At 33.8% G+C, this 64756-nt stretch overlaps 6 protein-coding genes and 1 pseudogene across 9 annotated transcripts; 3 read left to right on the top strand and 4 right to left on the bottom strand.

Moving 5' to 3' along the window:
* Window positions 1-5999: 5999 nt before the first annotated feature.
* LOC125816424 (sugar transporter ERD6-like 5) lies at window positions 6000-10193 on the bottom strand. Its single transcript, XM_049496030.1, has 18 exons — window positions 9974-10193; window positions 9618-9680; window positions 9203-9292; window positions 9042-9101; window positions 8640-8705; window positions 8492-8557; window positions 8340-8415; window positions 8156-8220; window positions 7648-7740; window positions 7442-7522; window positions 7231-7315; window positions 7098-7141; window positions 6949-7011; window positions 6803-6862; window positions 6652-6705; window positions 6447-6506; window positions 6231-6345; window positions 6000-6148 (listed from the first exon to the last, which is right to left on the bottom strand). Exons 1-18 carry the CDS (start codon window positions 10091-10093, stop codon window positions 6027-6029), a joined length of 1383 nt encoding a protein of 460 aa, XP_049351987.1. The 5' UTR covers window positions 10094-10193; the 3' UTR covers window positions 6000-6026.
* A 5587-nt stretch (window positions 10194-15780) lies between these two features.
* Window positions 15781-17751, top strand: LOC125816419 (pentatricopeptide repeat-containing protein At2g21090). Its single transcript, XM_049496025.1, has one exon. It carries the CDS (start codon window positions 15873-15875, stop codon window positions 17700-17702), a length of 1830 nt encoding a protein of 609 aa, XP_049351982.1. The 5' UTR covers window positions 15781-15872; the 3' UTR covers window positions 17703-17751.
* Window positions 17752-19540: 1789 nt separating this feature from the next.
* LOC125816421 (uncharacterized) lies at window positions 19541-35454 on the bottom strand. Of its 4 annotated transcripts, none has more exons than XR_007442228.1 (8): window positions 35207-35445; window positions 33161-33366; window positions 32583-33042; window positions 32266-32473; window positions 31268-31334; window positions 31018-31146; window positions 30831-30900; window positions 19541-19612 (listed from the first exon to the last, which is right to left on the bottom strand). XR_007442228.1 is itself a non-coding variant. In XM_049496026.1 (8 exons), exons 1-8 carry the CDS (start codon window positions 35428-35430, stop codon window positions 29748-29750), a joined length of 1476 nt encoding a protein of 491 aa, XP_049351983.1. In that variant the 5' UTR covers window positions 35431-35454; the 3' UTR covers window positions 29498-29747. The 4 variants fall into 4 exon arrangements, 1 of the variants encoding a protein (XP_049351983.1); XM_049496026.1 differs by lacking the exon at window positions 19541-19612 and adding an exon at window positions 29498-29818 and having other exon boundaries at window positions 31227-31334; window positions 35207-35454; XR_007442229.1 differs by lacking the exon at window positions 19541-19612 and adding an exon at window positions 29726-29818.
* On the bottom strand, window positions 19542-24767 carry LOC125816420 (uncharacterized; annotated as a pseudogene).
* LOC125816603 (uncharacterized) lies at window positions 25397-28120 on the bottom strand. Its single transcript, XM_049496217.1, has one exon. It carries the CDS (start codon window positions 28118-28120, stop codon window positions 25397-25399), a length of 2724 nt encoding a protein of 907 aa, XP_049352174.1.
* A 10308-nt stretch (window positions 35455-45762) lies between the features above and the next one.
* On the top strand, window positions 45763-46272 carry LOC125816602 (probable E3 ubiquitin-protein ligase ZFP1). The gene has a single exon (XM_049496216.1). It carries the CDS (start codon window positions 45763-45765, stop codon window positions 46270-46272), a length of 510 nt encoding a protein of 169 aa, XP_049352173.1.
* Window positions 46273-58188: 11916 nt separating this feature from the next.
* Window positions 58189-63596, top strand: LOC125816426 (receptor-like cytosolic serine/threonine-protein kinase RBK2). The gene is made up of 7 exons (XM_049496032.1): window positions 58189-58547; window positions 58677-58928; window positions 59033-59187; window positions 62647-62726; window positions 62829-62964; window positions 63061-63210; window positions 63340-63596. The coding sequence occupies exons 1-7, from the start codon at window positions 58193-58195 to the stop codon at window positions 63520-63522; spliced, it is 1311 nt and encodes a 436-aa protein (XP_049351989.1). The 5' UTR covers window positions 58189-58192; the 3' UTR covers window positions 63523-63596.
* Window positions 63597-64756: the final 1160 nt, after the last annotated feature.

The raw sequence follows: 64756 nt of genomic DNA, 5'->3' as shown, positions 1-64756 counted from the left end.
GACATCCAAATTACCTTGCACAAGGTCATTTATCTCCTTCTGTAGTTGATAGAGTTTGCAGCCATTAGTTTGGTCATATCTATCTTCCAACTCCTCCCAAAGCTTCTTGGCATTGTTGACGTATTGCATGCTATCTTGCAGATCTGGTGAGAGAGAATTCAAAATCCAAGAGGTCACCATGTCATCACACCTTTCCCACTGTATAAAGGTTGGATCTGTAGAATTTGGCTTCACGATTTTTCCATTGATGAATCCAGTTTTACTCTTAACAAATAAAGCCCTAAGAATTGCTCGTCTCCATGACTTGTTATAGTTCCATAAAAAACAACAGGAAGTAAAGTAGAACCTGCATTCTCTAAGGGATGCAGATAGAAGAGGTTATTGAAATCCAATCGAGTTTAAGTGTTGGTAGCAGTTGAGTCACTTGGAGCGTCTCCCATAGAAGGAGATGAAAAAGAATGCAATTACAGATGAATTATGAAGATGAACTTGTAGCGACCCTAAAAATAGATAGGTGAAACTAGAGCCTAACGTATGAATTTTTAAATTTTAAGCATAAATTGGAAGTAGTCACTTTTGGAAAAAAAGTTCTGAATCTGGAAATTGGCTAAGTTCAAAACCTGGAAATTTGGTTAAGTGTGGGAAATCAGTGAGTTTTTTGCCAACTTTGAGCAGTCATAACTCCTAGCTCAGGATGATCCAGGAGTAGTTCCAGTTATGTTTGGAAATCCCTTAGAACGATCTTTCCAACGCCACCGAGTTTGCTCGATTCCGAGTTCGTATGAGTGAGTTATGCCCTTTGAAAGTTGGGCAGTTGGCAAGGAGTCCGTCCGGAAATTTTAGGGCATTTTGGTCATTTCACAAATCTTTTCTTTTGAGGTTATATTATTGTGTTAGGCTGATTGTGGATCATTTTTGTTCCATTTTAAAAGAGTAAGAGTTAGGGTTCTTGAGTGAAGAAGAGAAGAAGAGAGGAAGAAGAAGAAGAAGAAGTTGGAGCTAGGGTTGAAGATTTTGAGTTCTTTCTTCTTCAATTTTTCATGGGCTATCAACTTAGAGGTATGGTGACCCTTGATCCTTGATGAATCTTTCTTTCAAGGAGTCCAATCAAAAGGGTTTCAAAAGTGTTTCAAAGAACAAAAATCTCAAATTCTAATCTAAGCATGGGTTCATTGACAAAACGTTTTCTAAGCCATTATATTGATGAATTAATATTTTTTTAAGATGATTTCGTATGGAATTCCTTGAAGAACCCATGTTTTCCCTAAATTCCTAAATTTGCTTATGAAGTGGGTCTTTTTCTTATGATTCAAAGTTTATGAAATTGTGTTTGGATTGGATTGTATTAGTGACTCTTATGATTTTCTACATCTATCTATGATGAATTGATGATGTATGGATGAATTGAAAGTTGTGGCCTTATGAGCAAGTTATGGATGAATTCTCTTGTGGTAAGGAAAATGGTTGGGACTTGAGTGTTGTTGATTATGGCTTTGGAGGATGGTAAGTTGGCTTAATCTCTTATTATAGATAAAATTGTTCTTGCTTAGTTTGATCCACTTATGGTGGAGGTGTTTAATTATGGAATGTATTATGAACATGGACTTGAATGCATTATCTATTGAATTAAAGTGTTATCAAGTTATGAAATGTTATTGTACTATGTGAAGGTATTCTTATGGTTATAAGGTGATTTTGTACAAAGTGTTATTGTATTGTATAATATATATATAAATGAGGCTATATGTAAAGTCTTATATGAAGCTATATGTAAAGTTTTATGTGAAGCTTTATGTGTGAAGGTATGATGTGAATGAGTTTATGTGATCTTGTGATGATCCTATGTAAAGTGGATAGCATTGTGATTTAAAGTATGATTTTTCTCATGATGTATAAATGAAATGATGTTGAATTATGAAGTATCCTTAGATGATAATGTTGTGACTTGGTTGGTAGACTAAAGTGTCTCTCCTTGTTACTTAAAGTCTTGAATGCATGAATGTGTGAAGTGGGCTAGAACTAAGAAATGGTGCCCTTTCTATAAATGCTAAAAGAGAAATTCTAGGCCAAGACTTGAATCAGCAAAACTAAGAAATGGTGCCCTTTCATAAGTCTAGATTTCCTAAGTAAATGTATAACCTTGAAGGATGGGCCTTAGGGCGAAGTTCCCTTCTTGAGTGAGATGATAGACTTAGAGATGGATGGAGCCGGAACGGCATGAAAATCCTTATCTAAGAAAGTCAAATGAGCTATCCTTATGAACCTTGATCGGCCATGACTTAGAGATGGGGCCTTTCTTGGGAAGAGGTACTATGAGTTGGTTGAACTAGAAAATGAACCCTCTCTAAGTACATATGTGATTGAATACTCTATGGGAAACAAGGCTAGCACCGAGTGGATGTGGTTAGGAAGGTGGCCTAGTTGAGTATGAGATTAGGCACAATGAACTTCCTTGGACATCCCCTAAACCATGTGCCTACATGGGTTGCTTACTAGTTCTACCTTTGGCAAGTAGAACCTCCACGGAGTAGGATAGACTCCGGATTCCATGCTTAGCTAGTATGGTCTATGTCGGTTATGCCTATTCCCATCATGTGGGATGTGCACTCTAGTTATTGGATAGGTTCTACAACGTGTAGGTAGTAGTATGAGATGATATCTACACATGGCACGAGTAGGCTTTGAAAATACTAAAGTGAGTTCCCTAAGTCTAACGACTATTATGTGAAAGTCCCCTTATGTGCTTGAATGTCTCCTAAATGGTTTCTTAAAGAATGTTGGTCTATTGATGTTATGTTATAAAGGAAGTGTCCTTAACTAAGGTAATCTTGAGGAACACTTAAGTGTGCTTGAAGAGGTTGTATGGGCGGTCACTTCTTGTCTCACTCAAGTGTGTCTTAAGGTTATATTAGGTAGAGGTCCTACGGTAATGAAATGGTGTGTGTTCTTTTAAAGTTAAGCATGGGTTGTATATGAATATATGTTGAGTATGTATATGGTTGGCTATGGTTTTATATGTGAACATTGACTTGTATTATGTCTCTTATACTTGGGAAGTGAAGGTTTTATCAAAATAATATGAAAACATTTATTCCTTGTAAATGTCCGTTTTGGCATGTTTTTGCATGGTCATCATACTTAGTACTTAATTGTGCTAATTCCATATTTCTCTATTTTCTACAAGTGTAGGTTCCGGAAAGAGAGCGGGTTCTATAGTAAGCTTGGAACTTGAAGTTCTTCCAAGATCTTGTGGTATGTCCTCATATGTCGAGGACAAGAGTTTTCTATTCTAGTTTTATGATAAGGTTCTTGTAATAGACTTAATAGACTTCTTTTGATTGTAAAGGGCCGTGTCCCTAGTATGTTTTCACGTTTATGTCTAAGATGGCTAAGAGACTTAGTATTCCGCTTGTGTACTTTTGAATGATGTTTTAAAAGTGACCTTTGAGTCTTATGGGATTTTATTTAAAGAGTTTTTAATTCCGCACTATTTTACATATCTAATGTGATGAATGCTAAGGGCTTGTATGAGACCTCCGAGAGGTCGAATACGCATGTTACGACTTGGGGGTGCTCTCGGGTCATGACAGAACTCACAATGAGCAAGTTCGAAACAAAACAGAGGAACGATAATGAGATCGTTCAGAGAAAATCAGGGAGAAGAAGACGGCGAGAAAAATATCGGCAAATCGAATTGAATATAGTGCTCACGACGAGAGAGAGGAGCAGTAATCTCACTGCTCTGATACCATGACAAAACTAGCAGCATAAGCTGCGAAACAATGTACTTCCTCCATTAATGGAGGTTGAGCTTTCACCAACAATCAGAAGAAGGAGAGAAAATATATTATTGAGAATGTGAAAACTAAACTGCAATCAATACAATACAATGTATGTATATATATACACATTGATAGAGTCCTCTAACAAACTCAACTGACTATGAAATTGTAAACTTGTGACTCCTAACTAACTAACTAACTATGTGAATGAACAGTAATTAACTAATTCTATGAATTGAACAGTACACTAAACTAACTAATCTTATCACATTTGGAACTATATTTTATATGTGTATTTTTTAATTTTTCGATAACTCTTTTTTTATTATGTGTTAGTTTTATTTTACTTTTAGTTATGTAGTCCACGCGGATCCAATAATATGTATAACGTTGACCCTTAAATTATTTGCAACTATTTTGCGCTTGAAATTGAGTAAGAAAGATTTATCATTTGATTTGTGGCAGCTAATTAAGAAGTGTTGGGTTTAGTGTTTTTCTTTTTTGCTCTAAAAATCAGGTGTTACGCCGTTAAAAAGTGATCGCATATATCACTTTTTGGCTTGAATGATTTTTTGAGTGAAATATCAAAAAGTAAATAATTTTTTTTACTCTAAAAATGAAATGTCACATTATTAAGAAGTGATCACTTTCGGCTTGAATTATTGTTCGAGTGAAACACAAAAAGATCGGTGATTATTTTGACATAAAAGAATAAGAAATGAAATAACTAAAGACATGATTTTTTTTTTATACAAATATGAAAGAAAAGTAACTTTGTTCACCTTTTAAAAAAAAATAGAAATCCAATGACCAATAAATCACAAAATGTGGATGGTTTAACTTCTTTTTTTCTTGAAAGAAAAATGAATACTCCTTCCATCCTAATATTAGATGATTTTTTTTTATTTTACACGATAATTAGAGCAGTCAATATGGACTAGGTCCATTGGGCCGGTCTGGCCTAACTCGTGATTTGATAGGACTGGGCTATGATTTTTGGAGCCCATTTAAGAAAAGGGCTTTTTAGCCCGGCCTGAATAAGCCTGCCGATTTTTGGGGATTATGAAATATGGATAGGACCGGCCCGTGGGCCAAATAAAATATAGTATTAAAGATAACAAGAGTCTAAACTCAAAATCTATTTAAACTTTGAAATATTACAATTTAAATACAAATTATGTTTATAAAATATGTACTACATAAAATTAAAATTTCCTAAAATTTCTAAGGAATCACTACATCGGCCATAGCCTATGGAATATTGTCATAGTTTTTTGTGTTTTATTATGATCATTGAAAAACAATTATGTTAATATTTATGTTTGGGAAAATGCATAAGTACCCCCAACCTATGCCCAAAATCCCTGAGACACACCTAACCTTTACTAAGGTCCTATTACCCCCGAACTTATTTTATATATAATTTTCTACCCCTTTTTGGCCTACGTGACACTATCTTGTGGGTCCAGCGCGTGTTTGACAATTTTTTCAAGGATAGTGCCACGTAAGCCGAAAAGGGGTAGAAAATTAATTAAAAAATAAGTTTGGGGGGGGGGGGGTAATAAGACCTTAATAAAGGTTAGGTGTGTCTCAGGGATTTTGGGTATAGGCTGGGAGGGTACTTATGCATTTTCCCTTTCTGTTTAGCTATTTATGTTTTTACTTCAAATCAAACTTAATAAATATTATAAAGATAATTTTATTTGTGGATTTGATTAACAAGTAGTAACACTAACACCATGTAATATTGTCTTGTCAATATTTATGATAATATTTTTAAATTATAATTTAATTTAAAAAATTATAAAAATATACTTTTAAGAAAAAAAGGGGTGGCCCGACAAAGCCCGTAGCCCAGGTACTTATGGGTTGGGCCTACCATTCTCTGGCCCACACCAAAAATGCGCTAGCCTGGCCTGATCCGTCAAATTTCAAAACCTATATGAGTTAACCCGAATGGAGTGGGCTAGCCCATATTGACATCTCTATTAAGAAATTATTAATAAAAATTTTACTATTTTTCCCTTTGTTAATATCAATACACATAAAAACAAGTTAGGAAAAATGTACATAGTGTATATGAATAGCTAGTATTGGAAATTGTACACATTCAAAAGACCATATTAATTATAGGGGTAAAATAAAATAAAAATATAATTAATTTGATCTTAATTTAGTAAGTAATCAAATAATATGAGCAACTATTTTAGTTAGATGCTCGTCTAATATAGGACGAACAAAGTATCAGTTAAGCAGTGTCAAGGATGCTTGGATTTCTTCAAGTGTCCGACCTTTCGTCTCTGGTACTATCTTTGCAACAAATGGGATCATCAACCCGGAAAAAAATGTGAACATGAAGAACACACCTGGTAATTAAATTAAAATGTTAAACCTTGAACAACAAACAAACACGCCGATTCGAGCAATTCTAGATAGATGCATACATACCTGAAGGGCTCCATTCAAATAAGAAGTTAAAAGCATATGTGACAATCCAAGAAGTAAACCAGTTGCATACAATTGCTAGACTTCCAGCTGATCCCTTTATGTTCATAGGAAATATCTGATATGGTAATGAGTACTAGTCAGTAACTATAGTACTCGAAAAGGTTTAGAGTTGTGTAATGTGTGTGTGTATATGGAGATTGAAGGCTAGTAGCTGACCTCTGAAACGATTGTTGTAGCTGCACCACCTACACCCATTGAGAAGAATATAGAAAATACCTGTTAACAAATCAGCAATGCACGAATCATTTAGTTTGTTGACGTGTTACTTTTGTAGTTGTAAATGGATTTACTGGACAATTCGAGCTACAAATTGGTAAAATACAAGAAAATGAAGTTGTGGAACAGAGTGTGAAGAACAAACCAGTATGCCAACTAACACAAATGTGGCAGAGAGCTGACTCATTTGATCATAATCCTGATAGGAATAATGTGTAAATTGATAAGTCTAGCAAGTGAAATTGTTGTCATATTATGAAAAGGTTGGGGGGAAGGGTGTGTTGACTGTTGAGTACCTTACACAAAAAGCCTACACCTACAAGAAAGTTTCCTAAGCATGTCCCAGCAGACGCGACCTGAAACCATTTCGTTTTGCTTCAAGCATATATCTCACTATGGATTCGTTAAATTTAACACATCAATAGGCATGCTGATTTCTAACCATCAGAACAGGCCGTCTTCCAGCAGCATCCAGTAAGAATATGCCCATAGCAGCAAAAGGAAGCTGAAAGAGAAGTACGAATAAATGATAGTATGAGATCCTGTTTTAGCAACAGTTCTGAGTCACATTGTAATTTCAGGAGTTTAAACCTGGATGAATCCCATTGTTGTAGTTGCAAAACTAGCTGAGCAACCTTTTTTTAAAAAGCAAAATAGTTGTGTCAAATGCTATAGAAGTATAATGAGTATAATTCATGTTACAAACGGTCTATGAGGTGCTAACCAGCTTTTATGAAAATGGAACTAGCGAAAGATGAAATTGCATCAGTTCCTCCAGACTGCAACAAAATCATAATTCCCAATCCTACCTAATAAAATTAACATAGCAATAGGAAGATCAATAAGTGATGAAAAATGGAAAAATATAGTGCTTATAAGAGAGATGCATATCTATGCACTTTATATTTATATACTCCGTATCTTATAATGCTTACAATGAGTGAATGAGCGTATCTACGGTCAAACATATCCAGATATCTCGATCCTGAAAGCTTCGTAAGTGACTCCACGTTGTCCTGTGAAGAGGTTTCATTTCAATTACACGATGTAAAATGGATAGAAGATTGTTTAATCAGGAAAGATAATAAGTTCATTGTACATATTAAGATAGCTAGTAGTAAGACATTTAGAAGCAAGTTACCTTAATTTCAGCTGTTTCTAAAGAAATATCAACATTTTTTCCTCTCAGATATTGTAGAGATGCTTCTACTTCTTTGTCCAGACCGATTTTGGCCTGCAAACAATTCAATAGGTAAATTAGGAATCCAACTACTCCAGAAACATCAGTATAGAAAATAAAACAAATTCCAGTCCCTTTCTTCAAATGAAAGGGGAATATGGAAAAATATGAAAGTGAACAACAGACCATAACTAAGGTATCAAGCATTAGTTTGTTAATCAAAGTACTATGACTCCTTTCTTTTCTTAAGTGTCCCCGACTGTATCTCTTATTAAGAATTCTGTATTATATTTACGGTATAATTTGAGAATATAGCATCGAGAGATGACGGGGACTATAATACACCAAGCAGGAAGTACTGATATTAGTTGGTCTGGGAAACTTTTGCTTATTTTTATGTCCAAAGCTGCTTCTTTGGACAGGGAAAATGCCACTACATGTAATTGTTAGAAGTTAATACTCCACTCACCAACCATCTTGGAGATTCTGGTATGAAGAATATGCCTATTAACTGCACCAAAGAGGGTATAATTCCTGAAACAAAGAAGTCCAAAGACGGTAAATCAGTTCTTCTCTGCAGCTCCGTCTCTTTCTGTGTCTAGCTTTGCAAACATGATTATAAAGAAGTAAATATAATATAGGAAGCACTCTACCTACTATAGCCAAGGTGCGCCAAGGCAGGATATTGCCAATCAGAAACATCAGTGCAAAACCAAAATATACCATGAACTGCAAAAGATAGCAGTTTTAGATATGCAAGATTTGAACACTTCTGAGTCACAGAAAATAATGGTTTCTCATTTACCGCAACTGCAGCTATGCATCCACCTCGAATACTCTTTGGCGCGATTTCTGCAATGTATATAGGAGCCTGCATCATGATTTGAACTCTGCTCTTAATATGCTTTACACAGGAAGAAAACTGAAAAATGCTTTGTAATTTAGCTACTTACGACGTAAAGGAGAAGTCCAGCTCCTATTCCCATTAGAAATCTTCCAATATCAAGCCACCACACACTCTTGAAACAAAATAAATAAATTATTAGTGAGTTGAACTAGGAAAACAGACTCAACCCCCTTCTTCAGACACTTAAGATGGCATGTTATTTGAAAGAGTTCTCTCCAATTTAGTTTGATATTTTCTATCTACTTTAAAAAATCATTTTCCCTCCTACTAAATTACAACAATTCTTTTTCCTTAGTCATCCATATCTTGCTAGATAACAATCGTTTATATGATTTCTGCGAAGACATTGCCTATTAGTATTATAAAAGATACTAGTAAGATGTATAAGATCAAGAGCAATCAATAACATTCAATAGAAGAAGTCCAGAATGAGCATTGAATTACATACCTTTGCAAAAATTATAGATAGCCATCCCAGTATGAAACAAAGATCCATAATCCACATTGTCTATATTAAAGCATAAACCAGATAGGAAGTTCTTTAATTAGTGTATATAATTTTGAAAAATAAATGAGGAGGGAAAGACGAGCATTGAAAGAGAAACATACTACTTTCCGCCCAACCATATCTGCAATAGTGCCACTCACTAAGGCACCAATAGTTCCACCAAGTGTCAGAATAGCTCCAAATGTTGAATACTGTAGAACAAGAAAAAAGTCAGCACGAACGGATGTGTTACATATCAGATATCAGAGCCCCAAAGCTCTAACTAATACTATCTTTTTGGACTTCAGTAACATTAGCAGGCATTGTAGCACTTAATTATTGCATAGTTTACAAAACCATCGACTCCTCAAACATGTACTTTGAAGAGAGACACCAAGCCACCCCTACACAGCCACGGAATTAACCATTGCCAGTGCATGTTAGTTGCCTATTGCAGCCTCCAATTGTCACTACAACAATCACACCCAAACACTCCAATTATATATAAGGGAAATTCAGATTTAAGTGTACTCTTACCTCTGCAATGGACAACCCCAGGTCAGCCATGATACCTGACTGGACAGGAGAAGTGTAGCCAACCTATAACGCAATCATCACATTAAAGATAAAATTCATCAAACACCTTAATTAAGTAAATCATCACAAAATAAAGATTTACTTATCTAAGACAGAAAAAAACAAATAATATAAAGAGGAGTAAATCATATTTACTGCTCCAATTCTATATTACAGTACATTTGCTAATTTATTCTTGTATTATTGTTAACTCCAAATCCACAACTCTGCGATTCTATGTATACGCTAACAGTCTAAAGAATTTTTCCTAACTTTTGAGTTTTTCTCATTGCACCTTGAAAGCCTATTATACTTACAGCAAATCCATAAGCCAAGGAACCACACATAACAACACAAGTGCTTAGAACAAGAGGCGTTGAACAGGAGGTGCCAACAGGGAACTTGTTTCCTTTACTACTTAAAAGTTGATCTTCCATGTTGCCTGTCTTGCTATTTGGTATGATAGCTGTTTGGGAAAAAAGAGTTAATTCAAACCAAAGAATACAATGACACAAAAATCAGATTTTGTAAAAGGCTTAAGTCATATGCGTCCTTAAAGTTGTCTACATAATTCATTTAGAAACCTCAATTGAGACTCTTACCTATTAGATACTTTAATATTAACGAATATTTATCTATTTAACATGAAATGACAATTAGCATTAAAAATATTGTGCGTGTAATTCACACACATTATCTTGACAAAATCACGAATAAAATTACGACATGTGTCACATGGGCCCATAATTTTAATTTTGAAAAATAAAAAATAATTTTCAGCCTTTAATAATATAGAAAATTAAATTGATAAAAAAAAGTCTCCCCCGACACCCACCTAACCCCCAACCCCATCTAACCTATTGCCCTTTCTCCTTCATCTTCTTCTCTGTCACTCCGCCATCGCCATCCACCATCAATTTCTCCGGCGATAACAAAAAAAAAAAATCTCCCCCACTCCTTCCTGAATACACCCACCAAATCCTTTCCTCTTTCTTTTTCTTGCCGTGTTACTCAAAATAAGAATAATCGACATCGATAAATTATTTCGAAATTGAAAACGAAGAGAAATCAGAATTATAGCAAAAAAATTTATAACATTTTTAATAAGTTAAATAAATGGTGATGGTTGCTCGATCGGAGTTATTTAAAATAAAAATGCACAAATATTGATCGACTTTTTAACTCCAATGGTTGATTTTTTTTCTTATTCTTGCAAATTCAACAAGCAGTTTGTTTACCGAAAATGAAGAAAAAAAAAAGCTAAAACAAAAGACAAAAATCTGAAGTCTTGAAAATGATGGGTTGAAGAAGAAGAGGACTTGTACATGGGTGTGAGGGTGGGGTTTTTTTTTTTATGAATTAAAAGATTAATGTTTAATTAAATTAAATTTTCATCTATTTAGTCAACGCATGTCAAGTGTCAAGAAAGTAGGTACAAATTTACTTTAAGAAAAAAAAAATGCATTCATGCGCTCATCAGCAATGAGATATACTTATTTTGTCATATCAACGTTTTCTGTTTAATAGGTACATGTCTTGAATAATTTAGGTGTTCAATAAATACAAGTCTTAGTTCAGGTGTTCAAGTGAATTATGCAGACAACTTTAAGAGGCCGTGGATGACTTAAACCTTTGTAAAAAGAGTATTATTTTATTGGCTTAAGTCATCTGCGTCCCCCTAAAATTGTCCGCATAATTCACTTAGACACCTCAACTATGACTAATACCTATTAGACACTCTAATATTAAGGAATATGTACTTATTGAACACAAAACGATAATAAAGCTTTTAAAATGTGGTGTGTAATTCACGCACATTGTCTTGAAAAAGTAACCAATAAGACTTCAACATGTGGCACATGGGCCCAAGCTAATGAATTTTCATTTATTTTTAATTCCAACCTTTAATAATTCAAAAAATTGATTAACAAAAAGTTTCCTCCCCCATACCCCCACAGGAAACCACCCACTTTTCTTCTTCTTCTCCTGACGTCGACACCTCCTGCGGCAACATCAACAAAAAAAGAAAGAAAAAAACAAATCTCTCCCCACCCATCTAATAATTTGCCCTTATTCTTCTTCATCCGTTGTCCCCCACTATTTTCTATTCCTCCGAAGAGATTAACTCTTATCTTATGAGCTATGGAAATTAAGTCAAATGCAAATAATGAAATAAATTATGAAGCATGATAGATTAATGGAGTAATTATTGTGATTTTTGTGAAAAATAAGTTGACTTGATAAATTATTTTGAAATTGATGACGAAGAGAAATTGTGAGGATTCAAATGAATTATATCAAATTTTCTGATATTATTTTATAACTTTAATGGCTGGTGATGTTTGTTGATCGAAGTGACCGGAAATAGAGATGGATGGAAGTTTCCTTTATAACTCTGATATCCAATTATTTTTTTCATTCTTGCAAATTCGATTATCACTTGACAGATTCAATTTTTTTTTTATATATATAAAAAGCGAAAAATAAAAATGAAGAACCAAAACAGAGTTTAAAATGATTAAAATGGGGCAAAGAAGAAGACAGCCGCTGGTATAGCCTACAGGAGTGGGGGTGGGTTTGTTTTCTTTTTGAATATTATAAGACATCATTTTGAATAAAAGTTTATTTTTAGTTATTTTAATTAATGCAATGTCAAGTGTCATAAGAAGAAAAAAGGTACAAGTTTATTATTAATAAAAAAAAGTTTGGGACTTGTTCACGCGCTTCAATGCAGTGAGATGCACTTATTTTGCCACATCAGCATTTTGTGCTTAATAGACGCATGTTTTGAATAATTTAGGTGTTCAATAGGTACAAGCATAATTGAAATGTTTAAGTGAATTATGAGGATAATTTTATGAGGCCACGAATGACTTAAGCCTATTTTATTTCATATAAATAGAAGTCCACCCATAGTTTATGTACATACTTTTTTAGAATTGTGTTATTTAGCCAAAAGGGTAGATATCCATTCCCATTAAATACGTTTTTTTTCCGCATCTATAAGAGTTGAAAAGTTTTTGGAAATGAAAGAGCATAAGAAATCAACATCAGTAGCTGTAGAAGCGATGACTTATTGGATACCTCATTTAGCTAGATAATTAATGTAAGATTGTTGAGAGGTGGACTTGCCATAATTGACACTCAATAATTGATGATACTTTATCTCAACGTCACACAAAATAGCTGAACATATTTTCAAAACAATAATAGAACAGAGGAAACCTCAAATTAACAATATTCCAAATTACTACTCCTATGTTCCTTTTTTAGTTGTTATGTTGCGTTTTTCGAAAGTCAATTTGACTAATTTTAGATTACGTTCATTCAATTTTTTAAACTAAAAATTTAGATATTCAAAAATTATATGAAAAAGTACTATAAATTGTAAAAAGATTTGCATATCAATATGATAAACAAATACATCCTAAAATATTAGTGAAAGATCTTATCGTTTAACCCTAAAAAGAGAAATTATGATAACTAAAAAAGAACATATGAAACAAAAATCAATAACCTCAAGCAGATACCTTTTATGAAATACAAAAAGGACGGGAAGTTGAAGAAATTGCTTTTATGGGATATAATTAGTTTCTGCTAGGGTTGGTAAAATTAGCTAATAATACTATGATCTATCCAACTGATTGCTTAGCATTTCAAAACATTGAAAACTATAACAACCATACCTAAAAATCATGATATTTCAGCAAAATGTGAATCATAAGCACCTAATTCAACTCCTTGACTTTGATGGAATCATTGAAGATTATATGTTACTCCATTTAAGCTTAAGATCACCATCCATCAGAATCTTTCTCCTGTTATTCTCCAAAATCCAAAGTCTAAACCCATTCATCTTCTAGTTTTGACTTTTTTTTCCACTTGTATCGATAGTCGGATTAAGACCTGACTAATTCAAATTTACACGGGAAAGCCTCATTCGGATTGAGAATTAGTTATTGTTGTACTTGTAGGAATACGTAATTACTATACTACGAGAACTATACTACATTTAAAAGCTAGTAATAAATGAGGCTTTTTCTTGTAAGTTATTTATGGTATTATATGTAGCTTTCTTTTAGAACTTCGTTGACAATACTACATTTCCTCATATATTTATGATAAACAATGTAACTTTCTTGAAGATCTTGTTAACTATTTTAATATTGAAGTTAATTATTATGATAATCATTTCAGTTAATATATACAAGTACTCACGCAAATTCAAATGATGTAATTGGAGATAATTGGTGAAAGAACTACTTGATTAATTAAAAATTGGCCAGGGATTGAAATCAAGAAAAGCTGAAATAATATATAACAATACATTTCTATAAAACCGGGCTAATAATAAATTTGGAGCTAAATCAAATATTTTGAGAGTTTGAAGTATAACAAATAATTATTAGAAATTCAAGGATCAAAGACAATTCTATGCACTAAACTTTGCGAATCCGAACCACCTGTCCTGAACTAAGCGTGCACGTTAACACTTCGAAGTTCTCCAAGAATTTGGTTAAGAAAGAGGCAATTATTGATCCTAACTTTGACTTGGACATTAGCCTAACTAATTGATAAGAAATTTTTGACAGATCCGCTAGAATTCATTACTTTTCATCACGATTCGATTCAATACGACAGTTTTAAACAATCATCAATTATTCGATTGTAATGTTTTATAATTCTTATTAATTAGTTGACTTATTTTTTCTTATATTATGAAGTAGTATTCTTATGGGGTTTTGACAATCATGGTGTATTGATAATAATTGTTGACGTTTTTTTTCTTGTTTTATGCTTAATATAATTTATGGAGTTTGAATTAAATTGCGGAGTTATTCATTAATTTATGTAATCGAAAGAAGAATAATTTAGTGAATATGTTTTACTCAAAAGAGCTTTTTTGAAATCATCGAGTGACTGATCAAGAGAAATAAACATTATTCTAGCATACTAACATTCAGTCATTCACTGTTCATTAATTTATTCTCTTAGGTTTAGGCTTAATCAGAAGAGGAATCAAAATATAGGGGTACTCTAATTAACTAATGAATTCGTGAAAAATTAATAGGATATTAGACGTGATGAATCTTGAATAGAGTTATATTTCAATTATTATTTTGTATTTGTATGATCTATAACCTTTGTCTGTTTTCTTATTGATGATAAGTTTTGCTCTTGTTATTAATTATTTTCACTTATAATAGTTGATAAACGTTGTTTAATACCATAACAAACTCAAATTTTGTTCATCCGAATAGTAGTTACCAAATTCCTTTTGTCAATCATGTGAAGACGATAAAACGTGTCTTGTACGTATAAAAAAAATAATAGTCAGAATGGTCCGTGAAAAAAAAAAAAAAAAAAGAGATCGATGCAAAAATTGTGAAAATGTATTCAAACCAAAATATTTAAAAGAATATAATATAAAGTCAATGAAAGTTTATATACAAAAACTACTTAGAAGGATATGGACAACGGGTAGGTCACAGAATGTGAGACCGGAAGGTGGAAAGGATACAATCACACAAAAATAATTTTGAATTTATGTTCGAAACATCTTCAATCTTTCAGGCACGCACTTATAAATTCGACACATATCCTTCTAATAATTTAGGCCATCATAATTACTTTTATAGTTCTTGAATTGTCTTTTTAAATATTAATTATGTGTTGATAATTGAAAATGACAATCTGTTAATTAAATGTACGACAATAGCAAGTGTTTCAATCGAAAAGTCTTTTTGTACTTCATTATTTATCATCAAAGTCAAATGTCCAAGAACTCCTCTTCTATAACCTATTGATGTTAATTGAAGCGTGAGGATGCCATGACAATCTTACCACACAAGGTAGATTTACCATTGATGCCATGAGATATTTGATATCTAATATCTAACTCATGAAATATCTTTTTTTATTTATTTCATCTCTCGTGCAAAATGATTATTTAGAGATTATTTGATCGGTAAGAAAAAAGATAGTACTTAATTTTTTTATATATTTAACTATGAGTGTTAATTAAAAAAATAAGTTAATTAGTTGGGACTTGGGATAACCCTGTGTATTCCCTCCCGCCGGTCCGGCCCCACGTTGGTCCACCATATAACGATGCATCACGAGCTGATTTCGCCGGAACTTCCATCTCCGCCGCCAATTTAAACTGCCAATTTTGCCGGATAACGCAACTCCATTTTGACATGTTTCCCTTCTGCAATGCCCACTTCATATTTACCTTCCAAAGCTCTCACTCTTCGTACAAAGAAGAAGCTCAATAATTCATGCTTAGTACAAAAGATTCTCAATCTCTCTTCGCAAGGCTATCTTAAACAAGCCTTCAATTACCTTAACATCCTAACCCGTAAAGGCGTTCGCTTAGACAGTAAAACTCTTGCTTCTATCATTCAACAATGTGCCAATTCCAGATCACGTGAAGAAGGAAAATGGATCCATTTGCATCTCAAAACTACTGGGTGGAAACACCCCACTACATTTCTAGCCAACCATTTAATTAGTATGTATGGTAGATGTGGTGATCATATGGAAGCACGTAAGGTGTTCGATAAAATGACTACGAGAAATTTGTATTCATGGAATAATATGCTTTCTGGGTATACTAAGTTAGGCCTGATTAAGGCTGCTAAAAGGTTGTTTGACCAAATGCCGGAGAAAGACGTCGTTTCTTGGAATACTATGGTAATTGGCCATGCTCAGGTTGGCTACTTCAACGAGGCTCTCAAGTTGTATAGAGAATTTAGGAGGTTAAGTATTGGGTTCAATGAGTATAGCTTTGCTGGGGTTATCACTGCATGTGTTAAGTCCAGGGATTTTTCTCTCACAGGGCAGGTTCATTGTCAAGTATTCATAGCTGGGTTTTTATCCAATATAGTTCTTTCTAGTTCAATTGTTGATGCTTATGCAAAATGTGGGAAGATGAGCGATGCTAGGAGGTTGTTTGATGCAATGCGAGTAAGAGATGTTCTTGCCTGGACCACCTTGGTTTCAGGTTATTCAAAGTGTGGCGATATGGTGTCAGCCAGGGAGCTTTTTGAAGCAATGCCTGAGAAGAATCCTGTTTCTTGGACAGCTTTGGTTGCTGGTTATTCCCACAGTGGCATGAGCATTCAGGCCCTTGAGTTATTTGCAAAGATGATGAAGCTTCAGGTCCAACCTGATCAGTTTACATTTAGTAGTTGCTTATCTGCTTGTGCTGGTATAGCATCGCTTAAGCACGGTAAGCAAATACATGCATTTCTGGTGAATGCTGGTTTTAGACCTAATACAATTGTTTTGAGTTCACTCATTGATATGTATTCAAAATGTGGAAGTTTAGGAGTTGCAAGGAGGGTATTTGATACCGCATATAACAAGCATGATACAGTATTATGGAATACTATGTTGTCTGCATTAGCACAACATGGCATGGGTGAAGAGGCGATTGAAATGTTCTTTAAGATGGTGAAGTTTGGAGTGAAACCAAACCGTATCACTTTTGTTGTCCTTCTCAATGCTTGTAGTCATTCTGGGTTAGTGCAAGAAGGGCTTTCCTTTTTCGAGACAATGACCTCTAGTTATGATGTTCTTCCTGATCAAGAACATTTTGCATGCATAATTGACCTCTTGGGTAGGGCAGGACATTTTAGTGAAGTGCTAGCTCAGATAATGAAGATGCCTTGTGAACCTGATGATCATATTTGGAATGCCTTACTTGGTGTTTGTAGGATTCATGGAAATGTGGAGTTGGGTAGAATGGCTGCAGAACTGCTAATAGAGCTGGACCCACAGTCTCCTGCCGCATATTTGCTGTTGTCAAGTATTTATGGTGTACTTGGGATGTGGGAAAATGTAGAGAAAGTGAGACAGCTTATGAATGAGAGACATGTTAGGAAAGAGGAGGCTGTTAGTTGGTTAGAAATTGAACATAAAATGCTCCCATATTTTGGGTGCAATAAGTTGAATACTCTGGAGAGAGATGGACACACTATTTTGCAACTGCTAGCTGATCAGACAAATGCTGATGATCTAGTACATGATAGTAAAAGGTAAATTTTGTTCCATTTTTGCTTCTGTTACTGAATTGTTTTGCAAAATAAATGTGTTTTAACACATGTTACGGTATTTATAGCATTTACCTAAATGTTTGGTTAAAATTGAAACAGGTAGTTATGTTCTATGGCCTGCTGAAAATTCTCATAACTTATTATCTTCCTGTGTGGAAATATGTGAACAGTATCTAGCTGCACTAACAAAATTTTGTTGAACCTTTGTCTGTTTTGAATATCTGCAGTTAAGAACTAGATTAACAGTCTGTTTTGTATTTTCAGTTTACCTGTATGTTTCATTTTTCTTGTTTCAAGATAATGCATGATTACATCGTTGGGCCACTGCTTGACCTCCATTCTCAGCCTTTGCTAGCAAAATCTCTTCCTTCAGTGCCCTCCCCAGGCCATCTACCGTACGTCACAGACAACTTCTAAAATCAAAACCAGTCATCTTAATTTCATAGGTCTTAGTTCTCATACTAGAATACAGGTTCTTAGATGTTGATTTTTGTTATGTTACCTGCAAACTTGGAAAAAGAATGTTTTTACCAAATCATCTAACTGTGAATTTGTGAAACTCCAAATATTGTTGAAGCAGTACCACTTGGGATGCATTCAAGAATAATAATACCTTTTAAGCGAGGATCATTTGATAGCAAAGATGCCTTGATTGAAAGATTAAATTGAGGTTTTGGAAATGAACTTGAAACCACTGTCACTAATAGTACTTCGTGTTTGATTTCTTCTTTTTGTTTATCTCACAGTTCATCCCTTTCCAACCCTGTCAGCTAAGGGAGCACATCCTAATATTTTCTGGTCCTGCGTCCTCTTCCTCCTGCTGAATTGAGCCAGACTGATTTTTACCCAATTTTTGTCGATACATTTATACATGATGGGAGTGATGATACAGGTAGCAACCTTTGCTGTGAAGTACAAGGGCCACCCTTTCAACTGGAGCTTACCAGAAAATGAGCCTCTTATATGCTTTTGGCTGCCATGGGCTTCACAATTATCGCCTGTAATTTGTCTCGAGATTTAAATGACTGGTTGAACTTAGTTAGACCAAGGGCGTTAACAGATAAACTGCTAGTTTGGCCACTGGTTACGTTTTTGGTGTGTTATGACTGGGAAAGATTGATGAGGTGGGCTTTCCCCGGTAAGATGCCTGCCTGGAAGCAACAGCAATGTCAAACTCTGAAAGAAGCACACTTAGTCCCTGGTGATTGAGAACCAGGGATTTAAAGCTGGCAGGTACTCTGTAATAGTTATCCAGGACCCTGCTGGATAGTATTTTGTTGTATTGGAAGATCATGGCTAAAATTTTGCTGAATTTTGATTTTTGTTGTCTCCCTTATCGTAAGAGACCAATAACCACCGTTTTTTTTCCTTTGATAGAAAAGTCCTCTTCCTCACTTGTGGGATTACATTTTGTTTGTTGTTGTTGATAGAAAAGCTCTTTTTATCTTATTGATCAAGCACTAACAAGAAACTTTCTTCTATAATCCTGTCCCAAATGAGTAATGCAAAATACATTGACACATTTATTAGTTGCAGAAAGATGCCATTCAACCAGGATGATGATAATGCTCAGTAGTGGGTAAAACATCATTAGGGGAGTAAATCATTGAGTATTTGGAAAGCATTCAATCTTAAGATTTTCTACACAATCGTAGTAATATCAGTGAAGTTGCTTTGCCCAAATCAACAAGAAGAAATTCTATCATAAAACAGGAGAGCAAAGAAAGATATACAACATTTCCTACACAACCTAACTGTTTAGCCTTACATAAGTCAAACCTTTTTTATTAAAAAGGCAAAAGGTTTCACATAAGTCAAACTACTATCATCTGATGCCTTTACTGAATTTGCTCTTCAGGACTTCTTGTAATTGCTGGAATATAACAGAAAATACCCCTGCAAAAAAGAACGAAATATCAAAGGATGGCTAAGAGAATATGTTGATGCAAGTATCTTAAAACCAGGCAGACTGTTTTGACATAGAACCTACTAAGTAAATAGATAAGTACAATTAGTTAAAAATGTCTGGAGACTGGGACAAGTCTTGACAACTATTTTCCATGAACAATAACCAGCAAACCCAAAAATGTATAAGAGAACTAAATGTTTGCGGAGGAAGAGAGTAAAAAGTTAGCTGTTTCAGAATACTGCAGTAAAATACTCTTCTAGAGAGAAGAAAGCAACATGAAATATTGTGGCTGCCAAGGTAATCACATCGAAATAGAAGAATTAGTAGGCCAAAAGGGACTAGAGCTCCAAGTTAAAGCTAACACTAGTATTAAAAAAAAGACTAACATTAGTACACAACTGAGCACCTCCTAGATGGAAGATGAGAAATTAGTAATTGAAGGCAGATCTCATGGAGCTGTCTTTGAAAGAAGCTTTCCTTTTATTGACTGATGATATCAGCTTGATCATAGAAGATCGAACTGGTCTGGAGTGTAGCCGGCGAGGTATGTTTCGAGCACGATGCCCTACATAGCTGGGCCTTTTTGAAGAAGAGAAGACGTAGGACATCATTGTCCCTTTAGGCAGCTTTAGCCTATCATGTCGATCCAGTAGAAGTGGAGAAATAGGAGAGTTTTTAAGGAGATAGATAATGACTTTGTATATGCAAGGAACAACACCTTATTTTTAGTTAGCTTTTGGTGTACCCATGATATTCCCATTTATATAGAAAAAAATTGGTTATCTATAGAAACACATTTTTCTGTAGGCTCTCTATTTTCTTACATACTGCTTATATACAGGAGTTTTCTTAAACCAATTAAATTATTTACCTAATTAGCTTATCAAAGAATCTGTCGAAGGGGAATGAGATAACCAAATCTGACCAAATAGTTCAGGAAGCAGGGAAAAGAGGAAAATGAAATATTACTACACTGATTGGATCTGAGCAAATGGTTTTGGACAAACCTGATACAGGGATCTCTTTCTGTAGCAATAATCCTTTCACCAGAAGTGTCCCTGGTATCTGCTGGAAGACCTATAGATACAACCAGGCATTAGACCACATCATGCTAAATAATAAGGAGACTAACAAGCCGCCCTATGAATAACGAGGCATTAGTTCGAAAAGCAAATCACTTTAATAAGAAAATTACAGAAACGCAGAGACGCATGCCATTCAGTTGGTCAGAGGGACAATTTGCAGATATCAATATATCCTGGTTGGTCCCATTCTGTGTTTGGGTCTTCATGATAGATTTACATTGCTCAGCTGACAAAGATACCTAGAAGAAAATTTAGATTCAGGAAGAACATGAAATAGGTGCAGTAATAATCATAGAGAAGAACAAATGGAGCGTACATCAACTTTGAATGAGGCAGAGTCTAATTTAGAGGATGCACCAATATTGCAGAAGTAGGATTCCACTGATTGCAATACATCGAAGGCACTCTGATGGCGCTGCAGACCCTAAACAAACATTGGAGATCAATAAGAAATCTTGGACCCACCAGCAATGGAGTAATTAACAGAACTAGTCCAACCAGTTCGTGCCAAAACTAGTTAGTCTGCCAAAGGAACACATGACCTCATATGTATTGTAGAAGTTCCAAACCTTGGTGAATGTATAATGTGTCAACAATCAATTTATAATGTAGAAGGGTAACAATGCCAACACAAGTGACAGAAGACTTTTTTTCTGCGTTCAGGTGGGGGGAGGGGGAGGGCAGAGCACAGAGCTTGTTTTGATTTGAAGTTGGCAAATAAAAAAGATCACTTGAAGTTGAGTTAGTATTTTGAAGGTCTTACTAAAGAAGAACCTCCACATCTACAATAGTCAAAACCTTCAAAATACCAACTCAACCCCCATAACTTAGTATGCCTGTACACAAAACTTGAGTTGAAGTTGGCAAATAAAAAAAGATCACTTGAAGTTGGAAAGCCGTTTGTTGGAGTTGAATTGTGTTTGGGCATTTAGGCATGAACATCACTTGCAAAAAGAATTCAGAAATAGTTGAAGCTTTGAAAAACTTCACTTGAAAAACACCTTAAACCAACTGTTTCAACTTGAAAAAATATTTCAATTTAAAAAATCCAAAACTTCAATTTGCAAATAATTATACTTGCAAGTGAAATCATGGGCCACATGGCCAAATAGACCCTTAAAGACTTCAAGCAGGTTGTATCATACTCAGCAACATCTCTAACAAAAGACAAAATTTGCACATGAAATAAGGCCAGTAAATATCAGACCTCAAGCATTAATGACATGTTATTCTTTTCAGCCACATGAGATGGTACAATCTTCTTGGAAGCAGGGAGAAATGACCAGGCAAGGCCCCATCAGCATGTTTGGCCTTGCACAAATTCAGTTGTCTTTACTATTGTTGCTCCAACCTCCCAAAGCTTTGATGTCAGTACCTTTAGGTTAGTTTTTCTTCCAACCATTGAGGTGTACCACCTGGCAAACATGGGTTCAGGAAATATAAGGACTCTTCACAATTGAGCCTTCATGATAAACTTCTGTAACACATAATGCAATAAACCAGATTCTAAGAATGATTCCATACCGAAATGATTGCCTTAGTTGAACACTATCCTCAATAATGCGAGTGATAAAAGCACTCTCTCCACCAGGACAAACCATCTCCTGCACAGTCCCACCACAAGAAGTCTTTGGATTTAATCCAGCTTCCTCTATCGTCTAAAAAAATGGAGGGTTGCACATACAAAAGTCAAATTTCTCCCCATCCTTGACTACACCAACAAGTATAAGTGGTCCACCGTAACCTTTTCCTATACCTGAGTGCATTTGGAGATGAGCAGGAGATGAAGGCCCAATGACAACAGCCTTTCCATTGTCGAAGTCTGCGTCTGTACATTGGCCATATTTTCCTGGTTCATTATTCAACTCCTCACTGGAAGATGCTGGGTTTTCCAGGCTAACTCTTCTGATCTCAATTAATTCAGAAATATGAGGATTGCTTTTGACATTTTTCTCTACCCACTCCAAAGCTACATCAGTAAAATCTGTATAAAGCAAAATCTGAAGGAATCAATGTTTTGCAAATATGTAGCACAGTTCTATTAGCGAAACACCAGCAACGATGCAAGTTAAGGGAGAAAATTACAAATTAGAAGGGGCTACCAGAGCCAACAAACTTCCAACCCAGAAGAGATGCACCAAGAAGAGGGTAAATGCGATTGGTCCCAGTTCCTATATCAAAACCTTTAGCAGTGTATCTGTCAGCTTGAACTTTAGGAATGATGTCCGATGACAAAAGATCTTCAATCCAATGAATATAGTTTGATCTGTTGGGGACTGTGGGGCAGAGCTGTCCATCGAGAATCCACCTACATAAAGAACATGTTCAGGCATATGCGGATGGGAGAGTGACATCGTTTAGAATGTAATGGATCTCTACAGACAAACATACACTTGCATCTAAGCTGAATACCTGCATCTATAGTCTGCTTGTCACTTAACATAGACAAGAAAGGGTTTCTCCTTTTTCTTTTTTTCCTTTTTTTTGGGAACATTATGTTAACTGTTTATACACCAAACTGTAGGTAGGTTCTACCCCAAGCTTAGATTGTAACAAAGCTCCAATGCAGCTTGGAAGCACACCGCCACTAGTAATTAAGTAATATATTCAGGTTCCTCTAGCTTAAAACTCATTCATAAAAATATTTATTTGATAAACATTTATTTCATTTTTCATTAATGGTGTAACATCTCCTATGGACTTTCAGCAAACAAAAGATTAAAAAATGACATCAGAAAAGCCAAGGGTTCTGGTTCCATCATTGGCAGGTGGACAGCAGTTCTTCCTTTTCTTTTCCTTGTTTGGGGGTAACTAAGAAATCTGCTTTTTACGGCTTCGAAATCAGAGATAACAGGTCCATTACGTTGCCCTTCTCCACTTAACAATATGGGACTTGGTTCATCGGCAAGTAGGTGGACAACACTCCAAAGCAAATAACTTTACTTCAATTCCCCCAGGCCACCATAGAATGAAAGAGACATGCAAGGTGAAGTTAAAAGAAGAAACAGCTTAGAACTGTAAAGGGAAAAACTATTATGAAGGTAAAGTTAAAGAAACAATTTAGAACTGTAGAGGAAAAAACTACCTTAACTTAGAAATGCTCAGATTGCTAATACTTTAAACAATAAACTTAGCAGCAACAGAGTGACCAAAATCTTGAAATTTATTAGTATTCCTTTATTCCTCATGTATGACAGCATCAACCCAAAATGTTTGAGACTAAACAATTAGTAGTACTGTTAAATACCCCTTTCACAAACTTGAAGAATATAAGTTTTAACTTCACAATTCAAATTTAAATACCATTACTAATGGAGTACTATTTAGCACCACTTACACAAACTTGAATAATAGAGTATAACTTAACTTCACTATTCAAATTTTCAATGTTGATATGACGCTTCATCTATTAAACCATTATTCAAGATTTGATATTTTCTTTCACCGGTAAAAATATAACGAAGTTAAAGTAACATCTTAAAACTACGAAACCAATCAAATTGAGCATATAAAATCGAACTTCTCATACAAGATTGAACCAAGGGATACTATACAGTGAAGTAAACACCTTTTTTCCAGAAAGGGGAAATGGGTATGTAACAGGAATAATAAAGGAAAGAAAAGAAAGCTAATTGATTGCCAATCCACTGAATAGTAAACTTAGAAGTAACACAGTTGGTTGAGGATCAAGAATCTTTAAAAATCTTTAAAAAGAAACAGAAAAGTAGCGTAAGGTTTAGATGCTCTGTATTCAAGAAAACATAAAACTCGGATACCCTTTTTACATAACAATAACCTGGAAAAAGAAAAAGATAAAATGGGGGTTTACCAATTGAGGCCATGATCACGGTGGAGCAAGACTCTGGTGAGTTCACGTGTGGCATTGAAATCAGTCCAATCAATTCTTGGTCGACCATCTCCAGAATAGAAAACGTAAGGTGAAAAGGTAAGAATATTTAGAGGCCAATAAGGAGAAATCTCCTGGCGGGTTATCCGAGTACTTGTTACGAGGATGGGTAGTGGCTCTCTCTCTTCTCTTTCTCTTCTTGCTCCCCATTGCTACCAAAACAGGTAAGCAGATTTGAAAATAGTATAAACCGTGAGTATGAGCCTAGTTTGATACTAATATGAGTTAACTAACACCTTTCTGATGCCACAAAAATACAAACATTAAATTTAAATCGATACAAAGAAGTTCTGGGGAGGGGAGCACAAGCCACTTACCAGAATGTAAAAGCAGCTCCAGATATGGATATATTGTTCAGTTGATGATAATTTGTCTTGCAATTAGTTTGGTCTTCCCATCAAATCACCCACTAGAGTTCCATTATCTCTGCACAAATATAAACGAAACAACAGAAAATGCCAAATTATGGATTTTTGTCAGCTAAATTGTCTCTATCATACAATCTATATAAAGGCTGAAAAAATTATTAAAGATTTAACAAAATTCTTACTTGAAATGAAATTTTGACTGTCGTGGGCCCATTCTGTCTTGAATTCTTGAGTGAGTACAATTCAGCTTCTTCCATTTCAATCTTTCATACACATGGTTCCCTCCTTGAAAGAGGTATTTCTTGGTGAACACTGGATACCCCTAACAGTACTTTACTGAAAAAATCCTCTTTCAAATAAAATAGCAAAGTAATCAAAAGGAAGTAAATAGGAAAACTCGGAACCTTGTCTTCACTTATGGCATCCAGTTAAATACTCTTGATACAGCTGAAATTTTTTCTGAAAACCTAAATCCTTTTGTTTCAACAATCTAAAAGTTTGCAGCTCATTTGCCCCCAGCGTTGCGAGACTACCATTGAATTTGAGCTCTACTGGACACCCCTCATCGAACAACTCCACTCCTGTCATCTCTTTGCTGGCATTTGAGATAGGTTCTTCGTGTTTTTTGTAGATGAAGGTTGTAAATCTTTTATCAGGTTCTACTCCCAAATCCGTTTTTGAGATATAACAGTCAGAGAATGCCACAGGTTCATGTAAACAGAGAGGCCTCATTTTTTCCAACCAATCGCTAGGGCACTCAGTATCTGCATCAAGGGAAACTGAATAGCCATCATCAGGCTCATTACCAGAGTGTGACAAACCGATTTCATGGGCCACCTTCATAACTTTATCACTCTGAAGCCTCAACTCAGCATCAAGTGGCAATATATCTCTTTCTGCAATTCGAAGGTTATTAAGAGCTACCAGAAAAGGAGGAGGAAGAATGGGAGCAGAAGAACGGCAAGACTGAACTTCTTCTGGTGTCTCATCAATACAACATTTATGCAAGGGAAAAGGCAGTGGATATAGTTTGTCGAAAATGTCAGAAAATTCTAGAGAAGATTTCTTCGGTTTCAGGGGAAATTCAGGGAATCTCAAGAAGGCAGAGAAAGTGAACCCCAGAAGATTATTAGGCAAACTGGTGCTAATGATTTCTAGTGCAATCTCATAAATGCTTGCTGGCAAGCTGATACCTTTGATTACATCAGAAACGGTTAGAGATGATTTTAGTCTTGCGATGCCACATTCTTGAAGCTTCTGACATATTTGCTGGTGGAACTCTGACCGGTTTTCTTCAGAATCCTTTAGATTCTCCATGTATTTCCTACTAACGAATTTAGGTAGTTTTCCATTCAGATACTCTTTAAGAAAGTCAAGGCCCAGGTAGATGTGGCTCTTTTTCAATTCCAATTCTTCAACACCCATATCATATAGAAGGTTATTTTCAGAACACAGAGAATTTCCTCCATAAGGTGCTTCTGACTTTTCCTCAGAGTCCCATGCTGCAGTGTATCTCTGAGCTTCTAAACTGCCACAGGACATTAACCTTACAAGGAAAAAGCTGGCAGAACTATCAGTATCATCTGATTGGATAGAAAGGCCATTGTTGAGAATACCAAACCCCAAAACAATGACTTTCTTTTGCCTCCAATCAATCCAATCAGGAAGAATCTCTTCAGAGAAATATGCTCTCATAAGACAACTTTCACGACAGCAATCACGACCAGACAGTGAGAGGTCTAAAGGTCGCCCCCAAGCACATACTGATTTACTGAGCCTCGAAAGTTCTGAAAATTTATGGCTGTGATTGCTGTCTGGCCCATAGCAGAATAGAGCAAATTCACAGTCCCAGAATGATCCTACCAAAATGCAACGCCCTGATTCAGTAGCCCAAGCCCATTTGTCATCTCTAGTACGTCGCCTCAGGTCAGACAATCTCAAAACAGTCACGTAAGCTGGATTATTCAGACCATGTACCCACCGCAACAATGGCATCAATGGCTTCCGCACATCACAAAGAAGGAGGGAGCGTCCAGAAACAGCAGTAAAACAGAAAGCATCAGCCTCCACTCTAGAAAGTGCAAGAAATCTATCTGTTCTATCCAATGACACTGCCTCAATATTTAGCAAGGTGCAGACTTTGCACTTGCCTGACCTCAAATCCACCAAAAATACAGCCCTTGAATTTGCAACAATCAAAATCCTCGGATGCCAGCTAAATTCACAGCTTACCCACTGTTCATCTCTATCCAACTTATCCCACAAAACTTGCAATTTCTTGCCTTGCAATACATCAGAAGCACAGAAAGTGTGACTCTTTCCGCAAGAACTCATATCAAACAAAAACAAATCCCCATTTTTCAACATCACCACACACTCTTCTCTCAAATGTGGACTCCAACACGCATGAGAAACAGTCCCACCCTTCAACAAGTTTCTATCAGCACTACCCACATAATCTAACATAACATTTTCATCTCCTTTAACTCCTATGTTTACGCTATACCAATGAACAGAATACAAAGTGCAAACTAATAAATACCCAAAAGTAATATAACTAGAAGAACAAGAATCATCAATTTCACTGACTGGGTTCACTAATAACCTCAAAATTCTAAAATTCAGCTTGTGATTATGCACTAAAAAAGATGTAGCATTCTTGAATTTCTTAGCCACAAATTGGGTATCTTCAGAACAGAGCATAAATAACCCAACTTGGTCATAATTCTCTCCCGTTGGAGAAATTCCTATAATTGAATTGGGTTTGCTATTTTCACCAACATTAAGAAGAGGAAGAAACTGGATTGAATTAAAGTTGTGAATTGAGTCAGAAACCTGTGGAGTAAACTCTGTAGCAATTGAAGAAGCTGTAGAAAAAAGCATACCACTTGAAGTTTGAAGGAATCTTGGTAGAGAGAGGTCAGGAACCGGAGGAGGAAGCCGAGTAGATAACAATGGCGAGCGAAGGAGTGGCGTCAGCGTTTCTTCACATGGTCTGAAAATCAACGGTCCTATTGGACTATCAATACGGCGGCGTTTCGAAGAGGATTCTTCGTGTGAATTTGAGAGGAGACGTGGTGGAGAAAAAGATGAACATCCTGTCCAAAGAGCCTTCCACTCGTCGGAAAAATTCATCGTTTTTTTTTTCTCTGTAGGTAAACGGTGCGGCGAAAAGGAAAGAAAGGGAGTATAGAAAAAATCAAAAATTCTACATGCCCCAACACTTCTCCTAATACAAGTTTGAGTCCAAATAGAAGAAAAGAGAAAAGTCCAAACAGGAGTATAAACAATTTTCTTTGAAAAGAAAAATGAAATTGGATTAAATTGATGAACAAACATTCCTTCTTCTTTTTTTTTAACGTAATACACAAAAATAGTAGATTATTTTTTTGTAATTTTATTTATAATGGCTAAATAAAATTGAAACACAAATGTTAGTATACATAACAATAATATATCATTAATAACAATCATAAAATTTTAGACAATTCTGTCATTATAACGAGTTTAATCAAAAAATACTCACAAAAAGATTTTAATTTTAAATATAATTTTGTATTGATTGTTACATTTTATTGTATCGTTTAAATCCATCGTTAGGTAACGACGAAAAAATTCATGTAACGATCGACTTGGTATGATCGCATCGTTAGCTTGATATTTTCTTCTCATTTTGTCTTCATTTATATTACTTAATAATTATATTTCATCTTTTACTCTAACTTTTCATAGTAGCTCTACCTCGTACCCTACTTTTCTTGCAGGTTTATCATTTTCAAATTATGAATATGTGACCTAATGTAACTACACAGAACGATACAATCTATCCAAACATTGTTATATTCATTAAAACAATATAGTCCTATACAATACAACACAATACGATATATTATGAAACAATAAAAAACGTAACAACCATCAAACCAATCCTTCTTGACTTGTCCCCTCCAGAATACTTCGTGTTTGATTTCTTCTTTTTGTTTATCTCACAGCTCATCCCTTTCCAACCCTGTCAGCAAAGGGAGCACATCCGAATATTTTCTGGTCGTGCATCCTCCTCCTCCTCCTCCTGAATTGAGCCAGACTCTGATTTTTACCCATTTTTTGTCGATACAATTATACATGATGGGAGTGATGATACTGGTAGCAAGCTTTGCTGTGAAGTACAAGGGCCACCCTTTCAACTGGAGCATATCAGAAAATGAGCCTCTTATGTGCTTTCGGCTGACATGGGCTTCACAATTATCACCTGTAATTTGTTTCGAGATTTAAATGACTGGTTAGACCAAGGGCGTTAACAGATAAACTGCTAGTTTGGCCACTGATTACGTTTTGGTGTGTTATGCCTGGGAAAGATTGATGAGGTGGGCTTTCCCCGGTAAGATGCCTGCCTGGAAGCAACAACAATGTTAGTCCCTAGTGACTGAGAACCAGGGATTTAAAGCCGGCAGGTACTCAGTAATAGCTATTCAGGTCCCAGCTGGACAGTATTTTGTTGCATTCAAGCTCTAGATTTTCTACACAATAGTAGTACTATCAGTGAAGTTGCTTTGACCCAAATCAACAACAAGAAATTCTATCATAAAACAGGAGAGCAAAGAAAGATATACAACATTTCCTACACAACTTAACTGTTTAGCCTTACATAAGTCAAACTTATTATTAAAAAGGCAAAGAATACACATAAGTCACACTGCTATCATCTCACTAGTAGTTTGGCAGATCATACGTAGGATATCTTCTGCACCTAGAGAAGGAGCCATCATCTGATGCCTTTACTGAATTTGCACTTCAGGACTTCTTGTAATTGCTGGAATATAACAGAAAATACTCCTGCAGAAAAGAACGAAATATCAAGGATGGCAAAGAGAATATGTTGATGTAAGTATCTTATGCAAGTATCTTAACCCAGGCAGACAGACTGTTTTGACATAGAACCTACTAAGTAAACAGACAAGTACAAATTAGTTAAAAATGACTAGAGACCGGGACAAATCTTGACAACTATTTTCCATGAACAATCACCAACAAACCCAAAAATGTATAAGAGAACTAAATGTTTGCAGAGAGAGAGAGAGTAAAAAGTTAGCTGTTTCAGAATACTGCAGTAAAATATTCTGGTTGCCAAGGTAATCACATCTATAGAAGAATTAGTAGGCCAAAAGGGACTAGAGATCCAAGTTATAGCTAACACTAATATTTAAATAATAATTAAAAAAAAAACTAACACTAGTACACGACTGAGCACCTGCTAGGTGTAAGATGAGAAATTAGTAATTGAAGGCAGGTCTCATGAAGCTGTCTTTGAAAGAAGCTTTCCTTTTATTGACTGATGATATCAGCTTCATCTAGGGGATCGAACTGGTCCAGAGTGTAGCCGACGAGGTGTGTTTTGAGTGATTCCCTACATAGCTGGGCCTTTTTGAAGAAGAGAAGACGTAGGACATTATTGTCCCTTTAGGCGGCTTTAGCCTATCATGTGGGTCCAGTAGAAGTAGAGAAATAGGAGAGTTTTTAAGGAGATAGATAATGACTTTGTATATGCAAGGAACAACACCTTATTTTTAGTTAGCTTTTGATGTACCCATGATATTCCCATTTGTATACAAAATTGGTTATCTATAGGAACACGTTTTTGTGTAGGCTCTCTATTTTTTTACGTACTGCTTATATACAGGAGTTTTCTTAAACCGATTAAATTATTTACCTAATTACATTATCAAAGAATCTGTCGAAGGGGACTGAGACGCAACCAAATCTGACCAAATAGTTCAGGAAGAGGGGAAAAGAGGAAAATGAAATATCACTGCACTGATTGGATCCGAGCAAATGGTTTTGGACAAACCTGGTACAGGGATCTCTTTCTGGAGAAATAATCCTTTCACCAGAAGTGTCCCTGGTATCTGCTGGAAGACCTATAGATACAACCAGGCATTAGACCGCATCATGCTAAATATTAAGGAGATAACAAGCCACCCTATGAATAACGAGGCATTAGTTCGAAAGGCAAATCACTATAATAAGAAAATTACAGAAACACAGAGACGCATGTCATTCAGTTTGTCAGAGGGACAATTTGCAGATATCAATATATCCTGGTCGGTCCCATTCTGTGTTTGGGTCTTCAGGATAGAATTACATTGCTCAGCTGACAAAGTTACCTAGAAGAAAGCATTTAGATTCAGGAAAAAACATGTAATTGGTGCAGTAATAATCAGAGAGAAGAACAAATGGAGCATACATCAACTTTAAATGAGGCAGAGTCTAATTTAGAAGATGCACCCATATTGCGGAAGTAGGATTCCACTGATTGCAATACATCGAAGGCACTCTGATGGCGCTGCAGACCCTAAACAAACATGGAGATCAATAAGAAATCTTGGACCCACCAGCAATGGAGTAATTAACAGAACTAGTCCAACCAGTTCGTGCCAAAACTATTTAGTCTGCCAAAGGAACACATGACCTCATATGTATGGTAGAAGTTCAAAACCTTGGTGAATGTATAATGTGTCAACAATCAATTTATCATGTAGAAGGATAACAATGCCAACACAAGTGACGGAAGACTTTTTTTCTGCGTTCAGGTGGGGGAAGGGGGAGAGCAGAGCACATAGCTTGTTTTAATTTGAAGTTGGCAAATAAAAAAGATCACTTGAAGTTGAGTTAGTATTTTGAAGGTTTTACTAAAGAAGAACTAGTTCCACATCTACAATAGTCAAAACCTTCAAAATACCAACTCAACCCCCATAACTTAGTATGCTTGTGCACAAAATTTGAGTTGAAGTTGGCAAATTAAAAAAGATCACTTGAAGTTGGAAAGCCGTTTGTTGGAGTTGAATTGTGTTTGGGCATTTAGGTATGAACATCACTTGCAAAAAAAATTCAGAAATAGTTGAAGCTTTGAAAAACTTCACTTGAAATACACCTTAAACCAACTGTTTCAACATGAAAAAATATTTCAATTTAAAAAATCCAAAACTTCAATTTGCAAATAATTATACTTGCAAGTGAAGTCATGGGCCACATGGCCAGATAGACCCTTAAAGACTTCAAGCAGGTTGCATCGAACTCAGCAACATCTCTAACAAAAGACACAAAACTTGCACATGAAAGGAGGGACAGTATCAGGTGAAAGGAAATTACTCGGGTCCTGGAACATAAAGTCCACTTCTAATTTTCACTGACAAACTTATGATATTTGAGCTCTGTTTTATCAGAATAATCAATTTCCCCGTGATTGCCCAGATGACCAAATAAAAGGCTAGTAAATATCAAACCTCAAGCATGAATGACATGTTATTCTTTTCAGCCACATGAGATGGTACAATCTTCTTGGAAGCAGGGAGAAATGACCAGGCAATGCCCCATCGGCATGTTTGGCCTTGCACAAATTCAGTTGTCTTTACTATTGTTGCTCCAACCTCCCAAAGCTTTGATATCAGTACCTTTAGGTTAGTTTTTCTTCCAACCATTGAGGTGTACCACCTGGCAAACATGGGTTCAGGAAATATAAGGACTCTTCACAATTGAGCCTTCATGATAAACTTCTGTAACACATAATGCAATAAACCAGATTCTAAGAATGATTCCATACCGAAATGATTGCCTTAGTTGAACACTATCCTCAATAATGCGAGTGATAAAAGCACTCTCTCCCCCGGGACAAACCATCTCCTGCACAGTCCCACCACAAGAAGTCTTTGGATTTAATCCAGCTTCCTCTATCGTCTCAAAAAATGGAGGGTTGCACATACAAAAGTCAAATTTCTCCCCATCCTTGACTACACCAACAAGTATAGGTGGTCCACCATAACCTTTTCCTATACCTGAGTGCATTTGGAGATGAGCAGGAGGTGAAGGCCCAATGACAACAGCCTTTCCATTGTCAAAGTCTGCGTCTGTACATTGGCCATATTTTCCTGGTTCATCATTCAACTCCTCACTGGAAGATGCTGGGTTTTCCAGGTTAACTCTTCTGATCTCAATTAATTCAGAAATATGAGGATTGCTTTTGACATTTTTCTCTGCCCACTCCAAAGCTACATCAGTAAAATCTGTATAAAGCAAAATCTGAAGGAATCAATGTTTTGCAAATATGTAGCACAGTTTTATTAGCAGAACACCAGCAACGATGCAAGTTAAGGGAGAAAATTACAAATTAGAGGGGGCTACCAGAGCCAACAAACTTCCAACCCAGGAGAGATGCACCAAGAAGAGGGTAAATGCAATTGGTCCCAGTTCCTATATCAAAACCTTTAGCAGTGTCTCTGTCAGCTTGAACTTTAGGAATGATGTCCGATGACAAAAGATCTTCAATCCAATGAATATAATTTGATCTGTTGGGGACTGTGGGGCAGAGCTGTCCATCGGGAATCCACCTACATGAAGAACATGTTCAGGCATATGCAGATGGGAGAATGACATCATTTAGAATGTAAGGGATCTCTACAGACAAACATACACCTGCATCTAAGCTGCATGCCTGCATCTATAGTCTGCTTGTCACTTAACATAGACAAGAAAGGGTTTCTCCTTTTTCCTTTTTACCTTTTTTTGGGAACATTATGTTAACTGTTTATACACCAAACTGTAGGTAGGTTCTATCCCAAGCTTAGATTGTATCACAGCTCCAATGCAGCTTGGAAGCACAGAGCCACTAGCAATTAAGTAATATATTCAGGTTCCTCTAGCTTAAAACTCATTCATAAAAATATTTATCTGATAAACATTTATTTCATTTTTCATTTATGGTTTAACATCTCCTATGGACTTTTAGCAATCAAAAGATTAAAAAATTACATATAAAAAGCCAAGGGTTCTGGTTCCATCATTGGCAGGTGGACAGCAGTTCTTCTTTTTCTTTTCCATTTTTGGGGGGTAACTAAGAAATCTGCTTTTTACGGCTTCGAAATCAGAGATAACAGATCCATTCCATTGCCCTTCTCCACTTAACAATATGGGACTTGGTTCACCGGCAAGTAGGTGGACAACACTCTAAAGCAAATAACTTTACTTCAATTCCCCAGGCCACCATAGAATGAAAGGGACATGCAAGGTGAAGTTAAAAGAAGAAACAGCTTAGAACTGTAAGGGAAAAACTATTATGAAGGTAAAGTGAAAAAAAAAACAACTTAGAACTATAGAGGGAAAAACTACCTTAACTTAGAAATGCTCAGATTGCTAATACTTTAAACAATAAACTTAGCAGCAACAGAGTGACCAAAATCTTGAAATTTATTAGTATTCCTTTATTCCTCATGTATGACAGCATCAACCCAAAATGTTTGAGACTAAACAATTAGTAGTACTGTTAAATACCCCTTTCACAAACTTGAAGAATATAAGTTTAACTTCACAATTCAAATTTAAATACCATTACTAATGGAGTACTATTTAGCAGGGGCGGGGCTACCCTTGCCCGAGGGGTGTCAAGCGACACCCCTTCATCCGAAAATTACGTTGTATAGGTAAGTCAAATTCTGATTTTATACCTATATATATTAGAATTGACACTCCTAAACCAAGTTGAAGTGTTGGTTCAGCGGTTCAGGGGCTACAAAGTTCCGCCTTGTCATTGACCTAGCTGTTGGGAGTTCGAACCTTGCTGAAGCCTATTTTTTTTTAAATGCTTTCAGCGTTTTTTTTTAACTTTTTAGACAACTTGTGTGCATACTACTTTATATTTTGACACCCCTCAATCTAAATCCTGGCTCCGCCACTGCTATTTAGCACCACTTACACAAACTTGAATAATAAAGTATAACTTAACTTTGCTATTCAAATTTCAATGTTGATATGATGCTTCATCTATTAAACCTGTATTCAAGATTTAATATTTCTTTCACCGGAAAAAACCTAACATGTTAAATTAACATATCTTAAAACTCCGAAACCAATCAAATTGTGCATGTAAAATCAAACCTCTCATACAAGATGGTACCTAGGATACTATATAGTGAAGCAAACACCTTTTTTCCAGAAAGGGGAAATGGGTATGTAACAGGAATAATAAAGGAAAGAAAAGAAAGCTAATTGATTGCCAATCCACTGAATAGTAAACTTAGAAGTAACACAGTTAGTTGATGATCAAGAATCTTTAAAAGAAACAGAAAAGTAGCGTAAGGTTTAGATGCTCTGTGTTCAAGAAAACATAAAACTCGGATACCCTTTTTACATAACAATAACCTGGAAAAAGAAAAAGATAAAATGGGGGTTTACCAATTGAGGCCATGATCACGGTGGAGCAAGACTCTGGTGAGTTCACGTGTGGCATTGAAATCGGTCCAATCAATTCTTGGTCGACCATCTCCAGAATAGAAAACGTAAGGTGCAAAGGTAGAGTATTTAGAGGCCAATAAGGAGAAATCTGGCGGGTTATCAGAGTACTTGTTACGAGGATTGGTAGTGGCTCTCTCTCCTCTCTTCCTCTTCTTGCTCCCCATTGCTACCAAAACTCAAAATCCACCCTTCTCTGCGAATATTTATTGTTTTGATTTTTGAATAATTGATGAAAGCCGGGTCGGGTGTTGCTATGGGCCAGCTACAGAGTAAGCCGGGTGATTTTTATAAGAATTATTAAGTACCGAAATTTCATAAATTCAATTACAAAAAAAATGAATTTTTCATTGTTTTCGGATTCATTTCTTGATTGTCTGATACATTGCAAATGATATGTTACAGGGATAGGGACGTATCCAAGAAAAGATTTTTGTAAATTTTTTAAATGTTAGAAAATTTTAGAGATTATGAAATCTTAAATTGTGTATTTATTTAATTTTTCCAAATAATATTTATACTTTTTAAATTGGAAATGTTTTATTGTTCAAAAATTATAATTAACTTTGATTATGAATAGTTTAAAACTAAAGCAATTCAAAGTATAAAATTTAGGTATAAAATGTTGTATAAGCTTTTCCATGTTTGGTAGCATTTTTTTGTCAAAGTATAAAATTCAACACACGTAATACTATATTTGGTTAGAAAAATAGAAAGCCACATAACTAATACATGTTTAAGTTATGAGTCAATTTTTATGCAGGGTAAAAGATGGAATAAGTTATACCTGAATAACTAATATCTGAATAAAAATATAAATTGACAATTTTACCCTTCACTCTCAATGAAATATACACCACTTCTTTTTAGATAAACATTCGGATCCTCTCTCTCCATATCTGTAGATCTAGAATGACTCTTCATCTTCCAGGCAAATAGATTGAAAAATTAAACTTTCAATCTGGCGTTCTTTCTTTGAGGTTAGAAGTTCTGAAACTCAAAATTTGGCTAATCTTTTTTTATTTTCTTCTTCTTCTCCTCCTGTTTTCTCTTTTTGTGTTTTTCCTCTTGTTAATTTGACGAGACGAATGAAATTCTAGATCTTCTCAGTATTTTCTAGTTAAGTTGATGTTTGAGTACACCCAAATTTGATATGGATTTTGTTTTGTTTGTTCAATAATCGTGCTTTCTAAAAATGGGTTCATTAAGTTTAGTTGTTTTAGCTTCTAAAACTGCAAAAGATGAACATGTATTTGCAGTTTGACAAAATAGTATTAGTATTCTAGTTATTGAAGCCAAACAAAAATAAACATTTTACCCTGTTTTTCAATGTTACTTTTCATTTATTTATTTTTAATAAAATTAAACATTCTAGTATGAAACCAGCAATTACTTTCCTATTATACACAATGTGTCTGCAATAATTAGTTAAGTAACATGATTGATACTTTTTTTTCTTTTGGGATTCAATTTGATAATGATGTTGCAATTTTTAAATGGAAAATAGGTGTAAATGGATTCTCAACAATTGTGCGATGTTGAATGCTTTATGATCGTCGAGGAGATTGTGGTGCATTCGTATATTGTCTTTATTTACTTTCTTATGGCTATTTACAACATGTTATTAAGAAAACAATCTAGAAATAAGCGGGTCATTCGATATTGTATAAATGCTAGAATTCCTAAAATCTTGTCTCATCTAAATGTTCTCATTTATGACAATGATATTGTATGTATTGACAAGCTTAGGATGGATAGAAATGTCTTTCACATTTTAGCCTCCTTAGCCAAGAATATTGGAGGGTTGACTGACAGTAAAAATATGTAGAGTACTGAAAAGTTAGCAATGTTCTTAAATATTTTATATCATCACGAAAAGAAGAGGTATGTCAAAGTTGATTATATTAGATCGTAGTGGAGTGTAAGTCGAGCCTTTAATGAATGTCTAAGAGTTATTCTTAAACTAACTCCAGTGTTACTTGTTAAACCTAATACGGTGCTCGAAGATGATACTGATGATCGATGGAAATGATTTAAGGTAGGTAAATTTCAATCTAACATTTGATTTACTACAACAAACTTGAAATATTATGGTGAAAGTATTTTTATTTTTAATAGTCCTTTAGTATTTAGAGTTGAATTTATCTTATAGGATTGTCTTGGTGCATTGGATGGTACTTACATTTCCATTAGAGTTGAAGGAATATATAAGCCAAGATACAGAACACGAAAAGAGATATAACAACTAATGTCTTGGGGGTTTGTGATAGAAATCTCAACTTCATTTATGTATTACCTGGTTGGGAGGGATCAACCACTGATGGTTGCGTATTGTAAGATGTTGTTGTAAGAAGAAATGGGTTGAATATACCTCGGGGTATGCTAAATAATAGACAGACCCTTGTCTATTTCTACGTCATCAAAATAGAATAATATTTAAAGTAATTATATTATTGTTTACATTTTTAGGCAATTACTATTTACGCGATGAAGGATATACAAATGGAAATGATTTATGTCTCCTTACAGAGGATATAGATATTAGCTAAAGGATTGGCAGGGTGACAATCCATCACCTCGATGTCGAGAAGAGCTCTTTAATATGAAGGATGCTAGGATGCATAATGTTATTGAAAGAGCATTTGGACTATTAAAAGGACGTTGGAGAATTCTTAGAAGTCCTTTGTGGTACTCCGTTAAGATTCACAATAAAATTATTAGTGCATGTTATTTGATACACAATTTCATTTGAATAAAGATGGAAGTTGACCCCTTAGATGTGGAAATGAAATTCCACATGGAAAATCAACATGAACATGACAATATTAATACAATTGAAGCATCTGATGAGTGGACCACTTGGAGGGATGAACTAGTTCAGTCTATATGAAATGAAAGATTGGGAAATCAATCTTTATAATTTTAAACTATATGGTCACTTTTGGTGTGCTTATGCACTTTTATTTTTTATTTTTCGTTCACTATAAAATGTAATAGCTTTTATTATTTTGTGAAAACGAATGGTCAATTTGTTGTATGTCTCACATTGTTGTCTGTACAGACAAATAGTGAATCTCAATGTATATCTATTATTTTTAAATATAAGTAGTGAATTTGTATATATGTCTTCACATTATTAATTTTCCAGATCAATCAAGTTGTATTACATTTTATTTGGTTATAATTGAAATAATTTACTTGTAAGTTGTAACTTAGTATTACTTGTGATTTCATTTATAATTTCATTGATTGAAATGGCTAGTTCTACTGCTGCAACATCTAACACGTCCAGAAAGAGGGCAAGAAAATCAACACTTTCATCTCGAAGGGTATGGACTCTAGAAGAGGAACTTACTCTTGTAGATGGATTAAAAGAATTGTGTGTTAATGGTTGAAGAGGATATAATGGAACATTTAGACATGAATATTTAATGGAATTGGAACACTACATGAATGCTCGCCATCCTAACTGTGGATTGAAATCTCTACCACATGTTGATTCTAAAATAAGAACATGGAAAAAGAGTTATGCAACCATATCATTACAAAAGAGTTGAAGTGGTTTAGGACTCCAATATAGTGATGGAAGTATCTTAGTTGATGATCCAAAAGCTTGGGATGTGTCACGCCCCGAGCCTACACCCTGGACGTGGCTGGCACTTGAAGACCATTGTTGGCCTCAAGCGAACCCTTGGTCTGGCTTACTTAACTCGACTTAAACATAAGAAAATATAACTCATGCATAACTTGAGAAATAATAGTTTAGCCAAAATGGCAACACAGTCTTTAAACAACATCTGAATGATAATGTAAATACAACTGAATTACTAACTGTCTATGAAGCCTCTAAACAGCGGAGATGGATATTGGGACAAACCCCACAACATCCTAATGAACTAAACTAGAAAGCGAATAAAGGAGTCCTCCGAAATGCAAGGAGGCTCACCACTAACTCTGAGTGTTCAACTGGATCAACGAGGCGCTGGAAGTTGATCCTGGTTACCTGCGTCTGCATCACAAAAAGATGCAGGCCAACTGGTATCAGTGCATTGAATGTACAAGTATGCGAGTTGGAATGTTAAACAACAACTTAAGCTTGAAAAGAGTAAGAAGGAACACTTACATTGGCTTTGTACAACTCATTAATAACTGAACTCAATATAAAACAATAAGACACATGCAATATATATATATATATATAAAGCTTGTAAAACAGTATAAACAACTTAGTTCATTAAAGATAAAGCAATAACAAACTCAACTTTACTTATATATAAAAGTAATATAACTTTTATGGGAGATTCTCTAATCGACAACCACCACTATGAGCCTAAGTGGTGATACAACGTCTTGCCCACGCTGCCATAACTGTCATATACTTTGCCGTCATATAGAACGCTTAACTTAGTATATCCACTAGTCTATGCTAAAAGCATCTTAACGAGTCATCTAAAAAGTATGATCATTTACTACCCATGATGGCTACATGATTTTATGGAGACATGAGTTAATACGAACTCGCATCCCCATATCGGTGCTCAATAATACTCCCAAAATATACTTAGCTCATATGTTTGTAAAAACAAAACTCTTTCTTTGAATTGAGGTAATTACTCAAAACTTAGCTTAAAAGCTCTCTTGAAATTGATGTTCCCCTTTCTTGCTCAAATGTGAAAACATTTATAAACTTCTTTGGGAATACTTAGTTCCCTAATAGCTTGTTGAGTAATGAACTCCACTCTTTATTCTTTGCTTAACTTGAAAACTTGAGTCTTAAAATGAATTTAAAACATTGTTAAAGACTCTTGAAAACTTTAAGAAATTTTGTTTTGACTTGCTTCTTAACTTCTAGACTTGACTCTTAACTTCTTTGACTTTGATCTTAACTTTGCTTGAATTGGATTATGGATTCAAGGTTCATGATCTCATGTATATGGATGATTTCATGATGTTTAGATGCACCTTAGAGTGTTGGAATCAACTAAAAAACATAGGTACATCGCTTAGGAACAAGTACGAAAAGATGGGGGAGGACTGGGGTGCACTGGCATCCTTGGCGCTCTGAGAGGCATGGGGAGCCAGGCCTCAAACCTCAGAGAACATGCTGGGGCGCGCTGGCTGGCGCGACGCCCCACTTTTCCCCAGGTGAACTCCGACTTTTCTCCTTCGTTTTTCATCTTTAAACCCTCCAATCTTCCCTAGTTTTTTTCCCAAACACTTAGGGTCATTAGTACTCTCAACTTACAACAGATCTAACTCGAAAATCCACCCAGAAACACGAATCAAATCAACAAGAAACTTCAACAACACAACCAATCAAGAACTTAACGATATCCTTCAAGAACTTTACTTTTTAACATGTAAACAACCCAAAATCGCTGAATTGAAATAAGTTGGTGTGTGGGTGAACTAACCCATCACTAAAAGATCTCACATACCTGGTAAGGATCACCCCCGACGAATTCCACAAGTTAAACTTCGACGATCTTGGCGATTTATCTTCTTTCTCCTGTTCTTTTCTCTTCTCCAAAAACCCTAACCCTTTTTCCAAAAGCATAAACAGATTTAATTCAGCTTAGGCCCCTAATTAATTAAAAACAAAATTAAAATAAAAGGGTAAGGAAAAGACCAAACTACCCTTAAAAATCTGGATTGGACTTTTCTTATTCCAATAGCCCAACTTCCAAAGGGAATAACTCACTCATACAAACTCGGATTTGCACAAACTTGGCGGCATTGTAAAAATCCTTCCAAGAGCTTTGCAACCATATCTAGTAGTACACCTAACTCATCCTGAGCTAGGAATTATGGTCGTTTGAAGTTGACCAAAACTCAACTTTTTCCTAACTTAAACAAATTTCCAGACTTTAATTCTTTCCAAAAATGACTATTTCCAATTATAAGCTTCTTCCTAGTTATTTCAAATTGTGAGATGTTACAGGATGACTTGATAAAGGTGATTTATATTTATTTTAAATCATTAGGGAATTACTACTTACTTATATTTTCTCTTGGTTAATGGATCTTTGTCTTTGGAATATTATCAATTACTTCATGTACTTGTTCTTTATTTTCTTAGGTTGATCCTTATGTCAAGTCAATGAACTTAAAAAAATGTCCATTATTTGCTAACTGGGAAGAGATATTTGGCAAGGATAGAGCTATTGGAGAGTTTGTCGAAGGGCCAGATGATGTTATTGAAGAAATAGAAAGAATTAAAGCTCAAGAAATTACTAATGGCACGTCTGTGGGATTTCCTATTGATGTTGTCAACGTAGATGATGTTTCAGGCACAAGAGAAGATCAAGTTGCTCAAGAGGAACCTAATGTATCAACTGGAGCAACACAAAGTCCATTTACTGCTCAAAATGAACCTAATGAATCAATTGGAGCAGCACAAAGTGCATTCACAACTCAAAAAGGTGAAACCCATCAATCTCAGAATAATTTTAAAGCATCGTCTTCTAAAGTCAACGAAAAAGGTAGATGCAAAAAAAGAAAAACAAATGAAGATGATAATGAGACTGTTATTAAAGATTTGATGGAGGTGATGAAACAATTCACTGAAAGCCATGATAAGAGGATGCCTTCTTTAATTGACAAGCTAGGAGAGCGAGATCTATCTGATATTCGTGGTAAGATATTTTCTATTATTGAATCCCCTGCATTTGAAATATACAACTCAGTTGAACGAGTCAAGGCAGCAATGGGAATTACTAAAGATATAAAGAGGATGAAATTCTTCTTAAGCATCAGTGAACTTACGTCACAGTATGATATGGATGATTATTAATGATAAACTTTAAATCACTGAATGATTTTTGTGTAACTATTTTGTAAGGTCTAACCATAATGGGATTTTTTGTTACTTAGTAGAATGTCACAAATGTACATATATGTGAATGTTGTGGGCTTAAAGTAGGTTGTTTTTGTATAACAAATGCATGATTAGGTTCAACATTAATGTTTTTATAAGTAGCCAACTCAGATGCTCTTCAGATTGCTCAAAACGCTGACCCAAACGGTAAGTTCATCATCTTCTCCAAGGTGTTTTTAATTTCTTCTTCTCTGAGACTATATTGAACATTTATTTTCTCGCAGACTATTCAGCAGTTGGAGTAATCACAAAGATCCAGTCAGAAATACAAAGTACTAAGATGCTATTTTGTCAATTGATTATATGTTGTTGGGGGTGGTATTCAACTTTTGAAGCTTGGTGTTTGTCATAGAAGGATAATGTTACAAAAAAAAAATACTTCTTTTGAAAAAAAAATGTAATTATATGTCTTTGTTGTATGTGCCAGCTTTTGAAATTCAACAATGAATTATGTAAGTTTCATTCACTTTAAATGAAGATGTGTCTAATATTTTAATATTGAATTATGTGTGAGTGAATTCTTTCCTCATGAATGCTTTCTCCTTTAGCTTAATTTATATAGTCACGTAGTTGAGGTGCTCTAAAATAAAAAATATCACATCATTAAGAAAGCACTAGCAGGTTGGAAGTGGCAGGCAAACTATAGTAATTGTGACAAAGACATGGATTTAGATCCTTTGGATTGATAGTTGGTGAAAGTGACAGATTAACATTTTAAAGAACAACTAATGCACCGTCAAGTTATCTATTCCTCATAATGTATTTGATTGTTTTTAATTAGAAGTGATGAAGTGTCACAACTATCTATCTATCATACACAATTGAAATGGTCAGCATTGGAGGTAATAAATCCATCCGTCATTTGGTTAGTAATGGAAGATTAATGCAATTCTTAAGGAGTGAAGAATAATTGAATGGTAATCCTGTTATGGATTATGAAGTTAGACTTTGAGCAACTAATGACATAAATAGGCTTGGCAGATTTGAGAACAGTTGGAAAACCATTTGGACTAAATTTTCAAATTAAAACGCCTAATCGCACAAACTCAAAATAAAAGCCTCGAAACCCGAACCAGTCATCCTACTAGATCAAAAATGACCTTTCGGATCTAACCGCGCTGACGAAATTCTCATCTGATCACATTTCACAAAGAATATTAACTAAAGTCGAACTTTGACTAAGTTTCCAAGTTAAACGCCTAATTGCACAAACTCAAAATGAAAGCCTCAAAATTCGAACCAGCTATCCTACTAGACCAAAAATAACCTTCCGGATCTAACCGAGCTGACGAAATTCTCATCCGATGAATTTTTACCAAGAATATTGACTGAAGTCAAACTTTGACTAAATTTCCAAGTTAAAACACTTAATTGCACAAACTCAAAATGGAAGCCCCGAAACCAACCATCCTAATAGGACAAAAATGATCTTCCTGATCTAACAACGTTGACGAAATTCTCATCCGATCACGTTTTACCAAGAATATTGACTAAAGTCGAACGTTGACTAAATTTCCAAGTTAAAACACCTAATTGCATAAACTCAAAATGAAAGCCTCGAAACCCAAACCAGCCATCCTACTAGACCAAAAATGACCTTTCGGATCTAACCACATTGACGGAATACTCACCCGATCACTTTTTACCAAGAATATTGACTGAAGTTGAATTTTGACTAAATTTCCAAGTTAAAATGCCTAATTGCACAAACTCAAAATGAAAGCCTCGAAACCCAAACCAACCATCCTACTAGACAAAAAATGACCTTTCAGATCTAACCGCGCTGACGGAATTCTGATCCGATCACGTTTTACCAAGAATATTGATTAAGGTCGAACTTTGACTAAATTTCTAAGTTAAAACGCCTAATTGCACAAACTCAAAACGAAAGCCTCGAAACCCAAACCAATCATCCTACTAGACCAAAAATTACCTTTCGAATCTAACCGCGCTGACGGAATTCTCATTCAATCACTTTTTACCAAGAATATTTACTGAAGTCGAACTTTGACTAAATTTTCAAGTTAAAACGCCTAATTGCACAAACTTAAAATGAAAGCCTCGAAACCCAAACCAACCATCCTACTAGACCAAAAATGATCTTCTGGATCTAACTGTGCTGACGAAATTCTCATCCGATCATGTTTTACCAAAAATATTGACTAAAGTTAAACTTTGACTAAATTTCTATGTTAAAACGCTTAATTGCACAAACTCAAAACGAAAGCCTCGAAACCCGAACCAGCCATCCTACTAGACCAAAAATGACTTCCGGATCTAACCGCGCTAACGGAATTCTCATCCGATCACTTTTTACCAAGTGTATTGACTGAAGTCAAACCTTTGACTAAATTTCCAAGTTAAAACGCTTAATTGCACAAACTCAAAACGAAGCCTAGAAACCCAAACCAACCATCCTACTAGACGAAAAATGACCTTCCGGATCTAATTGCATTGACAGAATTCTCATCTGATCATGGGCTGAAAATCAAAGGTCCAAAGGGGATCTTGACAACTTTTCAAGGAAGCTAATTACAATCAATCACAAATTATCACTTTCATTGTCGAATATGAGAGGATTTTGAGAGCAGAAATCGTAAAAGAAATGGCCAAAAAAAAAGAACATGAAGGAGAAGCAATGGCGAAGAAAGAGGGAGGAAGAAGAGTGTGGGACCCACAGTTCAACTTAACAGTTTTATTTTATGTTTTCAGTTAGTTTTTAGGGCTAGGACCAAAATGATACTTTTTATGTATACATTAAGAACTATTTAGATAAGATGGTATAGATTAAGGACCAAAATAATTCAAACCCTATACATGAAGGACTATTTTGATCATTTTCTCTATATAACAACAATACATCATTAATAACAATCATAAAATTTTAGACAATGTTGTCACTATAACGAGTTTCATCAAAAGATATTCACAAAAAGAGTTAATTTTAAATATAATATTTTTATTTATTACATTGTATGTATAGTTTAAATTCATCGTTAGGTAACGACGAAAAAATCTATTTTATGTAACAATCGATTTGGTATAATGGCGTTGTTACCTTGATATTTTCTTTTCATTCCGTCTTTATTTATTACTTAATAATTATATTTCATCTTTTACTCTAACTTTTCATAGTAGCTCTACCGCGCACCCTACTTTCCTCGTAGGTTTATCATTTTCAAATTATGAATGTGTGAACATAATGTAACGACACAAAACGATACAATCTATCCAAACATTGTATATTCATTAAAACAGTATAGTGCGATACAATACAACACAATACGATATATTATGAAATAATAAAACGTAACAACCATCCAAACAAAGTTTGTAAAAAATATAATATTATAATAATTATTACTATAATTATTCCTAGTCCTAGTAAGTAAAGGATTACCTGAACACTGTTCGATATTATATTCCTATTTCTGTCCGGTTAAGGAACGGTAGTTGCTTAGCCCTCTTTCACAATCTATAAATTCATATTGCTGCTTACTATTTGCTCTCTACAAAACTTAAACTTACTTTTATTCAATAGTATAGTATTACTAATTAATTACTTCCTCTGTGAATTTAGAAGCACATACATAGTTTCTTCCTCTTTTTAGTGTTATCGATCATGAATTCGAATTTGCATAATTTTTGGCAATTCACACCAGATTATCCTCCCTATTATCAACCTCCGCCAAATTACTACGATCCATACTTGAGCGATTTCTATGCTACCATGATGAATTATCACATGGAGTGTTATTATTATTATTATGATTATTTTTGTTATAATTATTATCTGTCAACAAGTGGACTGGTTGATGAAAGTGAATCCGATTATGATTCCGATTATCTGAGAGACTTATTTGGAGATGTTGTGGAAAGCGACGATTACGAAGACGAGGAGGAGGTTACAGAGGAGATTATAGGAAATATGATGAAAACAAGAATTCATTGTGGTGGTAGTGACGATGGAGAAGAAATAATATGTGTTATTTGCCAATGTGAATATGAGAATGATGAGACAATTGGAACTCTTGAATGTCAACATGAATATCACTCAAGCTGTATAAAGGAATGGTTGCTGAAGGGGAAGAGATCTTGTCCAATTTGTAGGTCTTCAGTTTTACCGTTATAGAAACACATGTCGTACAGAATCTTCACTTTGCACTTCTTTTATTTATTTGACATTTTTTCTGTTGAAAACTAAACTTTTAGAATAGACAAATTTCTCTTATATTTTTAATTTACATTCATGATCGAAAACATTTAAAGTAGGTTTTACTTCACTATTATAAAAATATATAGTACTAGCAGCTATTTACCAATTTAACATAACTACCAACTCCTTTGAATATGCTCCAAAATATGATCGACATGAATGAGACAGAAAACTAGTATCTGAACTCAATCAAAACAAGTTTAAAACAATTCAGGATAGAAAGCTTCTTCTAATACAAGTTTGAGTCCAAATTAGAGCATTAAAAGTTTGATTTGATAAAATTAGAGCAAAATATTTCAATAAAACATCAAGTAAATGTTTTTTGGGATAAAATTATCGAGTTGCGATCTATTAGGGGTGTGCGAAAATCAAATCGACCAATAAACTGAATTGAAAAAAATGTTATTGGGTTAATGGATTTTTAATGGTTTTATAAAATAAATTTATTGGATTATCGGTTCAGTTTCGATTTTTAGTTTTAGCCTATTAGGTGGGGTAAATCGATAACTCTTTAAGACGGTAGTAATTTACTACTTTACCTTTCATAAATGTTAAATATTACTAGTAATTTAACATAGCTAAACATTTTATCAGTACTCTACACTACAATCTACATGATTAAATATTATCTTTCTTGTTTCACTATATCAAAACATTTACAACTGATTTGTTTGTTTCATCGTATCACGCCAAATTATTAGAAATGTGAGAAGTCATATATTTATTTTATGAGCATTTTCTTATTGGATAAATCGAAAGCCGAACTATTAACGATAAAAAAATGATAGATCGAAAACCGATAAAAAATCTCTTATCGATTTTTTATTGATTTAGCGTATTTAAAAACTGATAAACGGAACCGATAATACATAAAATCGAATCGAACCGCACCGCACACCCCTAGTAATCAAATCTCGTTATAACAAAATATTTCATTATAATGATTACTAGATTTCTTCAGAATCGATTTTTCATATTATATTTTACTTCTCTATAACAACATATATAATATCTTACTAGAAGTGACATTCATTATAACAACATTCTTTTCTAATTTTTTTTATAGAAAATTAACTCTTTCTAAATCAATTTTACTATTATATTTTAATTCTCTATAATAACTTTGTACCTATAATAAAAGTGATATTCATTATAGAAACATTTATTTTTATAAAAAAAATAACTCTTCCGCCCCTCTATAATAATTATACTCAAATATTATGTAATAATATTATATAAAAATATATTATGTATAAAAATAAAAGGGTGAAAATTGTTTTCACCTCTCAACTTTGCTTTAAAAATCAAACTCCTCCCTCAACTTTGAACAATAATCAAACTCTCCCCTTTATCCTAATTAAATCTTAAGAATGTCTATCATATGGTCATAACATTTTGAGTGTGAATATCTAAAAGGAAAATATTGTATTTAAATTGTGATGGTCAAAACTAGGGTTGTTCATGGTTATGGTTAAAAAATCAAACTGAACCACAATTCGAACCAAACATATTAAAAATTGAATTTTGTTTTGGTTTGGTTATATTTGGTTTTAAATTTTAAAAAATGATATTATTTGACTTGGTTTTGATTTTACTAAAAATAAACCACAAAAATAACCAAACCGAACCGAGAAATATTTATATATATATATATATATATATATATTAATCATAAAATAAAATATAAATACCTTGTTAAATTTTAATTAACTTAAGTCGTTAGCTTTACCATTTTCTCAAGCCCAACACTTAAATTTTAGTTCAACTATTACGACCCTAAGTCCAAATCCATTACTTTAGTATTTACCTACTCTACCCCACATAAGATAGTGACACTTTCTCTTAGTTGAATCACTTTGTTCGTGTAATAATAACTCTAGTATTGCTTAATTAAATCCACAATAGCTTTCCTATGGATTGTTCATGTACTAGGTCTTTGTCTATCGAGATACGTATGTCTTCAAAAATTTATTACTTTCAAATCGAAAGAATAAAAAAAAACTGAACCAAACAGACGGTTATTTTTTCGTTTGGTTTGGTTTTAGAAATTTAAAAACCGAGTAATTTGTTTGGTTTCTATTTTAACGAATAACAGATCCAAACCGAATCATGAACACCTTCACGAGAAAAGATTATTGTGTCCATAGATTTTCTCGATTATATTTTAATTCTCTACAATAACATTGCACCTATAATAGAAGTGACATTCATTATAGCAACATTTACTTTTTTTATAAAAAAAAAATCTTCCGTGAAGTTCCGCCTCTCTATAACAGTTATACTTGCAATTTATTGTATAAAAATAAAAAAATAAAATTCTTGAATGAAACTTAACCAAACTTATGAGATATTCTAATTAATTAATAAGTGGTATATTGATAAATTATATGTATGTAAGGCATATTTTAATTTTCAAAAAAATAATTTTCTGCTTCTTATTTTTTAAAGAAGTAGAAATTTTTAGTTTCTTCTCAACAATAGAAAAACTGTTTTGTTTTAAGAATTCGTCATACGATTAATTTTTCAAAAAAAAAAAAGATTATTTCTCAACAAAAGAAAAAACACTTTTGGAATTATAAATTAACTTTTGACTTACATTGTTTTCATATTTAGTATAAAATACTAATATTATTATTATTATTCCTAATCCTAGTAAGTAAATGATTACCTGAACGCGGTCCAATTTCTGTCCGGTTTAGGAATGGTAGTTGCTTATCCCCTCTTTCACAATCTATAAATTCACATTGCTGCTTAGTATTTGCTCTCTACAAAAGTTGAACTAACTTTTATTCATTAGTACTACCAATTAATTAATTAGTTCCTCTGTGAATTTAGAAGCACATACATATATAGTTTCTTCCTCTTTTTGGTGTTATCGATCGATCGATCGATCATGAGTTCGAATTCACATAACTTTTTGCAATTCACCCCGAATGATCAACCTCTGCCAAATTACTACGTTTCAAGAAACATGGCTTATCCACGTTGGTATGATAACAGATACTCGAGGAATTTCTATGCTACAGCGACGAATAATTACATGGGGTATTATTATCGAATAACAAGTGAAAATCAGTTACGTATAAATTCCCAAAGTCAACCAAATAATCACATTGGTGATCCACACAACTATCATCGTACAAATAACGGACAAAGTTCGTTTGATGACAATAATCCAAACTTGAGGGGTGACGTCTATAATCAGGCAACAAGTAAATTCCGTAACTATGTGGCAAGCATCAAATCCAAGGTGGAGGAGTTTATAGGATTTATGATGAAAACAAGAATTCATCGCGCTACTACTGATCATGATGATGATGATGATGGAGGAGAAATATGTGTTATTTGCCAATGCAAATATGAGAATGATGAGACAATTGTCACTCTTAAATGTCAACATGAATATCACGATAGCTGTTTAAAGCAATGGCTGTTGAACGGAAAGAGATGTTGTCCAATTTGTAGGTCTTCAGTATTGCCCTAGTATAAACACATGTCATACAAAACCTTCACTTTTACTTTTGTAAACATACTTCACTTTTATTTATTTGACATTTTTTTCTCTGTTATCTGTTGAATTGACAAGTTCTCTTACATTTTAAAACAAGTTAAAAACAAGTCAGGGTGGTCTAAAAAAAAACTTCTTCTGATACAAGTTTGAGTCCAAATAGGAGAAAGAAAAAAGTTCAAATAAGAGAATAAAAAGTTTGATTTGATAAAAGAGCAAAAATATTTCTTTATGTTTTTTGGGATAAAATTATCAAATTGCAAGCTAGAGGAGTCAAACCTTGTTATAACAAAATAGTTTATTATAACGGTTTGATCTTCTTCAAAATCGATTTTCCATATTATATTTACTTCTCTATAACAATATTGTATCTTGCTATAAGTGACATTCATTATAGCGAATTTTTATTTTTTTGGAAAATTAACTCTCCTAAATCGATTTTTTCAAGATATGCAAAAATTGAACCGATCAATAAATCAAACCAAAAAAAGTGACATTCATTATAAAAACATTTATTTTTAACAAAAGTAACTCCTCCGCCTCTCCCTGTATAACAGTTATACTCAAATATAATGTAATAATATTATTAAAAAAAACATATTACGTATAAAAATAAAAGGGTGAAAATCGTTTTCACCCCTCAAGTTTGCTTTAAAAATCAAATTTCCTTCTTAACTTTGAACAATAATTAAACTCTCCCTTTATCCAAATTAAATACTATAATGTCTATCATAATATTTTAAGTGTGAATATCTAAAAGGTCGTGTCCATCAATTATATATATACATATATTCTAATTTTTTCGATTTAATTGATTAACAAATAAATTTCTTCATTTTGATCCACAATATCATTAAATTATTGAGAAAACAACCAAATACCCCCTCAACCTATTACGCAATTCTCAACTATACATCAATACTTTACGGATATCCTATTACCCTCTTGAAGTATTTTGAACAGAGATATTAACACCCTTAAGTGTTGATGTGGCACAGCAAGTGTGTTCACTTTCCTAGAGGCAAGTGTAAGGCAGATAAAGAGGTCAAAATTAAATGATTTGACAACTGTCATTTCTTAATAGAATTCAATACAATTAATAAGTAATTTAGTTAATTACAATCACATACTCTCTCTCTCTAACCATTACCAACCTCTAAAATTAAACCTCTGCAATTGAATTTTGCCATGGCTTCCATGGACAATTACCTATAAAATATTATTTTTTTTTCATTTTTTTCACTTTTAATCCACAATGAACTTTTTCATGACTAACACCTTCAAATCTTTCCTAAAAATAGACAACATAACCAAAAGAAAGAAAATGATAATCCTTTAATTTCTTTCACCTCAATGGAAAATACTTTCAATCCGATATTGAAAAATGATACTACAACTTCTGCTACAGAAATTTTTTCGATTATAGTAGCAGCCCAAATTTCTTGTTAGGAATTGAAAGTGGGTATTAGAATTTGAAATTTGTGAGTTTCTTGATTGGAACTGAAAGTGGGTATTAGAATTTGAAATTTGACAAGGAAAAATTCATCTTCAAATCCATAAAAAAAAAGCAACTAGAGAACCCAGATGCAGAACTAGACAATAATGGCAATAAGATACCATAATAAAAAGATTCAACATTCATGTTAATTTATTGAATTCAACAATAACAACTAGATTTTGTGCAAATAAATTATCGAAAAGATAGAAGAAAGACGGAGGATGATGGGTGTGATAGAGATGGAGATGGATTGGAGAAGATGAGACATTGGGAATAATGAAGAAAAAATAGAATGATTTAGGAAGATGAATAGAATGGTGAAGAAAAAATGAAAAGCATTAAAATTGATGTATTTTGGTGATGATTTTTTTTTTTAATTTTTTATTCTGAAAAATAGGTGTGTGCATTACACTCAGCAACAAAGATTTGGAGGTGACGTTTTAAGGGTGTCAATATTTGTGTTTAAAATACTCTAGGAGGGTAATAGAACCCCCGTGAAGTATAAGTGTGTAGTTGAGAATCGGGTAATAGGTTGAGGGGGTATTTGGTTGTTTTCTCTTAAATTATTTTTTTGCAATTTTGTTTACAACAACTAAATGAGATTTAAACGTCAAATATTTGTATACATATATAACAACATCACCTCATTATAGCAACCATAAAATTTTCAGATAATCGTTGTCACCCTAACAAGTTTTGACGGTAATTAAAATTGCTTATAAAAACTTTGAATTAAATTTTTTTTGCGAATATCTTTTGATTGCTCTATTTAATACTCTCTCCATTTCAAAATAAGTGAATTGTTGGGATATTTCGCACCCTTTAAGAAGAGAATATTAACATATTAATTAGATATTATTTTCATTTTTACCCTTTTTATTTATTGTTAGATTACTCTTTAGAATAACTAAACATTGATCAGTGATACTTACTCTCAATTTTAACTAAGACATTAAAGTTTATTCAACTCATCGCATAGAAAATTCAAATGAAGGATAAAAATGAAAGAAAAATTTAAAATTATCCTTGAAGATCGCATTGTTAAATTAATTTGAACTATGAAAAATATTTCCACAATTTACTTATCTTGAAATAGATGGAATCATTAATACTTAATTCATATTTAAAGGAACTTTTAAGGTCAAGTTTAGAAACCAAGAAGTTAGAAATATTTGGTAATAATGTTTAAACGTAAAAGGGCTAAATTGTCATTTAACTTTTGAGGTAAAATTGTAAATTAAACTTTTGAGTTTCCATATTTAGTATTTTGTATGTATAAAATATAGTAATATAATTTTTCCTAGTCCTAGTAAGTAAAGAAGTACGTACGTGTATACCGTCCAATAATGCTCCTAATTTCCATCCGTGTTAGGAATGGTAATTTCTTAACCCTCTTTTCTTTCACAATCTATATAAACTTATATTCCTCATACAATATTTGCTCTCTACACTTTTATTGATTACTATTACATAATTTAGTGTTATCGATCATGAGTTCGTTTGATTATTTGTTTAATCAGATAACAGGGGAATTCATTGATCAATATCAACCTCAACCAAATAATCACTACTTATTGGATCACAATTCAACTCTGGATTATCATATATATAATCAACAAAGTTCCTTTGATCAGCCAACATCTGAATTCATCGATGATGATGATGTCACAACTGAAAGTGAATCCGATGATGATGATGTTGATGACATAATTTATTTGTTAGGCTTATTGGAAGCTATTGTGTCCTATGAGGAAGGCAATGAGGAGGTTACAGAGGAGATTATAGGAAATATGATGAAAACAAGAATTCATTGTGGTAGTGACGATGGAGAAGAAATAATATGTGTTATTTGCCAATGTGAATATGAGAATGATGAGACAATTGGAACTCTTGAATGTCAACATGAATATCACTCAAGCTGTATAAAGGAATGGTTGCTGAAGGGGAAGAGATCTTGTCCAATTTGTAGGTCTTCAGTTTTACCGTCATAGGAATACATACATCATTAAACTTACCTAATAGACAAATAACTTACATTTTTTATTTACATTCATGATCGAAAACACATACATGTTGGTTTAAAACATATCAGGATCTAATTAATCTTAGTTTGCCTATTTCTATTTGCTTGATTGTATGATTTTTCCTTTATTTCATACTAATTTTATACATTTATTTGATTGGATGATTTTTCCTTTATTTCATACTAATTTTATACATTTATTACAGTACTGACTTTCTTGAGTTAAAACTAAGTCAAAATCTCATTTGATTAAGTAACTTCAATTTGCAGATATAAAAAAAATAATCAAGACTTCTCCTTATTAGTATTTGACAACTCCAGGTCTTTTCAAAGCATATTTTTTAAGCCTTACATGTCACGAATTCATATTAGTCACACTTTTATTGCTAAAAATAACCAATTGTTGCTATGGGCCAAAATTTAGTCCAGTTGATTATTTTTGGGCTAAATTTGGCCTCCCCATTGATAGGTAGGCCCACTTGTTTGAAGAGTCCAATTGATTAGAGCTATGAAACTAATTTTTTTGGAGTCTGCTATATATGTATCTTCTATGGTATGGCAAGGGTCATAAATTAAACACTTGCTAATGATACGTTAAAGATACGCTTTTTCTGGTCTCATGATACAATAATTGAGACAAAAGGTTGGAAGGTTCAATCAAGAATGTGTAATCACCCATCATATTTCAACTATGATTGTAATTTAAGTTGTTGTAGTTTCCTATTAAGATGAAGTCAGTATTTTGAATTTATGAGTTATGAGTTTTAGAAAAACCAGCTTATGTATTATGAATACACTATTTATACATATGATATAGCAATTTTTTTAGTACAAATATAGAGTCAGGATCAAAGCTATTAAGTCATGTCATATCCATAAAATGCACATTGACTCTACCCCTACTTCTAACTAAGTTAAACATCTTTTTTTTTCCAATCAATGTTTGATACCCAAGAGGACTCGAACTCGAGACCTATGGTTAAGAATGAAGGAATACTTACCATTCCACTACAACCCTTGGTGCAACATTGAGGAGTGTGGTGCAGTGACTACAAACCCTTCACCCCCGAGTTCGATTCCTAAAAATATAAAACTTCTCAATATAGAGCAATTTAATTTCTCCTTAAATGACTAGTCTACCTAACACTAGTTTTGGATTAATCGAGTTACATTTCGAATCATATATCAAATGACTAAGTAAAAATAATAATAATTAAGTCGATTATGAAAGGCCATATTTTATACATATCAAATAACAAATTGAGTAAAATAAGAATGAAAATGCATGGGTAACAACCGGCAAATAAAGGACCCCATATTTATGTATATCTCAGTCTGACATTAAAAAGACTATACATGAAAATAAATAACACCTTACACGATTTATCTAATAACTTTCTTCTTTCTAATTACTTTGCCGACTTTTTAAGCACACAAATTAACAATTTTTATTTGGATAATCACTAGTGCTTTTCTTTTTAGAGCTTCTAATAGCCTGTATATATAATATTAAAAAATAAGTATCTCTTGTTCCCCCCCCCCCCCCCCCAAAAAAAAGACTCTCCTTTATTTATAAAAAATAACCCCGTGTTTATTTCTGTTGAGAATTTTTATTTTTAATAAAGGACAAAGAAACATATAACGTAACACACTTTGTTCAGTGGTACAAATTTAATAAAAAAAATGCTTTTTCACCGATAATTTAGCTAGTATATAACTTACATTTATGTATATATTTGACTCATTTTCTTATCCGTTCACGAAATTAATAATTTATTATGACAAATATATCACATGTGAGTGTTATATATATGTTCATCTGATCTTCAAAATGGTACTAGTGGCAATAAATAAATCGACATATTAAACTTATTATTAGATTACGAAAGAACAAGGAACATTTTCCATAAAACAAGGTTCCTTGTCTATTGCATTAATTAGAAAAAGTATAGTCAATATGTCCACAAAATCTCACTTACTAGCCAACATCTGATATTTATAATTAAGTTATAATTATAATGACAGTTAGTTACTGAATATGAGGGTGACAACAATTTTCCAATAATCTGCATGAAAAATAATAAGGTTGTTTTCGAAGTAATATAAAACACAATTTATTTGTTATAAAATAGCAATTGGGATTTAACCTATATGTACTATGAGACAATAATAACCAACATTCTTCCCCTAAATATCCCACCATAGAAATAATTAAGCATATAAAATGTACTTGTGTAGGACCTTTCTTTTGTTTTATCCCTTCGATGAAATTTTGATATGACTAAATTTAAACTAACTAAAAAGGCACTAAGAAAAAATAATTTGAAAAGTTAAAAGCAATGTGCATATTGAATTAAACTTGGACAATTTCGTATTATAAGAAATTATTGTTGAATCAAAAGGAATTTTAGAATTATTGTTTGTATCTTTTAGAATATCTTAATTTTAATTATAAAATATTAAATTAATTTAATTCAATTTAGCTTTAAAGTTTAGTCAAATTAACTCTCAAGAAGAGGAAGGTGACAAATATTTTCAAAGAGTACAACTTAAATTGTAATTTGGTAATTTTCTCATTAATTTTTAATATTTTATAATTATATTTTAGATATCGCTTTTTTTCTTGTCTCTTGTTGACTTGGAATTTTCCCAACAAAATTATCACTTAAGAAATTGTTTTACTAAATTATCTTTGTTGATTATATTCCAAAAATCTAAGTTTGACTATTAAGTAGTATTTTATGTAGTTAATTAATGATACAAGTAAATAATATTAAAATAAAATAATAAATTTCATGATTTTTGTTAAAATTAATAAGTAAAAAGGAAGAAACTATTTTTAATATAAGAGACAAATAATAAGTAACGGCAAAGTACTAAAAATTGCCACATTTGCCAGTGTTTAATGAAATTCATCGCTTTTTCCTTTAAAATATCTGACTGTCTTTTGACAGGACAAAACGAACTAAATATAGTAGTCCAACTATCATAATTCACATCATTAACTATATATTGAATTTAACATTTATGACAACTAAAATATTGTTCTCTCTATTTCAAAAATGGATGATCTAGTTTGATTTAATACGAAAATTAAGAAAATTAAATAAATTAATTTAATTTTAAATTAAAATTATATCAAATATACTAAAAATGACCTCTTAATCTTTTAAAGTGCTACACCTTTATGGATTTTGTACACAAACTCTAGGTTGATATTTTCTTTGCTTTCCATTAAAAAGGAAAATCCTCTTGAATTAAAGTTTCTGAATGAGAAATTCTGCATTGAAGACATTATTACAAGTCTACTCACATCAACTAAATTTGAAAGATATTTTCTCTATTCCAACTACACCTTTAATAAAATAAAAAAATAGGACAATATTTGGAATAGTTTTAGAGTTTTTCAGATTATTTTTTATATATAGAACTTGACTGTTGACTGAAGATGATTTTAATACTATTTTTTTCCTTCTACAAATTTGTGATAGCTTTGTATTATGAGTAAAAAAAAAAGTTTGGTAAATACCTACTGGCATGTATGAACTGTTTACATCAAATTAAATAACGTCATTTCAATAATAAAAAAAAAAATTAAAAAGAAAGTATATACAACTTGATCATAATTATAAGTTACGTATGAAAATTATATATATTACATTCATGTAAACAAGTTTTTTATCATAAAAAAGTTTTAGAATGAAAAAAAAAAAATCTTGGTTATTACCATACGGCAAAGCTGGCATTTGAATTCCCAAAAATCAAAATCCAAACTAACTCTTCCCACTCTGTCTTGTTTTTTTCAATTACAGGCAAAAGGGAAAAGAAAATTCACTGTTTTTTCTACGGTGACTGTCTAAAATTAAGGCTACGATTATTCCTAGGACCTTAAGATTAGCAATCTCATTTCTTCCTCAAATTCCCTCCACTTGTCAAAATTTAAAGAAAACACCGACCCCTCTCGTGCCGCTAGGGTGGATGGGTAATGCTGTTGTGAAAGAAGAAAAAAAGTTTCATGAATGATAAGAAAATTGTTCTTGTGTAGAGAAATTGGCTTTGCATTTGTGTTGTAAAGGGATTTTTTTCTGATAAAGGTGGTAGCTAGACCAAATTGCGTGCGACCTGACTATTCTATCGGGTACCTGCTACGTCACACCAAAACAGGAAGGGATAAATTATGGACGTTTCATAGGGGATGGTTGTTAGAAACATCTTTTGTGGTGCTTGTAATATGTAAGTTTGCATTGCTTATACAAAAGTTACTGTTTTTTCAAAAAGAAACTAAATATTATTATTGCTAAAAAAGTATATTGCATAGCTTGATTTGTATGGGATACAAGTATCTATCTAGCTGATCATTTTTATTATATGATAGAACAAAAAACAGGGGTACAATATCATAGAACATTAAGCTTTCAAAAAAATTCCAAGTTACTTCCATGCTTTGCTAGTAATCCGCTACTTTGTAATTGCCTTCGTTGAATATTTGCTTTGAATCTGTATTTTCCGGGTCCTGTGTCAAGCATTGAATTCTTGGTTTTGGGATTAGTTAATACTTTCCTTGATGCAAGACCAAGGAATGTATAAGAGAAAAGTGTGATTTAATATGATTTGAATAATTTAGAACTAACAATTGGCTGATATGTTATAGGAAATCTGCTAAGGGAATCAGTATGGATGCAGAACATACCTCAGGAAATCTGTCTGCGTCGGCTTCTGCTCAAGGTGGGATTGTGTACTATGGCTTGTTTTTTTTTTTATGTTTTGCCTCTGATGGATGGATGATGTTCTTGTTGTAGACCTCAGAATGTTTGAGATGGAAAGGGAGAAACATGATGATTCTTCTCCAAGAGGAGTTATGGAAGTGGGCATCAGAAATCCAGAGAATGGCTCCATTTCTCCTAAAGACAAACCCTCAGGTTCTCAAACCAGGTTGTCTAATCCACGAACGTCCTCTCGCTGGCATAAGTTCTTCAAGATATGGAAAAGAAGTTCCGTCAAGAGATTACCTTCTTTTCCACCGTTAGCTGTGCCAATGATGTCGACAAGGAAAAGCAGAAGTGCGAGGGAGAATGTGGCAGCGGGAATCTACCACTTCACATCTTCCTGGAAGAACTTCAGCCTATCTGAACTGAAAAACGCTACCAACAATTTTAGCAAAGGTATGTAATCGTGTTTGACGTCTCTCTTTCTTGCATTCAGGCTTATTTACTACTCTTTGATCTATTTTAACTTTTGAAAATTTTTAAAACATAAATGTGTATTATAGAGTTGATCTCCTTCTTTGACAGAAAACTTGATTGGCAAAGGAGGGTACGCTGAAGTTTACAAGGGTTGTTTACCTGATGGTCAGCTTATCGCGGTTAAGCGCCTCAATAAGGGTACAGAAGCGCAGCAGGAACAAAGTTTCCTATGTGAAATAGGTACTATAGCACACGTAGACCATCCTAATACTGCAAGGATGGTTGGTTATGGAGTGGAAGGAGGGACATACCTAGTTCTTCAACTATCTTCTCAAGGGAGCTTAGGATCATTTCTTCGTGGTTTGTCTCAAAATTTCTAGTTACAAGACAATTTCTGTCCATAATTGATGAACCACCCTTTTCTTCTATAACACGAGGTGCTTTGTTGTTTTCTATTTTCTCAGGCTCAAGGGAAAAACTAGATTGGGCTGCCAGGTACAAAATAATATTTGGAATAGCAAATGGCCTAATGTACCTTCACGAGAATTGCCAAAGGCGGATTATACACAGAGATATTAAAGCTGATAATATTCTACTTACGGAGGATTTTGTGCCTCAGGTACTATACTATCTGGCATTTTAAATCTTCCATTATCTACACAATTTTGGTAAAATAATCTGGTCTTCTCTGAGTGTATTTTTATGTCAATATACCTTGCTTCAGTCGGATAGGCGCTAGAACAGTATCTATAGTTGTCTAATCTCTGTTCCTTACTCAAATGAATACAAATTTGTAAGGGTCATGTCTACATAAACGTCTCTCTTAACATGGTTAAATGCACTTGCATTTAAGATTGAATATTAAGGGAAGAAAAGATTATATCTAACATATACGCTGAGATTAGGTGTATTACATAATTGCCTTAGTTGTTATGCATATATATATTTTACCACAGAAGCCTGAATGCTGTGAATAGAGACGTTAAAACAGATCACGTACCTTTTGCTAAAATTGCTGGCACCATTAATCAGGCCAAATAGGGTGACGTCCTTCTAGGATGATCTGAAGGGATAGAAACCAGTTGCTACATTTCCCCCACGCTTCTGCTTTTCCTTCTTGATATCCTAGAACAGCTAAAGATTCAAAGGAAGGCAGTCTCCTGATGGAACTCCTTCCAACATTTTGAAGAACTTACGCCTAGTGAGGGAATCTGAGAATTCGACAAGCAGATTTGAGAATCCGAGGATTCGTGTTTAGGAGGATTAGAGTCATTACCCAGCTTCTTATGCACACTTCAATAACACCTCTTGGGAGAATATATTATCTGCTTGTATCTGGACAAAGCACCTATATTTAAGATTGACAATTAAGTGTGCAACCAAATATAAAGAGGAGCAAATAGAAATTGAGGTAGAAAATGGATGAGTACATACTTATGTGTGATACATCCTATGTACAGCGGAAAACATGCTTTTTAAAGGAAACTAGCAGGAGATGCCGGAGATAGAGGTAGTGTATCCTTGGTAAAAGCAAAATAGAGAAAAACAAAGATAACAATAGTTAACACTAGATGTGTGTATATCATGTTAGAATTGAGATACATCATGTATAACATTCAGTCACATGTTTCAACATCCTTTTGAAAAAGACAACCTTTCATAAAAGAGATTCCTTCAATGCAGACCAACAAGAGATGCAACAGAGAGAGGTTGTGGTAGTGATAGTGGGAAAAGAGAATAGAGAAGAACAAGCATAGCAATAGTGAATACATGGATGGACACAAATTGGATAGTTTAGTGTGATCTATTTACTACTTGAAACATGTTTTTTGATGGAGACTAGCCTGAGAGGCAACAAAAATAGATATAGGAAAAGGGAAATTAAAAAGAAAAAGATAGAAAGAGTTAGAAATGGATGGGTACGCATCAGGTGAGATACATCGTGTATACATCACAGATGCGATTTATATGGTTTTCAAACGGAAACCATTAAACACCCTTTGTTTTGCACTGACCTTTTACTGACCACCTATGTCAGTTATTTCTCAACTTTGCCGGAATCAAAGGCTTCATGTGTGGGAATAAATAGGATTTTGGGAGTTGTTGGTGTAGGCAAGAGTTGGAACGGGTGACCTGAAGAGAAAAGAACTCGAGATATTTTGAAGACAAGCAAAATTCAGTCAAGAGGATTAAGACTGTATTTCACTTTTTTTGTGTAAGAAGGAATATGCAAATAAGTGAGAAACTCATTACAATTTATAGAGTTTCTCTAAGATGAGAAGAAGACTTCACTTTTGCCGTTTACGAATATAGTCATATAACCGGTCAAGAAAAAATCAATTACAATGGTCAAAACACATTATTTTGCTGACTTGTACAGAAAAATCCAGGACTGCTATTATGTCGTTTATGGAAAATATTATTACCATTTAAGAAAAAGGCAAATTCATATTATATCACATAAAATTCCACACCTATGTTTTTGTCGTTTACGAATATAATGACATTACCGGTCAAGAAAAAATCAAATACATGTGATATTTCACATGTATAATGGTCAAAACGCGTTGTTTCGCTTACTTGTACAGAAATTACAGGACTACTATTGTGTCGTTTATGGAAAATATTATTACCCTTTAAGAAAAAGGCAAATTCATGTGATATCTCACATGTATAACGTTTGCAACACACATTTCAAGAGCGTAGTTCTTTTATTGAAGATTAGTTTGTTTGTAGTTAATGGATGTCTGAATGTGAATGGTTCAGAGTTGAGACCTTAAACCATTAACTGCACTCGTTTACATTAAGATTTAAAACACTTATTTTACTAGGGGAGGATTGTCCAAGACCATATAAGGTGACCAAACTTATTTTACAAGGAGAGGATTGTCCAAGACCATATAAGGTGACAAAAATTCCTTAAGCCCACCGATATGGACTCAACACCCCCACACGCCCAGGATTGAGCATATGAAGAGTGAATAATATAAGATGGGAGGTCCATCATCAGATGAAATAATGAATTGGGTTGGACCTGATATCATGATAAAGAAATGGATCTTAAAAATAACTAAACCTCAAAAGTTAACTCATGAGAGGACGATTGTCCAGGACCATATTAGGAGACCAAATTTCCCTAAGCCCGCTTATGTGGGACTCAACCGATAGCAAGAGTTTCTGGAGATGGATGGGTACACATTCATGTGAGATACATCATGTATAACATTCAAGATACATGTTTCAAAACATCCTTTTGAATGAAATACATGCTTAATAAAAGAGTTCCCTTTAGTAATTAAAGCTTAAAGTAGATGACTGATCTGGCAAGGTTTTAGAACATAGCTGTGAAACTGTAGCTTACTAAGTTGGTTGTTAGTTAAAATATACTAAGTTTCAAATTTTCTCTTTTTTATCGCCACGATATAGTTCATAATGTTGTTTTAACAACTAGGGTTTGCCGGCTAGATTTTGTTTAGTGCTGAACTTACCAATATAGAACGAACTTACGGGTGTTCAAGTGCATGCCTAAGGACCTGGGTGCTTGCCCCAAAGTGCTTTTTAAGGGATGTGAAATGTCTATTCCTCTGCACTTAATTTCAGGGCATAAGCTGTTATGATGACATGGAGTTTTTGTGAAAAATTTGGTTATCATTCTCTGAATTCAGTATCACACTTGTGGTCTGTGGAAGTCCTTGACACTTGTTTTTCTAATTGCTATCGGTAGACTGGTGGCCTACAAGATGTGACATCCTTTGTGTAATCTAGTGTTTGTCCACTTCTCTAAGAAAATTGCATCTTCATTATTGTTAGGAAATAATATTCATAGTTGTATGACATCATTTGGTATTCCGAGCTATCTGATCATAGTTGTATTACTCGTGGATTAAGTTTGAATGGTCCAAGAATCATGACAGAGAAAAATTACAGGCAAAGTGGTTCTACTTCTCTTTTTAGTCAGTTGAAGTATTCTTTGAGTTCCATCATCCATGTAATTTAGTACTTAGTAGACACGATGATTCGTGTGTTTGCTGCAAATCTTGATTATGGTGTATTCTGAGTATGTGTATTGTGGATGCAGATTTGTGACTTTGGCCTTGCAAAGTGGCTTCCTAAAGAGTGGACACATCATAATGTGGGCAAGTTTGAAGGCACATTTGGGTCTGTAGTCCTGAAATCTTTCATTAAAAGCATAGAAAACTTCTCTGATATTTTCATCTACCTTGCAAGAAGATCTAATACATTTTTCTTGATATTGTTCAGTTATTTCGCTCCGGAGTATTTTATGCATGGCACTGTCGATGAGAAAACTGATGTATTTTCATTTGGTGTGCTGCTATTGGAGATAATAACTGGAAGGCAAGCACTAGATGATTCACAGCAGAGCCTTGTGATTTGGGTACATTCTTCGTGTCACGTCTTCCATCATATATTCCTTATTATCTAATTCACGTATACATCCTTACTATACGAGCATACACGTATTCAAATGTAGGCAAAGCCTTTGCTCCATAAGCACAACGTCAAAGAACTAATTGATCCTGTTCTTGGTGATAACTACAATCCAAAAGAGATGAACCGCGTTATTATAACTGCTGGCTTATGTGTAGAACAAAATCCACTTATGCGACCTCGAATGAATCAGGCAAGTTGTTATTTTCTGTCACCCTTGATTTCCTGTAGTTTGGAAATTCAACTCATTTTTGTATCATAGAGTGCATGTTCTTCTGGTTCTATATGAAGATTGAAAAAATGATCCTTTTTCTTATCACAGGCTATCGTCCTAATGAAGACTGAAGACGACTGCTACAAGCAGAATTTCCTGCGAAAGAGGACATATTCAGAAGAACTCTTGGATGCAGCAGAGTACAACTCGACGAAATGCCTGAATGAATTTAAACAGCTTAATCTAAGAAGTTCAGTTTCTGAAAACAACATGAAGACCTCAGCAGCTTAGCTAGAATTGGTAATTTAGTTACAGCTTAGAGAAAAATTATATTTTTTGGGGTGTTTATTAACCCTCATATATATATGTGTGTGTACTTTCAAATAATCATCTCTGTTTTGTATGGAATTTTGAGGAAATAGGTAGAAAGGGCTTCACTCTTTCAAATGCCATGGGAAACATAGTGAAGTGAGTAAACTCTCATTAGGTAATGCATGTATATATTAGACATATGGAAACTATACTTGTAAGTTAAATGGTTCAAAGTGTTTATTTCTTCTTTAAATATCGGTGTTTTCTGAGCCAACTTGTGCGCACTTAGACTATTCCATTGGTATTGCTACCTTCGAGTAGCATATAAAACTTGAAAGAAGTTAACTTTCTGTTATGCACCTTTTCATTTAGATTTCTTCTTTTTCCTGTTTTCTTGTTTTTGGAAAGGACATATATTAGGGAGAGGAGCATAAAAAAAAGTTTTTTTTCTTTTTTTTTTTCATTTCAATAGATAGTAACATTAATAACTAAAGAGAAGGGGAGACCCCTTTCGCAAAACTTATTTCACAAGGAATCTCGCTATCTTAGGACCCGTTATCTAGTGTGGGAATCAATGATTCTTTTGTATTTTTGACTGGACAATGCTTCATTTTATTAGAGCAGAAATGTGCACACTGGTCACTTTTGATACTGTCTTTTAAAAAATAGGCATTGTGGGAGTAAAGCTTTTACTGGTGAAATTTTGTGATAATGTTCTGAAATTTCACAAGTGATATTTTGGAAGGGAAAATTACATGATTAAGCAAACATATACTAGTTAATTAGTCATCATAGCTATAGTTTTAATTCATTATCACTCGTGACCAACATTTAGTGATAATTACGTGGGCTGGGGTTTCGAGTTTTGTATAATTCGGAATTTGTATAACTTTTGTATAATATAATTTGTGTTACTGTTTAAAGTTCAGATGTTTGAGTTTGTATAAATTTGTTATTTTCGAGTTTATACAAAAATAGCTCAATAATCCAAACATACCTGTGAATTATACAAATTCGCCCGCGAATTATATAAACCAACGATTTATACAAACGAGATAGTTTAAACTGTAGCTACAACCTGTAAATATGCAAACTATAACTATGGAGCATAATTAAGTTTATTATAATAGCTATTTGTGAAAATTCTCCTATTTGAAACTCCATCATAGTGGCTATTTTTCAATGAGCAACTTTCACATATAGCAAACAAAAA

Source organism: Solanum verrucosum, unplaced genomic scaffold, assembly GCF_900185275.1.
Source record: "Solanum verrucosum unplaced genomic scaffold, falcon-dt-bn FXZP01000261.1, whole genome shotgun sequence".
Lineage (NCBI taxonomy): Eukaryota > Viridiplantae > Streptophyta > Magnoliopsida > Solanales > Solanaceae > Solanum > Solanum verrucosum.
Note: the sequence above shows the minus strand (reverse complement) of the source record. Positions and strands in the feature narration are given on the sequence as shown.

Coding starts and splice junctions, on each gene's coding strand:
- LOC125816424 (XM_049496030.1), bottom strand. CDS start 10,093: ATGGAAGATCAACTTTTAAGTAGTAAAGGAAACAAGTTCCCTGTTGGC. Junction 8,558..8,639: donor CTGGACTTCTCCTTTACGTC/GTAAGTAGCTAA, acceptor ATCATGATGCAG/GCTCCTATATACATTGCAGA. Junction 7,316..7,441: donor GATACGCTCATTCACTCATT/GTAAGCATTATA, acceptor TAATTTTATTAG/GTAGGATTGGGAATTATGAT.
- LOC125816419 (XM_049496025.1), top strand. CDS start 15,873: ATGCCCACTTCATATTTACCTTCCAAAGCTCTCACTCTTCGTACAAAG.
- LOC125816603 (XM_049496217.1), bottom strand. CDS start 28,120: ATGAATTTTTCCGACGAGTGGAAGGCTCTTTGGACAGGATGTTCATCT.
- LOC125816421 (XM_049496026.1), bottom strand. CDS start 35,430: ATGGGGAGCAAGAAGAGGAAGAGAGGAGAGAGAGCCACTACCAATCCT. Junction 32,474..32,582: donor CAACTAAGGCAATCATTTCG/GTATGGAATCAT, acceptor CATGTTTGCCAG/GTGGTACACCTCAATGGTTG. Junction 29,819..30,830: donor GAAAGAGATCCCTGTACCAG/GTTTGTCCAAAA, acceptor TCTTTTCTGCAG/GAGTATTTTCTGTTATATTC.
- LOC125816602 (XM_049496216.1), top strand. CDS start 45,763: ATGAATTCGAATTTGCATAATTTTTGGCAATTCACACCAGATTATCCT.
- LOC125816426 (XM_049496032.1), top strand. CDS start 58,193: ATGTTTGAGATGGAAAGGGAGAAACATGATGATTCTTCTCCAAGAGGA. Junction 58,548..58,676: donor TACCAACAATTTTAGCAAAG/GTATGTAATCGT, acceptor CTTCTTTGACAG/AAAACTTGATTGGCAAAGGA. Junction 58,929..59,032: donor CTTAGGATCATTTCTTCGTG/GTTTGTCTCAAA, acceptor CTATTTTCTCAG/GCTCAAGGGAAAAACTAGAT.